This window comes from Dioscorea cayenensis, chromosome 11 (assembly GCF_009730915.1).
Source record: "Dioscorea cayenensis subsp. rotundata cultivar TDr96_F1 chromosome 11, TDr96_F1_v2_PseudoChromosome.rev07_lg8_w22 25.fasta, whole genome shotgun sequence".
Lineage (NCBI taxonomy): Eukaryota > Viridiplantae > Streptophyta > Magnoliopsida > Dioscoreales > Dioscoreaceae > Dioscorea > Dioscorea cayenensis.
The window spans coordinates 18,306,617-18,369,664 of record NC_052481.1 but is presented as its reverse complement, the minus strand read 5'-3'; the positions used below and the strand labels follow the sequence as shown (position 1 = coordinate 18,369,664).

The following is a 63,048-nucleotide window of genomic DNA, read 5'->3' as shown; positions in this document are numbered from 1 at the left end:
CTTGTTGTTGTCTACTTTGGATAGTTTGGAGGTTTTGGGCCTTGAGATTGATTAGTGTCATTCCTGTTTCGATGATTTTGGATTGCAAGAATATTGCTATGAGGTTTATCAGCGCGTGAGATTTATTTTTAAAGCGTTTAACTATTTGAACCGGTGATCTGGTTATTATTATTATTATTATTATTATTATTATTATTATTATTATTATTATTATTATTTGGTTATAATTAAATCAACCAATAAAAATATCTGGTTTTTGGATATTATGTTTAAATATTTAGGGGACTAATTGGAATTATTTAAAGTTGATTTATTGATTTATTTATATTGGATAAAAATGGTAGGATGTGGAGAAGAGGGTCAGGGATGGCATGTGAGGAGATCAAGCAAGCATTGTTCAGAGTGCTGGTTATGGTGGAAAGGGCTTGTAACAAGAAACATGAGCAATCAATTTGTGTTCAATGTTTTTCAATAATAATCAATTGTGACATCTATGATGTGAGAAGATGAGAATCTGTTTTTATATATATATATATATATTAGAGTTGTGTTACTATGTGACTAATGATTATGTAATTTTGTAAAATGTTTATTTCGAAGAAATAAATATCAGATGAAAACTAAACTTAGCATGGAGCTTTCATAATTAATTATGATTCTATCCTTTGCTTTTCAATCATCACAGTATTTGAATTTTTGGGGCATTGTGATGAGACTTGCTTGCTACGAATAGAACTAGTAACACAGTGAAAAAGAGAAGAAAAGTTGTTCTGAAGAACCAGCTTTTCCTTCAAACAAAACGAAGTTTCAGGTCCAGTTATGCAACTTCAATTAGATACTTTAGTATCGTTTCTAAACTTATATTATATTAAATTTTTAATTTAATATTTAATTGATAATTAATATAATTATATTTAATTCAATATAGGCGCATTCTTTGAGAAGAAAATCTACAAAGGCTGTTGGAAATAAAAGAATAATAAACAAAATTTCAAAATGATATAAATATATTAATAAAAGACACTAATAGTTTAGTATATTTGAATTAGGGTCCCTTGCATGAGTTATTTGTCCACACTAAAAATGGATTTGAATTTTTAGACTTATTTAAGTGGAGGGTATTGGGTCCTCATGCATAAATTTTACGTGTGGTACCCTATCCAATTTTTGACCTAAAGACTTTTTCGATTCTTATGCATGTATTAGAGGTAAAATGGTCGTTTAATACTATTGGCGTTTTGCATGATTGCACAGTGGGTTGTGTGTGCAAACCAGCCGAAAACCAGAGGCAAAACGGTCGTTTGGACTCTTTTCTTTCTATTCTTATTATTAAGGATATTTTGGTAATTTTTCTTATTTAAAAAAAAATTGAAATTGAATGAGGATAAGAGAAGCAACGTGGCTTCTTTGTTTGTCATTTTCTTTTTTTCTTCTTGTTTTTCGTTCCTTCTTCATTTCGGCTGAGCAACATCTTTGAAAAATAAATTCATTCGGGGAGCATTTCGGCAAATCAACGCTCCTATTCTCTTCCTCTCATTCTCCACGAGCTTAGTGAGGCTTGATTGAGAGTTTTTCACTTCGTATTTTTCTTTGTATTTCATCATTTTTAAAATCTTTCAAACCCTAGAAATAAACCTTGGCAGAGTTGTTTTTGGACTCAAATCGAAGCCCGGTGTCGTTCAATATTCATTTATGTGAATGTTTCTAAAGAAATTTTGCGATTTGGTGTTATCGTCAGCGAAAATAGTTATTTAAGGGATTGTGGCGATGCTTGTAGCAAATCGAAATTCTTGTAAAACAGAAAAAAACTTTGAGCCTTTCTTGTATTTCTTTGGTCCAAATCGAAGCCCTTCTTACTTGGAATCCATTGGAACTATTTTTACTTCGGTTTGAGGTCATTTGGTGGTCCAAAATGATGTCGTTTTGCCATAGAACCCTAGTGTTACATGTCTAACATGTAACATCACATATGCATGCATATTGATTTTAAGTTTTGGTTTTGATTGTTTCTTGGGTTCCCTGTTTGTGTCTAGCTGGCGAAACATCTTCAAGGAGGAAGGAAATCATCGACCAGTGTGCGCGTCTCCATGCGAGACGACATGTTCTATGAGTGGGTTATGTTGAGTGCACAATTCTAATTGTAGTATCAAAAATATTTTATTTGCTTTCTAAATTGATTTCCATGGCTTTATCATATTTTAAAATTACTGTTTCGTGGGTTCAAATAAAGTGAAGATGGCCACTAGAGATTATGGTTTATTTGGATGACTTGTGGTTTATTCTCTGGAAATCATGAGAAAGCTTACTGAGGATGTAGTTGTGTTAGTTGAGATTGAACTTGAGGACATACATGCTTGGTGGATGAATGGAAATTGTTGATTATTACAATGAGTTCATTGAGTTTAAGTGTTATAAGTGAAATTGATTATATATGTTCAATGGATGATTTAATCTCCCTAGTGATGCATAATTTCTAAAGTTTTGAGGCATGATGTGATAAATATGGTACATGGAACTTGATGGAGCTTTGAATGCTAGGGGTATATAACTACGCTAGTACATTGGAATTGGAATGACTTGTGGAATCTTATGCATGATTTTGGGTAGTCGGTGAGGGTTGATGCTAATATTTTTCCTTGCAATATTTGAGAACCATGGATGACATAATTACATTTATCTTTGAGGGATTACCAAAGTTGATGAGGTTTGTTCTTGTGAGCATAGTGTAGGGTGCTTAATTGTATTTCGATCATATTGTGGTATCTATTTGGTGGATGTCAATGATTATGATTATTATTGTAAATGGAATTTCTTTAGAAGGTTGATGATGAATAGTTTGAGTTATATGTGACAAGTGTTGATTTATGAGCTGAGATATTCTTGTGAATTTCTAATAATAGTTTGATTTAATGCTCCTAAGAGAGATAGTCAACTTTTGAGCATTTTGACAATGGGATTATTATAGATGAAGTAAATATTGATGTTGAGGTAATGGCACCATGATAAGGATCTAAGATATAATTGAGTATAAGAAAGGGTTGAATAGTAAAGACTTGTGAAAGTAGATACGATGATGTGTAAAGTAGGCTTTGATCAATATATATGGGCATGTGTAAATATATGTGATGAGATGAACACATTTTTCATGACTTTTTAAAGGACTTGGATGTTGTGGTTGACTAGACTTTGGTGATTAATCTTGTACTTGGAGGAAGACTTAGGGGAGGCTGCGGAAGAGAAAGCTAGAATGATCCTAACTAACTTGAGGGTTTACCTAGACCAAAAAGCCATGTTTGTTACGATTACTTTTTTTACACTATTGGAATGCTGCTTCTACAAAATGATTTGTAAAACCTTTCGTTTTTATAAGTATACTTTTGATATTTATGGTTATGTAAGAAAAGGGGTTTCATTTCTGAATGCCATGTTCATCTGGATTGTGGTTATTATAGTGGATTTATTTTAGTTGGTTTTATTGTCTAAAGCAATGTTTCAATCAACTTGAAGAGCTTCCCTTGTTATTGAGCTATTCTTAGCATTTGGACAGAAAATGTTTTTAAACATGTTGACCTATCTAGATTGGAATACTTTATGAAAGTTTTTATGCATTGTTATGCTTTTGACATTGGCTTTGTGGAAATAATGTTTATTTTTGATATGTGAATGCTTGTCCTGGATAAGGACCCTGTGATATGATTTATACTGAGTTGTATTATTGCTACATCTACATAATGGTTTGGATGGTGATGGCGGGCTAAGGCCCGACTCTCTGCGATATGATGGGTCCCCACAGACCCAGCCTTTAGAGGTGGCGTGGTGGACTGAATGTCGATTGGTCTGTTCGGGGTGGGAGTATAGGCGTGTTGGATGTTCAGTCGGGATGCAGGGTCAGCCACTCTGGGGCTGGTGAGCCAGCGTCAAGGGGTCACGAAGACCTAGCGGTTCTCAACTTAGTCATGACGGTGGCTAATGTTGGAGAGTGTTTTTAGGCCATTGGTTATTTAATCTAGGTGAAATTTCAGTATTTGAGATAAATCATTTTTTCTTGCAGTTGGTATATTGAGTGTGATATCTTGCATAGCATGTTTTATATTTTATTGCCTTTCGAACATGTATCATGCAGAATTGAGGATTTGTGAATGTCGAGAATTTACCAATGTTTTATATCTTGCACTTTCATTGTGTTGCAAATGTGAAAGCGTTTTCGAGTTCATTTATGTTATTGTAAAACATGTTTATTGGAATGCATCGATTTGGTTTGATATTTTTAAGATTTGTTCTAACCCATTCACTGAGTGACTTTGGTTACTCATCTCCTCTCCTCCCTTCAGGTTTTTAGTGGTTTTGGGGGCTTTGTAGCGGCGAAGTGCTTGGCAATTTGCATCTCGAGTCGGGTTTTTGTTTGTGCATAGTGTAATTACAGTAGATCCACCAGTGTCCTTAACTCTATGTTTGTGACTTGTATGTCTTTTGCAACTCGGTTGATTTTTTAGAGTGAAAGTTCTACTTCCTCGTATCTTTGTTGTGGTCTTGTTATTTAGCGAGGGGTTTTGTGAGCTGGCGAGGACTCGAGGGTTGAGTGGTGGGTGTCCCTCCTCGGGTTGTCAGTGGTGGTTGTCATGTGGGAGGGGCTAGTGGGTCGGGGCCGTGACTGGTTCGTCCCAGTGAAAAATGGTTTTGAATCTTAGTTCATGTAAGTTGAGGGTATAAATGTTGTAAAATTCAACTTTTAGGTATGTATCCATTCTTGACACATGGCTTGCCCACATTTGTATATATATATATATATATATATATAAAGACAAATTTTCATTTCAAACACATTAATTAATTATTATTTTTTTTATAAAAGATGGATAAACCACGTATTAGTGTTGCAAAAAACATGAAATTACTACTTTAACATATTTGTGCTCTCAAGTTATTTGAGTTGAGATTTAAACCCATTTTCTTCATAGGACATGAGCACTATATATAATTCATGATTTTTATATGTCTATACTTTATTAAACCCAACAATAATAATAAGAGAAAATTATTTTTTAGTCCCTGAAACCTTTTAAATATCCCCTGCAGTCCCTTTGACAAATTGATATACTTTTTAGTCATTGCTTTTTAAACTTTATACCATTTTGTCCCTGCCGTTACTTTGCATCGTGAATATTTATGTTAATTCCACAATTACCCTTGATTGTTTTGGTGGGAAGAATGGCGCCAAGTCTTGTCAGTTATGGTTGCATGTCTTTGCAGCCGTACATGAGAAGTTTGCTTGCCGTCCATGAGAAGTTTTCTTTCATCATCATCATCATCATCATCATCATCATCATCATCATCATTATCTGCTTCTCCTTGTTCTTCTTCTTGTTTACAGCAGACACCTCATCACCATCATCATCATCATCATCATCATCATCATCATCATCTTCTTCTTCTTCTTCTTCTTCTTCTTCTTCTTCTTCTTCACTAGGGTTCATCTTGTTCTTGTTGGTTATTAGTGTTCTTTTACCTCGTCTTCTTGGTCTTTTTCTTTACTAGGGTTTTTCTTGTTCTTGTTGTTTACTAGTGTCCCTTCTGGTTCTTCTCCTTCTCCTTCTTCTTCTTCTTCTTCTCCTTCTTCTTCTTCTTCTTCTTCTTATTCTTCTTCTTCTTCATTAGGGTTCTTACAGGTGCATGTGAAGCCGATAATAAAGTGACGGTAAGAAATCCTTACGGAGGTGCTTGTTTTTCTTGATGTCGCCCTCATTGGTGTAATTTTTTTCCTTAATGTGTAGGCCTTGAATGGATAGATTTCATGGTATTGCCCGATATAAGGGCGAGGGTTATGTGTTGCAGTTCACTGTTTTGACTGGATGCAAATGCTTGAGGAATTATGCAAACGATGGAATCTTGAAGCTTCTCGGGTGAGAGTGAAATATTTACTTCCGGATGAGCACAAGACAATATCTTCAATTAACTCCGAAAGTGACTTCCAATGGATGTGTCATATTCACCATATGTTCAATAAAAATGTAGTCGATATGGTTGTAGATGTTGTGGATGGAATGATTGGCAGTTTGGATGTACCATATTCACCATCGTACGTTACACTAACCGTTTACATAATAATCTCGTTGTTTACTATTTTTATCTTGTCTTCTAACATTAATTTTTACTATTTATATATAAGGTATTATATTTATATTCATACATTCGTGTATACAAAATTTTGAAAGTATTTAATTTATATAGTTATTGGTCACATTTTCTATTTATCGTTTAATATAACATGTATTTGCTCATAAATATCACTAACTTTTTGTTACTAATATTGCCATCAGAAGGGATCCTGTCTCACAAAGCGCTTCATCAAATCCTTGCCCCATATCATCATCAAATTTATCTGTGCGAGCTATCCCAATCTCGAGTTCTCACGGAAGCTCTTATCATGATGTGACAATTGTTGACCAACATTATGAAGATGCAAAACACTTCAAGGAGGCACTATGTGATTTTGCTATTAAACGCAATTTTAATTTTCATTTCATAAAAAATGACAAAGATAGAGTTACTGTTGTATGCTTTGTGGGTGACTGCCCATGGCGAGTCCATGCCTTAAGAGAAGGTAATCTCCGTATGTTTAAAATAAAAACATCACAATGTGGTCATACATGTGGTGGAGGCATTGCGACAACATCTCATCCAAAAGCTTCAAAGAAATGGGTTTGTAAGCAGGTACTTAACAAACTCCAGGATCATCCTCTATATCGGGCTATGGAAATAAAACGGGATATTCTACATGATCACGGTGTTCATTTCATCTTCAATACAAACAAGCTAGGATGGGTAAAGAGTTGGTGCGGGAGGTTCTACATGGAAGTGATATAGCAAGCTACAATCTATTACTATGGTGCACGGGCAAGGTTGCTGAAACTAACCTAGGAAGCATTATCAAAATTGATAGGGATGGTGAGCGATTTAGGCGTGGTTTCTTCTATTTCCATGCGAGCCTTGATGGTTTCCGAAAGGACTATAGACTACTGTTGTTCCTTGACGGAACTCATTTGCTTAGCAGATATGGCGGTATCCTACTAGGCGCCAAGCAAGGATAGTAATGAAGATTTCTTTCATTTAGCTTTTGCTATTGTGGACAATAAGATAGACGAGAATTGAACGTGGTTCATATCGACTTTAGGTGATGCGTTATACGGTGAAGAAAACTATGATAAGATCATTACATTCATCTTAGATAGGTCAAAGGGCCTTATCAATGCTATTGCGAGGGTATTTCCTTCCTCCCCACATGGTTACTGTCTACGACATCTACAAGCAAATTTCCTCAAAGCAAATAGCCGACTAGGGAGGGCATTGAAAGATGAATGCTGGAGCCTGCTTGTAAAAATTGCTTATGCTTGCACGGCTTCCAAATTTGATGATTATGGTAACCAACTCTTACTCTTGTCTGTACAAGCGCACAATTGGTTGTACAAAAAATCCAGATGTCATGTATTGGAGTAATTACCTATTTAAAGGTTCTCGATGGGGTGAAATGTACTCCAATGTTGCTGAGTCCTTTAATGCCTGGATCAGAGAAGCGCGACATCTTCCCGTGTGCAACATAGTCGATTCGATAAGGTGCATCGAATATTATTACAATATTGGTAAGATATGTCAATCCAGTTCAATGTTATTCTTAAGTGCACGTTTGCATACAAAAGCGATTATTTACTACAATCTGAATTTTTTATTTATTATATCATATACCAAATGCAATATCTAGTGCATAATTATAAATACTCTCACTATACAAAATCGTCTGTTAATATATATAATATCATTTGTATTGTTTGCTTATCTTTCTTTTCTTCATTTTTCTTCAATTTTGTATAGTATACAATGTTTATTGATTACATTGCAGATTTAAACTCATGAACATGATGTATAGAAGGCGTGAACAATGCCAGAACTGGGATACACATCTTTGCCCTGTACTTCATAAAAGGATTGAGGAAACAGTTGAGGAAAGCGGAACCCTAGTCGTTGGGTTGTTCCAACGAGGAACAATTTGAAGTTATTGACCATCAGAGTAACACGGTTAATTTATGAGAGAAAATATGTTTTTATCGACATTGGGAAGTGTATGACATACCATGCAAACATGCATGCGCTACAATTATGCAAATGGATACTAATGTTCATCATTTCATTGATGTTTACCACATTGTCGCTGCTTACAGGAGAACATATGAGAACCCAATATTCTAGATAGCAGACCAAGACAAACCTAAGGATGATAATCGGGTTCTCCATCTTCAACCACCTATCTCGAAGAAACAACCTGGCTGACCAAAGCGCCGGAGGATCGAGTCACAAGCGATCGATGTTCGAGAGTTACGATGCAGTTGTTGTCGTGAAGTTGGCCATAACAGAGTTACTTGTAACTCTGTAGTTGCAGATTGAATCATATCTATTGAACACGTCTACTAAAGAAATCAACACTTAAAAGAGTTAACCAGTTTCTAAATGTGAAGGGCTGATGTTACGCAGTATTATTTATTTCTAATTGACTTTATATGTTGGTAAATAGATCATATAGTATCTAATGAGTGTTTTGTGAAACTAAATAATGTCCTAGTTTTGTGAAGACATTTATCTTATTGTAAGAATTTATCTCATTTTACAACCATATTGTTCTTATATTAAATATATCTTGTATTTTTTACCAAGTTTACATGGAAATACTCATATGAAATAGTTACTGTGTATGTTGAGTGATAACAAGTAGATCTACCATTTTATACTTGATTGTCAAAATATTAAAACAGAGTTCAAGTTTTTCAAACAAAAAACATCAACAACTAGATAGCTGGAGTCAGATTAGTGCCGATAGTAGAATTTTTCATCATATACAAAACATGTTAGAATAACTATCAATATGCATCAGGTGGGGTTTCACAAGTGTCGTTTATAGCATCGTTCGCATTTAAAGGGACTTGAGCTACATTGTCTTCACTGTTTGGTGGTCCTGTCAGTAATGCGACCTCATCTTTGTCATCCATCGTAGCCACTTCTGTTGTTGCACTGGGGTCATCGATCGCTTTACTTGTAGTTAGCTCGACCATGGTGGGTGGGTCTTCTAAGAGTCCTTTATTTGTGTGATCCTCATCAATACTGGCTACAGAGTGCTCTTTCTTCATCGACATTTGGCACAAACCGTCAGCCAATATATGCACTGCATATTGCAGGAGAACATAGGCAGCATCATTAGTGATAAAAAATGGAGTTGCTCTCGCTTGAGTATTTGTTCCATGAATCTCATAAGGTAAACAAAACAATCAATGCTATCTTCCTTTTGTTGTAGGCATTCTCGCACATGTGACATTGGGTAGGAGCTTGTGTTAGCGATGCTCAACTTAAGCCGCAAATAATCTTTGAAGAGTGTACGCTGCAAAATCAATGGAAAAAATAAGGATGAAGTAAACAAGAAATTTATTAAATATAAATATCTAAATAAAAAAACCATACCATAGCACATGCCAATTGGTCATATATCGGGCTATTTACTTATGAATAGTGAAGATACTCCTTCATGTCCTTGTCGAGAATGAGTAGATGGTAGTGCTTGTGCAACACAATTGGCATGAGCACTATTTCGACTATTGGGTAGTCATCTAATGTGGGGGCCAGCATGTTGTAAACACCATCGGATGAACGGGGCTGCTCAGATAGAGCAAGTATCATTGGTCTAGTGATTGTGGCAGCCCTTTTGTAAAGCGACGGGAATTTCTTCAAGGATTCTAATAACATCAGGACGAAGACGTCAACAACATCATCAGGCACAAGTTGCTTACCTTCTAGGAAAGCAAACGGATGTGAATGGCATGTGTGCCCCCGTTCGTTGCTCCAAACATTGGTTCCGATAATTAAAATATGAAAATAATTAATACAGACATGCTTACGAACAATAACATCAAATATTAAAAAGTTCATAAAACTTGTAAATGTTTAGCTTTGAATATAAACCAACAAAGAAAGATACCATGCAGATCCAGGTAATTGAACACAACACCACAAATATTATTAACAATTATGAAATACCAACCAACTATTCCTATATTAATTATTTCTACAGAACTTTAAATCAAAAGGCATGCCATGTATAATGGACATACATGTATCATGAAAACAAAAGCTTACTTGTCTATGCGAGAATTTAGGAAAATAGACACATTCAGCTGTTGTATCTTGTCAAGGCGTGCAAACCCTGTATGACGCTTGTTTAGAGGAATTAAATTTACACGTGACGCCTTAACTGTATTCTCGGCTGCACCGTCACTACATTGGCTGATTTTAGTTACTATCAATCGAGGGGGGTCATTGCTAGAAACTGCTTCGGCATCTTTCAAGGATGTGAGTGACTCTATTATTTTCCCAACATCATCTATTGTTTCGCTATCTGCAACATTAAACTCAGATGATTTTTGTGTAGTTGTCTTTGTCTCTTTTTCTTTTGGATCAATTTTATCTTTCTTCGGGGACTTGGGCACAGGGCATGCAGACTGTGCTACTCTTGCCCTTGCAGCTCTTGTGATAGGCTTCTCATATTGGGTCTCACTTTTTTCCTTATGAACTTGGGGTTTTTGTGGTTTATTAGAAACTTTCTTAACCTTCTTCGGAGGTGGGTCAAAGTCGGCTTCTTCTGATTGAGCAGGGCTTGTCTTGATTGCTTATGATGGCGCATCTTGATTTTCACCACGTGCGTCCACTCTTTCTTCAAGATTTTTGACCATTGTCCTAAGAGCTCTAATTTCATTCAACAACATTAACTGAAATTTGTCACCTTCCATATCGTTGTCCTCGGGACTTGAGGAAAGGGAATGCATGCCAATCTTCAATCGGGAAGACTCTGATTGTATAGGTTGCTGATCTTTGGGGTAAGAAGGCCTTTTCTTCACATGTTCCTTATCTTTAGCCTATCTTGACTTACTAAAGCTTGATGCACGAGGGCCGGTAGATGCCTCGGTAACAACCATTTGACCGATCCGTGCTCAACTTTGTCCAAAACCAATGAACTCTGATTTAGTCTGGTTTACTGGAGTTAATTCAAAGAACTTACAGGGAACAACAAGTATTAGCAACAAAAAAAGGAAATGGTTCGACAATATCAACATATGAAACATGAACAAATTGTCAAGTATTTGAAAATGACTGTATAGAAACCTACATGGTTTCTGAAATAAATGAGTATTTATATAAAATTATAAACGCTTCATCAAACGCTTAAATGGTTATTGTGTTTTAATAAAGATATATTCTATACCTTATAACATAAAGCAATTTTATAAACACAATCATTAAATGTTGACCATTTACATTCCATTATGCATGAATTAAATGCTGGAATAGCAACTCCTATGAGTAATTCCAATCTAACATAAGTAAAATAATTATTTACCTGGCTTCCTTCCAGAGACTCAACCAAGGCAGTCACACCAGCTTGTTTCATATAGCTATTTTGGCCATAGCAGAGAATTCGTGGTGTTCTTCCAAACCTCAATTTCTTCCTTGTTCTTGTTACCTCATAAAACCAAAGATTCAGAGCAATAACACATCCCTTTAGATATCCCGTCCTTATTGTCTTCCCAGAACACCTGGCCGGGAAGAGCAAAATTGCCCAGAATATACACCAATAGTAACTTAATAAAACTTCTCTCCTTCTTGGCTTCTTTTTCCTCTACTAACTTCATTAAAATTCTGACTAGGCAGTCCCTATCTTGGTCTACTGCCTTTGTGAAGTACTCTTCCTCAAGTGCACAACATTCCTTTATCTTTTTGAAATTTATGGCATCACCATCACAATGTAACCCTAGTATTAACGCTACATCCTCTGTCCTAAATTGCAAATAACTATTACCCAACTTGAACATTTTTGTGCTTCCATCAAACACTTGTATAAGCATATCCAGTACAGGTCGTCCTTGCGTTATGGGCTCCAAGTCCATGAAATGGCTAAAAGGTGTCCGTCGGAGTATTTCCCAGTGTTTGCGTGTCATCTTCTCTCTCAAATCCCTTATGGTAGACACGATTGGTGCCATGAAACATAGTCCATTCACATAATTTACGGACTTCTTGGCCATCTTCCTCTTACATGCACAACCAAAACATTTGATTTCAGTTCACACATTGCAAATGGTGCTAATTACATTACTAAAGTACTGAATCGAGCATTCATTATGTCATTGCATGAAATTAAATTATAAGAAGCAAATTCGGAAAGTAAACAAAGAACATATAACTACATATTAAAAAGTGATTGCAAATGTTTTACATTATGTTGAACAGGAATGGTAATTTTCAGTGTAAAAATAGTAAAAAAATAATCACGATCGCATGAAACAAAAAGAACATTCTCGATTCCATCATTCAAATACATAAAAAAATAAAGACGCCAACTTCACATTTACACTAAAAAAATTTTTCGAGGATTCCTATATTGTTCTAAACCCTAAGTACAAATTATATAAAAATAAAAACAAATCAACAAACCTTTGCTTACCATTTACTCAAATTAGGGCATAAAAAATATTTTTAACTAGTATTGCACGATCTTGAACTAAAAAAAAATATTACACAACCTTGGATGGCTTCAGAGCATCATACCTCTCGGCCTTGCTAATATAGAAATGTTCCACAGGTGCGCGGCTTCTTCTTCGCTTTCTCTTTATTCAATCTTTTCCCCTACCCACTTGTTCAGCCAGCGATGCAAGGTGCATGGAGAGAAGAGCACAAGACCATCCTCCTCCACGGTGATGTCTTCCTTCCTCCGACGATGTCTTTCTCTGGTGATATCTTTCTCCGGTGAGGCCAAGCTCCAGTGTTGCCTTTGAACTAGGGGAGAAGAGGGATGATGGAATCGATGATGAGGGTTCTCGGGAGATGAACGATTTGATGGGCATTGATTGGATCACAGTTTCAAAAACTGTTTTTTTTTTCAAACTTTCACAAGGGCAAATTTGTAGCTTAACCTTCATTCTAACCCCGTTAACACCTTTTTGGACTATAAAGTCCAATTATAAAAAAGGAGGGACTTATTTGGGGATGTGAAGTAGTTCAGGGACTTCTTGATCAACTGACAACAATATATATGGTTTAATTACCAGATTGGTCCCTCTATTATAGTGAAAGTGCCCTTTTAGTCCCCCTATTATTTTTTGTCCTTCTGGGATCCCTCTATTTTACCATTTAGTGAAATACGAGTCCTTCCCTCTTATATCATTTGTCCCTAGAAGGTCCCTAAGAGGGACTTTCATTTCACTAAATGGTAAAATAGAAGGATCCCAGAAGGACAAAAAATAATAAGGGGACTGAAAAGGCACTTTCACTATAATAGAGGGGCCAATCTGGTAATTAAACCATATATATATATATATATATGCAAAATTAACATTTTAATAATGTTTAATATACGAGCATTTATCATCTACGGGTGTTGTTGGTATTAACCGTTGGGTTTTAATCCAACGATTATACTATACACTGTATAATAAATAATATTAATATGCTAATAAATAGTGTATAGTAAAAAGTAGGTCAATTTATGCACAATATATCAACAAATCTTAATTGTTTAACCAAATTTCTACAAGATCTACCGTAATTATAAAAATCAAAATAAAAAACTAATCAACCCTAGTTAATACTTACTGTAATTATCTAATCTGTATTGTGTTCAAATGTGGAGGAACGTCTAATATATATATAAAATAAAAAATGAAGATTATTTGTAGGAATGTGTTGTAATTTTCATGGATTTGAATTTTTATTGCGTGTTTACACGTGCAATGCAAGGGCTTTTTTTTAAAGGGAAAATTACTGTTCACCCCTCGTAATTTTCAAACTTCCTTAAAACCCCCTCCTACTTTTACACACCTCGGACAGCCCTTCCGTTAGTGTTTAACTTCCCTTTTACCCCCTACTGTTCACTTCAAATGGGTCCATGTTGTGAAATCTCATTTTTGCCCTTGAAAATGGTGGGAAAAAAAGCGCCAAATCACATAATGTTCAACCTTTTCAAGGGCTTTTTGCTTGGTTTCTGATAGACAATGCCTAGAAGTTGCATTACATCTTGTTCTTCTTCTTATTTCTCCTCATTTGATTTGTTCAACTTCAGTTCTGCCGGTTTCGTAATACGGTGAGAATCTCTTCGTTGCTATCAATTTGACCATTCTGCATGTGTTTATTATGGCAGCTCATTTGTGGTAGTCTGGGTGAAGTTTATCATACCCGAAATATATAAATCGGTTTCTCCAACAGAAAATGAAGTTGATTTCCATCAGATTGGTCAAGTGCACTCCATCTTCAAATGAGTCAGTAGTCGATTTTTATTGTCGAGGACGAGCATGTGCCATTGTCGTCTTCGTTTGAAAAACAAGTTCATTTTCGTTTAGTAAAGTTCTTCTCGTTTATGGTTATCTATTTGTATATTTTTAAATACTCGTTTAACTATTTGCTATTATCTGTTTAAATATATTACCAATATGTTTTAATAATTGTCATCTCCGCTTTAACTTTATCTTTACCCGTATAACTATTCATATTAACGTGTAAATTCTCAAATGTCTCTGCAGTAAAGCGGTGATCTTTTTCGTTTGATCTGAATTGTTGGCAGGTGGCACGTGGCAGGTGGCAAGATTATGGTATCCCGTGCATAAGAATTAATGACATCATTAAGTCTTATGTACGGTAACATAAATATCCGAACACCCGTTCGTTGTCATCGATCAATGCTCGGGTCCCATCTGTCGTTTAACTTTTTTTCTCGGATATGAAGCGTCCACCGCTGTGGACTTCACACCATAAATAACAAGGAAGAACCCTTCCCATGGACAACCACTCCTCATCGTCCTCATCCTCCTCCTCCTCCTCCTCGTCATCTGCTTCCTGTGTATGATATTCGCTGGAGTCAGACGAAAGTTCGAAGATCAACTCTATCTGAAAGGATGTCTCGTGATCCTCCTTATCTTGAGAATGAATCAGCCGTAATCACACAACAAGTTAAACTATCTTTTCCTGCCCAAGTCGAAATACCCGCATAATTGCCTGAATGCAGAGGATTCTCCAGCGGTGGATGACGGGCAAGCAATTAAGCGGGCATTTCGACTTGGGTAAGAAAAGAAAGTTTTCACTTATTGCGTGATTGCGGAGGATTCTCTAAAGGAGGGAGATCAGGAAACATCCTTTAAGACGGAGTTGATATTTATCACTTGATACTTTTTGTTACCGTTTAAGAGCCTTACGTCAGTGTACAACTATTACTTTCTGTATTTAACTATCAGGATCTTCGCTTAAGTCAGACCATGACACATTGATTAATAGACGTTTTCATGAATGTGTTTGTTTAACCTTTTTTTAATGTTCTACGTTGTGCAGGTTCAAGTTGATGCGCATGTTATGCAACCGCCGTGAGCATTCGAATATACAGACACTTGTTTCGTTCTACGAGGGTCGAGTCGTGAGTGTCCAAGGTCCGAGAAGACGTTGTAAATGTTGTAAATGTTTTATTTTAAATGAAACAAGCTTATTTGAATGTGAACTTATGATATTTAATCAGATTCTCCATTGTAAACGTTTAAATATTTTAAACAAATAAACCTATTTGAGTGTCTCCTTGTGATAACTTGAGAAATTTAAACAGAGACATAGTAAAAACAATTTTGGAAACAAAGAACGGCAATGTAAACAATACAAAAAGTTAAACAATAATCAATTTACTCTTTAAACAATGGCAACGGTGTTTAAGAAAATACATAAAGATGTTTAAACAGTGACCCAGGAGGTACCCATCTTCAACGCGATGTCAGTGAAAGCATTCAATTTAAACAATAACATATATTTTAAACAGTTAAATCACTATATTTAAACGGTTTACGTATTATTTATATGATATAGACTTTATTTAAACAGGTAACCGTTATTTTAAACACTATATGTATCTGTTTAAACATAAAAAGCTTGACGTTTAAATAGATACTCATGTCGAGTGATGACAATATGTCTTCATCGCGACAGTGACATATATTTCCCTTTTTGCCCTTGGGATGGAGGGAAAAATACCGCCCAATCACATCACGTCTAGTCTAACCTCTATGCATACAACTGTGCACTTTTTTGTTTGCCTATCTGACTGCTGTTTGTTGTTTACATCTTCTTCTTCTTCTTCTTCGTCTTATTTTTGTTCTTCATTTCATTTGGTTTGTACGATTTGGTTTTCGGCCGATATATTATGGAGAGTTTTTGTGGTATTGCTAGATTCAACGGGGAGGGAAGAGTGCTAATGTTCACGGCTCAGACTTCTTGGGAGTTGGTGTTAGCTGAGATATGTGAGCGATGGGGTCTCGAAATTTCTCTTGTCAGGGTTAAGTTTATCACACCAGATGGATATAAAACGGTTTGTCCAATAGAAAACGATGTTGACTTCCAGCGGATGTGTCACGTGCACTCCATCTTCAAATGTGCTGTAGTTGATCTTGTTGTCGAGACAGAAGATGTGCCATTGCCGAATCCTAATGAAAACGAGTTTTACTCATTGTAAGTTCCTTCTCTTTTATTTGATCCAGTTGTATGGGTTCATTAGTGTTTAAATATGTCCGTCACTGGTTAACATCTTATACTAGTCGTTTACGTTATTCGGTAACTGCTTAAGTATTTAATTTAACGTTTAAATAATGTCATTAGCACTTAAACATTATATTCTCCACTTAACATATTGATCTTTTCATTTGAACTGAAGTGTTGGCAGGAATTCAGATTCTGCGAGTGCTCCCGTTCATCCCCATGGTGACCCTGACGGTGTGGGATGTCTTCCTTCCTCGTCAGATCATTCTGAGGTGCTATCATTGGATATTGGACAACATTTTAACGGTGTTGAACATTTCAGGGATGTACTTCGAAATCATGCAATCAAACGGAATTTTGACTTCAAATTCATAAAGAACGAAAAACATCGGGTGACTGTGGAATGCGCTGCCGATGGTTGTCGTTGGCGCCTTCATGCATCAAAAGAGTATAACAAAAATACTTTCAGAATCAAGACAATCAACCCGTCACACACTTGTGGTGGTGGCATAGGTTCAGCGTCACACCCGAAAGCGTCCAAAAAATGGGTTAGCGCACGAGTGATTTAGAAGTTCAAGGACCGGCCCTTGTACAAGGCCATCGACATTCAGAAGGACATGTTGCGGGAACATGGTGTCCACATACCATACAAGCAGGCTTGGTTGGGAAAAGAGCATGCCCGGGTGGTCCTCGACGTCGAGTGACATCTCCGAGCTATGACTTTGTTTGCTTTGGTATGTGGATAAGGTGGTCGAGACAAATACGGCGGCGTTGCGATCGTGGAAAGAGACGGTGATCGTTTTTAAGCGTGCATTCTTTTTCTTTCGGTAGCGTGTATTGTGGGATTCAAGAGGGCTTGCAGGCCGCTGCTGTTTCTCGATGGTACCCACCTCCTTGGAAAATATCGGGGTACACTACTGGGTGCCACAGGGAAAGATGGAAACAATGGTTTTTTCCACGTCGCCTTCGGTATAGTCGACAACGAGACCGATGCCAATTGGACTTGGTTCATATCTAAGTTAGGCGATGCTTTATACGAGGAAGGAGATTATCATGAGATAATTACCTTCGTGTCTGATAGGTCCAAGGGCCTTGTGAATGCAATTGCGAGGGTCTTCCTTTTCTTCGCCACATGCATACTGTCTTCGACATTTGGAGGCCAATTTTATGAAAGCCAATGTTAGACTTGGGAAGGCATTGAGGAGGAGTGCTGGTCTATATGCTTCCGCATTGCGTGGGCATCCACGGCTAAAGATTTTGATGATTCCGTGAATGAACTGCAGGCCACATCACCCGAAGCTCATCACTGATTGATTAATAAATCGGATATGGCACATTGGTCGAATTATCTGTTCAGAGGTGATCGTTGGGGTGAGATGTATTCAAATGTCGCGAGTCGTTCAATGCTTGGATCAAAGAAGCTCGTCATTTACCCGAGTAACGAAAATAGTCGACTCCATAAGGTCTCGCGAATGTTGATTTAGACTTAACATTTAGTGTTACCCTTTAAACATTCTCAATCTTTGTTTAATTCGACTTGTCTGACTTTAAATATTAATCCTTTCATTTAACTATTTACAAATAATGTTTAAACATGTTTACTGAATTATTTAACCATCAACGTCTTTGTTTAACCTTATTTGCCGGGTTCAAGTTGATGCGCATGTTATGTAACCGGGCGTGAGCAAGCGAGACAAATGGGAGACCTACTTATGTCCAGACATACATTCGAAGGTAGAGATCATTGTTGAGGATAGCCGAAATCTTCGCCTTGGTCGTTGTGTTGATGATCGTTACGAAGTGATTGACCAGTACAGCAACTCTGTAGATCTTGCCATCAGAACTTCTTCATGTCGAAGGTGGCAAGTTTATGGTATCCATTGCAAACACGCTTGCGTTGTAATAATGCAGACAGACACCAACGTCCATCGATTTATTAGCGGCTACTTCACCGTCGACAATTACAAACTGGCGTATAAGGAAGCTATATTCCCCATACCCGATGATGACAGGCCTTCTGACAGAAATTGTGAGCTTCCTTTGCGACCGCCTGTGACGAGAAAGCAGCCTGACCGTCCTAGATGAAAGAGGATCGAGTCGCAAGCGTTTGATGTCCGTGAGTTACATTGCAGCCGCTGCCATGGATCTGGTCACAATCGTAGATCTTGCAATGAAACTGTCGCCGACTAGGCATTGTAAATAAGCCGACTTCTAAAAAGAAACATTGTGTATTGATGGGCAACTTTCCATATTTAAACTCTTACTCTTTACAATGAATGCATTTATTTAAACAGAGACAGTGTTATTTTAAACGGATACACTATAATTTGAAATATTTCAAACTGATGTTTAAACGATATATGGTATATTTAAACAATGAAACTGAAATGTACACAATTAGAACGTAAATTAAACAATGAAATAAAACTGAATGGAATTTAACCTGCTTTACAATTGAAAACAAACAAAATTTACATTGAGATATACAAGTCATGTTCTTCGAAAACAAAAACAATGAATTGAATTTGTCCAGGTTTACATTCGAAAACAAAATTGACATTGAGATATACAAGACATGTTCTTCAAAAACAAAATTTAACCCGCTTGTGACGACCCCCCTTTCTCATGGACGCTACTGCCCTCCCTCCTTAAGTATGCGGGTAACATACCTTAATCCTGAGGTAAGGAACGTCTGTCTGCGGTAGCCGTAACTTCTCACCCCAAAGTAATTGCTTGATAAACCGCATGACGTGAGGCAGCGCTAATCGGCGCTTCCTTGTTTTTGGCGTGGGGTTTCCATGTCGTGCACGAGTGGGTACTTTGCCGTCGCCGACTCGCCGAACTCCATATTGACACAATTATCGAATAGATTCCACTGTCGAGATATGCAAGTTGAGATTAGAATACCGATTGGACATAATTAAAGAACTTACCATGTCCAACGCGTCTTTATCGTACCCCGGACATGAAGAATAATGCCTGTATTGTTGTTTATCATTGTCAAGGACGACGACATGGAAGTGGCCATTCATGATTATCGAGAGGATGACAATTTGAACTTCATGCAGGTTGCGCACAACATCCCCGACCATAGCCATAATTGTTTCATAGTGCGTCGTCACGCTTTGACATAAAGCAGTAAGCGAGTCCGGTGATGAGGCGCACTTCTTGTAAGGATATGGCTCTTTGCTCGACGACTTTTTGTATTATGCATACCAAAGCATCCATCACATCATTTGTGACCATCTCCTTCCCCTCAAGCAGCGTGTATAATTTGTCCCGTGTGGTGCTGATAGCGTCATTCTTCCACCACGCAGTCTTTCGAGGATTAAGCGATAACTGATATAATAAGAGCGATATTGTAAATATTTAAATGATATTATCAATTGTTAAATGATATTATATATAATTAAAGCGTTAAGTGAGACAAATTAAATGATAACATAAAGACATTAAACACTATTAGAAAATCGTTAAACACTATCATAAAAAAACTTTAAACACTATCATAAAAAAACTTTAAACTTACCCGATCCATAGAGCGGTTGAGGAAGATCCTCATCAACTCCTCTCGTATTTTGTTAAGACGAGACGAGGCCAACCCATTTTTTTCTTCTTGGAATAAAAAGCTTTTTCGAGCACGTCTGGTACCATTGTTGATTGGCCTTGATCATCTCTCGTTGCTAGGTCGGGGGTCTTCATGGAGAGCACTTGCTCGTTGAGCCTTCAGTGGTGTTCAACACCAGCAGCATCTTCCTTCGATGCGGGGACGACGGCGACAGCATGAACTACAGACACATCCTTACATGGTTGTTCTTGTTGTGGGATTGTGTTTGGCTTCGATGCGGGGAGGACGGCGACAGCATCAACCGCAGGCACATCCTTACATGGTTCTTGTTGTGGTGGGATTGTGTCCTGCTTCGATGCGGTACTGTCGGCCACGACCACGACCACGGCAACAGATTCAACGATCTTCTCAACCGTGGCCACGGCAACAGCATCATTGGGAGACACACCCTTAGCTTGTTCTTGTTCTTCAGGGATTGTGTTCATCTTTGATGCCGCAATCTCGGCAGCCGGTTCCACCGGGTCAGGGATTTCATTAAGAAGAGAGTTAACGACTTTCTCAACCGCGGCAACGGCCACATGATCTACTATGTCCTCCATCGTCATGGCCATGTCATCAGCAGTGACAGGACTCGATGACTGACATCGACCGCCCGATGGTGTTGCTATTATTTCATCGTCGGTACGGCGGTGGAGACGAGGCGATATTGTTCTCCTCTTTTTCGCCAAGTCTCTTCGAATTTGGCCATCTTGGAATGACCCTCCCCGATGATGTAAAGTCGTCGTCAAATTCCGACGCCTCGTTACGTCCCGGGTGCTTGAGTTCTTTGGAGGGATGGCGTAGTCGATTGTGAGCGTCCTTCCGAGTGCCTCAACACGGCGACAAGCCGAGGAAACTCGATCATCAATATCTTGCACGCTGCATAAGAGTTGCGGTGACATCTTACGCCTAATGTTGCGGTGACCGGTCGGCTGCCATGGTCGGGGAACTGCTACGATCGGGGGACTCATCGTTGTCGTGGTAGGGGGTTGTTGCAATCTGCTGGGGGTAGGGGAGGGCTTCTCCGGTGTCGAGGGAATGCGTGCTGGCGTGGTGAGGGTGAAAGTAGGGAGAGCAGCGTCGAGCACGCAGCGATGAGGGCTGCCCTCTCATCCCGCCTTCGAGCAAGTGGTTCCGGGAGCGATAGCATCCATCCAGTCGGTTGGCCCCAATAAATATTTCTTCTTGACGATTCGCGGGAACCATTTCGAGAAACTAACATATGTAAACCAAACAATTTCAGTGAAAATCATTCATTTTAAACTATAAAAAAACTATATTTTAAAGCAGATGTTTATATATTTAAAGCGTTATAGAATATATTTAAGCGGAGAACAAAAATATTTAAACCGAGTATGAATAAGTTTTAAGCGGTAAATACTAAAGTTAAGCAGCTAAATAATATGTTTAAACATTAAAGACTTATGTTAAACATTGCCCTATGATTTATTACCTCTTTTCCATCGAGCGATGACAAGTGGTTTCTCTAGTACGCTTGCTTATGGTAAAATACTTTCACCGTATACAGCATCCTTGGGATCTTGCCAAAAGCGGACTTTCTTCCCCCATTCAGATCATTTCGTAAAAACCCGAGACGTTAAGCGCTGACCCAGATGCCACGATCTCGCATCATGCGTGAAATATCAGCCACGCATGCGGTAGCATGTAGATCATCGACATAATCAATGATCCGATTCGGGAACCGAGCATGATGTATTTGGGAAGAGGGATCTGTACCCATGAAAGTACACCATCGGGAGTTTGACAAAAATTATCTTCTTCTCCCCTCGTCGAACAAGTTGCACGAGTGCTCTTGATGGAGTCTCTGTGTCTCTCGAAGGGTTTTTGATAGATACCTCCCATTCGAGCACTGACCCGGGTTTTTCTTCTTACGAACGGCATTGCGTCGCCATTCATGCATGAGCCAGAACGAGGTCCACATCTTGAGGTGCGAGATCTCGGAAGGCTTTTCCCGATCCACGAATTTATTGGTGCGACCGTCAGTACCTTTGCAAAAAGAGAATCAAGAAGGGCCCTCTCTTGGTATATAGCTTCGAGCTCGATGAGCAGCTTGCAAGCGAGTGTCCTTGAATAATCTCCCGAGTGTCGAGGGTCATGTTATCTTTCAATTCGACTAAGGTCTCCACTACTGGTGTCAAATAGCATCGCCCATTAACTAGGTTGACCGCCATAATCACAAGCCTGCGACAATAACAACACATTCAACATGCAGTATTCACAAAAGTTTAAGCACAAATATAAGGTTTTTAAGCGGTAACCTCTCGGGTTATTAAGCAGAGATATCAAATGTTAAGCAGAGACCCAGTTTATTAAGCGAGGCGAGAATACTTAAGAGACAACAAAAATTTAGCGTAACATCTCATTTTCTTAAGCGTCGACCTCATTTTGTAAAAGCTGCAACCATATCAAGCGAAAGGGGAAATGTACATTATAAATATTACACAAATCATTACAATCGAAAAAAACTATTTCGATAGTGTATCTGAGACGAAATGCAAAACAAAAACAAAAACCCTTGCCAGAAATCTCCTGAGGACTAACAAAACCCCGGTAGAAATCCCCCTGCAGACTTGATATCTTCCAACAAAAAGCGGAGCACAAAACAAAAGCAAAAAATCTTTCTTTTTGAGCAGTTAGCTAAAAACCATACTCGATACCTTAGATGAAGCATGCCAACTAGTTGGCGGGAGACTTTCTCCTTCGAGATCTGGGTGAAAAGGGAAAAAAGCTGCAATTCTGGGAGGCTTCGCAGGTAGAGACAACCGGAGGCGACTTGAAATGGAAAAAGCGAAGGCGAGTTGAGAAAAAAAGCAAAGTAAGCGGCTCCAATAAATTCGTCTCTTGGGGTTACCCTCACGGAAAAACCACCCCATTTCCTCTTAAGCAGCCAGAGATGGGCTGCAGCACGACTCCCCATGCGAGGGCATTTTTACGTCCATAAAAATTTGAAACTCACTCCGTTCACATCCGTTCTGAGGGCTTTGGGGGTTTGAAAAAAACATAGAGTTTAAAAGGGAGGGGTTTTTAGGGATTGCAAAAACTAACGGGGTGTTTTTGGCAATTTTACAAACTTAGAGGGTTTTTGGCAATTTTCACTTTTTTTAAAAATCTTGTAAAAATTACCAAAATCGCATGTTTTTGTATTATTCTGATCACGAATTTTTAGGGGAAAAGCAGGAAAAATTTTTTTCCGTTTTCTATTTTTCTAATTATTAAATAAGAAAACAAGAGATACTCTCCGTTTTTTTGATTTTTTAAAATAAAAAAAGTGGAAAAGCGGGAGAAAAGAATCCTGTTTTCCACTTTTTTAAATGAAAAAGGTGGAAAACGGAGAAAGAATCCCGTTGTCCAACACTTTTTCATAAAAAAAATATAATATATACTTTATATATAACCCTCTGACGGCTTTATAAAAAAAAAAACTCTCTACCGGCCATATTAACACTTTACTAACGGCTATAAATATTTCTGTTGAATTATTTTATTATATTTTTTCTTATATAATACTCATTTCCCACTTTATATTATCTCCCCCTCCATTCTCATTTTCTCCCATTTTAATTTTATTTAAAGTTCTAATTGTTCGGGTGTTTTATAATTACACGTGTACGGGATTTCTGTTAATAATTTTCGATGGCGTTCTTAAGAATAGAAAGTGATCACATTCTATCCATTTTGCCGGAAAAGGGAATATATTTTTATCCTTTGATAACCTTTAAATTAATTATTTATTAATAATTATATTAAGACATTAGTTTCACATAATAATTTTACTATGCCATAATTATTAATCGTATTAATAATTATCTTATTAGCGCCCCAAGCATGTATAATTAGATAACCCACTGTATTTTTGGGGTAATTTTTTTATAATAATTGTATTATGTCATTAGATTTTATGAATAATTTTATTATGTCATAATTAATTATTGTATTAATAATTGTTATATTAACCTCGAAGCATGTTTATTTAGATAACCTAGTATATTATTTAGTTATTTTTTTATTAATAATTATATTAAGTCATTATTTTATATTAATAATTATATTATGTCATAATTATTAATCGTATTAATAATTATCTTATTAGCGCCCCAAGCATGTTTAATTAGATAACCCACTATATTTTTAGGGTAATTTTTTTTTATTAATAATTGTATTATGTCATTAGGTTTTATGAATAATTTTATTATGTCATAATTAATTATTGTATTAATAATTGTTACATTAACCTCGAAACACGTTTATTTAGATAACCTTGTATATTATTTGGTTATTTTTTTTATTAATAATTGTATTAAGTCATTATTTTATATTAATAATTGTATTATATCATAAATATTAATCGTATTAATAATTATCTTATTAGCACCCCAATCATGTTTAATTAGATAACCCATTATATTTTTAGGGTATTTTTTATTATTATTAATAATTGTATTATGCCATTAGGTTTTATGAATAATTTTATTATGTCATAATTAATTATTGTATTAATAATTGTTATATTAATCTCGAAGCATGTTTTTTTAGATAACCTAGCATATTATTTAGTGATTTTTTATTAATAATTGTATTAAGTCATTATTTTATATTAATAATTGTATTATGTCATAATTATTAATCGTATTAATAATTATCTTATTAGCACCCCAATCATGTTTAATTAGATAACCTACTATATTTTTAGGTAATTTTTTTTATTGTTAATAATTGTATTATGTCATTAGGTTTTATAAATAATTTTATTATGTCATAATTAATTATAGTATTAATAATTGTTATATTAACCTCGAAGCATGTTTATTTCGATAACCTATTATATTATTAGGTTATTTTTTTATTAATAATTGTATTAAGTCATTATTTTATATTAATAATTGTATTATGCCATAATTATTAATCGTATTAATAATTGTCTTAGTAGCTCCTCAAACATGTTTACTTAGATAACCCTATATATTTTTAGGTTAATTTTTATTAATAATTGTATTATGACATAAGTGTTTTTATGAATAATTGTATTATGTCATAATTAGTTATTGTATTAATAATTGTTATATTATGGCTGAAGCATGTTTATTTAGATAACTTAGTATATTATTAGGTTAATTTTTTATTAAAAATTGTATTAAGTCATTAATTTATATTAATAATAATATTATTTCATAATTATTAATCGTATTAATAATTATATTATTAGGTTAGAAAGATGATGTATTACATAAATAACATACCAATGTTTATGGTTTAGTCTTCGATTATATTTAATTTTTCAATGGCATATGTTCGGATTTATGATTTTTTCGTGTCTTATATTTTTTCAAGTCAACCTATTTTATTTTTCCATTTAATATGAAATTGATTAATTTATAACTTTTTACAGCCTGATCGGGTTCTTAGGTGTAGACATGTGTCTATTGTAGAGCCTCCTCCAGAAATCATAGGCCTTTTAAGAGAAACCGGGTTCTATCATGCGGCTCAAATTCTTAATTTTCGAATTGATGCCGCTTTTGTGAGCGCATTAGTGGAGAGATGGCAGACTGAAACACACACGTTCCACCTTACATTAGGTGAGACAACAATCACATTGGAAGATGTGGCGCTATTACTGGGCTTACCAATTAACGGGCATGAAGTCATCGGGCAGACTTCCGGCCTAGGAAGTGCTGTCTGTGCAGAGTTGCTCGGAGTGGTCCCATCGGCGGATCAAAGGAAAGATCAAAGTATAACTCTAACATGGCTTGAGGAAACATTTGGCATGTTGTCATACGATGCAGGTCAATGACAGATAGAATGTTATGCACATGCCTATATCCTAAGGCTTATCGATTGTGTCCTTATGCCGGATATGTCTCAGAATACGGTTCATCTGAAGCAGTTACCACATCTGAGGGATTTTACAGAAGCAGAAAGATATAGTTGGGGTTCAGCATGTCTAGCAATCCTGTACAGGTCTTTATGCCGTACATCCAACAAGGATATGAAAAATATCAGTGGATCTATGATATTATTTCAATCTTGGGCATGGTACAAGATTTCAAGTATATCTCCTCAAACCCGTGCTATCGTATCCTTTACTCTGGCTCGTAGGTGAGAGCAAATTAAATTGATGATTCATTTTACACTCAATTATAATACATTAAAATTATAATTCATTCTCATTTTTGACACACCCCTTATGTATGTGTACCATAAATGCACGGGTTGTCGAAGTAATAAAGTATCCTAGTGAGTGGGTAGTCATATCCACAGGGATTAGTGCTTGGAAACACAAGTATTTCTATTTAACTATAGTGAAAACGATTGAGGAGTTGTGTGAACAATATCAATGCAAATGAAAATAAAGAAAAGAAGAAAGAAACGCAATAGGAATAAGGAGAAGCAATCGATAAAAAATGGGGAACTCGGACACATTGCTCACCCTAGGACTATTATTTCAAGTGCAAGACTCATCATTATGCCTCCTAACTAATGTCTAATGAGTCGTGGACATCCAAAGACACTCGGTCCCAAACCTAAGGTCAACGGTGATTAACCCTACACTATGCTCCAGCGAAAAGGGATACTCTCGACACCTCACACTGTGTAAGATTGCTTAAAGCTCCAGGGACTCCAAGTGATAAACCCTATTCCCAAATATAGATCTAATCCTTTGGTCCAGGTGAAAGACCAGTAGTCATGTTTAAGCCCTAGCACTAAGGATTACTTCAACACTTCACTCTATTGCTCGCGCAACTAAGCCCTAGTGAAGTTTGTCTCGTAGCACTTTACTCTATCGTGACCACAAATAATTCTTGGAACGTGGAGGTAGGATAAATCACATAGGAAGGGAAAAGGGACATTCCGCTACTTCTCGACTCATCGTCTCGACCCTCTACAACCTTACTTTGTTTAACACTAATGAAGTGTTACTCATTCACAAGGATCACCAAGATAGATTCTGAACCCTAGCGTCACTCTATGGGAAAATCAATTCAATAAGCATTCAAGGTTAGAACTCAATTAAAACATTAATTAAAGAAACATAATAAGAGTCAATGAAACAAAATCATCTTAGGGTTTACAAGTCTAAGCACCTACTGGGGGTTTAGCTCTCCATGGAGCAATACATAATCAATAATGAAATTGAAAGTAAAAGCATGCTATCCATAGATAAAACCCCCTTATAGTCCATATCGATAGTCTTGTAGAATCGCCTCGTCTTCTCCAAAGGTTCCCTTGTCAAGCCTAGGGCACATCTAGCCGAATCGATGCTGATGAAAGTTCCCCCAACAACTTTTTTCCAAAGGAACGCTATGGCAAAGGCCGTAGAACCGCTCCAAAAACCTAGGCAAAGCCTCTCCAAACCCTAGCTGCTAGCGCCTCCAAGAATGGCCAAAAGATCGGAAAAAGATCCTTCAAAACGTCTCAAGTCACGGTATTTATAGGGGATGGAATCGGGCATCCACACGAGCATGTGGAATTTCCACACGGCTAAGTAGATTTCCAGATTTGGTTTTCTGCGAGCTGTGAACAGTAACTACTACAGTGATTTTGCTACATTGATTTTCTACAGTAGTTCGTAAAAATGCTCCCGAATCCACTCTTTTCATCGAGGTCACATGAATGGGCACACATCCATGCGGTAGATCACGTTGCGTCTTCAATGAAATCACATTGACAAAGATCTTGCTAGTACTGCATAAGTCGGAACACGTGAGTGTGACTGCCTTTGTGCCCCTCCACTTTGCGTATTTGCTTGAGCACAATGGAGGTTGGCACACACGCACATGTATTTGAGCACAACTTGTGTCTTCACATTTGTTCAATCCAAGACTTCATAAACTAATGCATCTACGATCTACTTTTGCTTTCTTTCGTCAAACTTTATCTCTACAACCTTACATGCACAAAAGAACACAAATACACACGCATAAATGATAAAATCTGATAAAAGTGATGCTCAATGTAAGAAAAGAATACTTTGTATTTCTTGTACACAAGCACTTATCAATTTTTTAGGTGGGCGCACATTGAAGTGGATGATGATAGCCGTAGCAACAAGCACAATGTGAAGGTATATAGGTAGTTACTAGATCGGTTAGAGATGCAACAACTAAAGTTATTAAAAAAATTGATAATTCATGCACATATTTTAGGTATTAATAATGCTTAATTGCAGTGACATCATCATCTTTGCTTCGAAACCTCATGCCTACATGCCGATCACCATTTGTCGTTGCTTCGCTTAATGTGTCGGCATACAATAAAGGGTACTCCGGGAATTCTTGTGCGGACATTGCTTCCAAATCAAGTGTCCGCATATATGTGGAGGCTCCATTGGTACCATCGTGAAATTATGGCCGGGCATTGGAAAGTCTTCAAGATTGCATTCTTCTAACTGAATGTTATCAACACTTGCTTCAGTATCCTCCCCAAAGCTGTCACCATCGTCATCCTCATCGTCTCCACTGGATCGCCCATACCGACCGAATTCAGTTTCATGAGTATCATGAAAAGAACTTGTTCCGCCTTGTAAATGTTCTGAATTAGTAAAATCAATATTGGGTGGTGGATCATCTTGTGCCCTCCAATCCATAGAGAGCCTTTCAGGTTCATTAACTTGGCATGGTGATGAAATCCTCTCCCGTCCCATATTTCGTTGAACTTGGTCATCTGAGGCGGTTTGTTGTTGGGAAGGAGCACCCTTGAAAGTTATAGCGCTAAACTCCACTTACAATTCAATAATGCCAATATCTGGATTTCTTTTGTGGCAGTCGAACATCATCCGAACACCTAAGTTATTGCATAATTTGAATGACCGATAGCAAATTTTACCAGATCCTGAAGAAATTGGGAGCTGATATTTGATACGTGGAACTCCTTGGTTGTTAGCAGTCTCAATGCTTTCTTCAATGGATCTCTTTAAATTTTCATAAGAGATGTTGTCTTCGACATAAAAATATGATTGATCCTTTGACGAAAATATAATTGTGCGTTCACTGTAATGATTGAACCATTGTAGTAAACCAATACAAGTGAAGTCTCTGCCATTATTGAAGACAAGAAGAAGAAGTACGGGTGTGTGAGTTGAAAGAGAGCAAATAGTGTGCAAGAGTAAAAATGGGCTACTAATGTTGGTTTATATAAAGAGCTCAAAATTTGAAAAATTTCATTTATGATAATTGCAGGTTTGACCGTCCTAATTACTGACTGCTGCAGGTTTGACATACCTACTTTGTGCTAAGTACTGATTGGTACAGGTTTGACAGTCCTACTTTGTACTAATTACTGAGCGGTGTAGGTTTGACAGGCGTACTTTGTGCTAATCACTAACTGATGCAGCTTTGACTGACCTACTTTGTGCTAATTACTGACAGGTGTAGGTTTGACTGTCCTACTTTGTCCTAATTACTTATTGATACAAGTTTGACTTGTCCTAATCACTAACCGGTGCAGGTTTGACCGACCTACTTTGGGCTAAATACTGACCGGTGCAGGTTTGACCGTCTTACTTTGTGTTAATTACTGACCGGTCACTACAACATTATGTATCTATAGCTATGGAAGAAATTGTAGCAAAATGTACAAAATCCTGTAGCTAAACACCTTAGCTTCAAAGATGAATCTTGTAGCAAGAAATGCCATAGCTAAAAGTTAGCCACATATTTTATGACTTCTGTAGCTAAGTGTAATATATTTTGCTACAACTTTTATTTTTTCATGTCTAAAAGAATAAAATATTTTGCCATGCAAAATTTAACTTGGTAGCAAATAATTAGTTGTTTTAGCTGCATTATATTTATATATATAGCAAAATAGATTTTAGTTACAACAGAGAAACTTTGTGTCTAAAAGTTTAATTTACTTGCCACAGTGAAATTTTTGTCACAAATATTTTATGATTTAGTTATAAATGTAATACGACCGTAACTAAATTAAACATTCATTTGCTATAGTTACTAAAACATAGCTAAAAAGATAGCACCTTTGCTTCGAAACAAATCAGTTATAGCTACACACTAAAATATTTTGCTATGAAATAGGAGGCTTGTAACAAATTCTACAAGAAAACAAGGGTATCAGGGACAAAAATTTCTGTCACTGAAAGATCAAATTCTGTGGGTTATGACTTTCAGGGACGGGAATTTCCGTTGGACATTACCGTTGGTAATAATAAAGTGGCTAATACTATTTTGTTGGTAAAAATATTTCCGTTGGTGATGTTGCAGTATTAGTGACGGATTACTTCGTCACTAAAAGTGTTTTTCATCCACAAAATTCCGTCACTGAAGGTATTCATCATCAACGGAATTCCGTCACTAAAAGTGTTTATCACCCACCAAAGTCCGTTACTGATTCTTAACAACACCAACGGAATTCCGTCACTAAAAGTGTTTATCATCTATGGAATTCCACATTGATGGTTTTCATCAACAACGGAATTCCGTCTCTGAAAATATTTATCACCACAGAATTCCGTCACTAAAGATACTAATTACCAACGGAATTTTGTCACTAATTATTTTCATTATCCATAAAATTCCGTCTATAATACTATTTTTTATTAATTCATTTTTCTAGTTTTATTTCCTGTAGCACATATATATTACAAATGCTATTTCAAAAACTATTTATAATGTCTAAAATTATTTATTCATTAAAAAACAAGTTCAACATTGTTTAAGACAAAAATCTTCAATGTTTCATCGAATTTAAAAACATCATAGGAGAAGTCATAGGTAAAATTAACCATAAAACACCCAAGTTCTATGAATTACTCTCTCAAACATTCAATCTTGACCATCTGTGGTTTCATCTTCATGGTCTTTGTCATTCGTTCCAATTTGAGAAAATCCAGCATTCCTACAAATTGTTGCAGGATTTAACATCTTAGTAATGCGATACAAAAACGTCTTGATTTCATTCTAATAATCCTCCAAGCTTTGTAGTTTATTTTTCATAGTCACTACTTCTTCCCGTAGATTATCAACTTCGGTGGAAGGATGTGGAGTTTCAATTAGTGGACTACAATCCGATGAATAGTAGCCTTCCTCAATACTAATAGGAGGAGAAATTAAATTTTTTCCACGTGGCTTAGTCCCAAATCCATACACATGTGTACGCGTAGTCTCCATTCCTCCAATTGCATCACACCAAGCTTGTGGGTCAAATTTAGGATGAGAAGATTCATCGATACCATATTTTTGGCTTATTGAAGAAGTATAAGATTCCTACAAAAACATAAAATTCTTATAAGTGGTATGGTTAAGATAATAAAAGAATTATTATTGCATTAGAAAAAAATTTGTATATTAATAATTAGAATATAATTATGAAACCAATTTACTTACACTCACGGATTTAGATTTATTATCAATATAATCACCATGACCCTTGTCACGCTTGTGTGTGATTAAACACTTCTGCATATGTTGGCTTCCGATTTAATTGGGTTGCCTTCACATAGATATAGAATAAATTACTCATGGATATATTTTTTAAAAAAAATGTAAATCTTGTGAAAAAGATATATAATCTTGAAAACAACAATTATAAAGAAATATAGATCATATATACCATCCTCTCCGCATGAAGCAAAAAAGGAATCGAACCACCAGTATGTTTGGTAATACTTCCATTTTTTTTTCTGTGTGCCTATTTTGCTTGGCCTTTTGAGATCAATTTTGTCCATGTTTCACTATTTCAAACATTATCAATTAAACGATCCCAAATATCAACTCTTTTCCAACCTTCATTATACCCTTTACAATGTGCAATGTCACTCACTCCAAAACGCTTATTTGCTCGACTCCTTTCTTCTTCCATCATTCCTTTATATCGCTCTTTGCATGTAGTGTCCCATATTTTTCGTACAACATTTGTTTTTTCTATGGGCCATACAAATTGTTCCTATTAAAATATATAAACCAAATTTTACCAATACCACACTCAATAAATAAGAATAAGACAATATGTTCAAACTATAACAGCTACTAAACTATTTGCAAGAAATAGAAGTTAGTCATACTTCAAAAAATAAAAATCAGGTGTTGCATAACCAATTAATTTACCAAAGACAATATCTTTCTTGTTTTCAATAAAATGTTGATACAAACTACATGCATATGCTATAAACAAATCATTGATGTAAATCTCATACAAAAATCAATATATATATATATATATATGGCATGCTTGTTTTTTTCCAAAGAGATAAGATGGTGAGGTTCATGTTTATCAACAAGGCAAATGACAATAAGAGTCATTAATCCATAAATAACACAACACAAACTCCATATTCTTGAAACGCATATATATTATGTACTACATAAGTTTAAAGGTATATAGGAAATTAAAGCAAACACACACCTGAAATTTTGCCCACATATCCTCTTTGATACCATTAGGTGTTTGTTTCCATGTTGGCCATGCATCATTGAAGTTAAGTTGAATACATTTTGTAATTGTCCTAACAACTTTAGGTTCAATAAATTTCCTATCATAAGAAGACAAAAAAACATTAATTTATATTAATTAAAAATTTGATTTAGTATAAAATAAGATGAATTGCAAATGTACGTACCCATCATGTAAAGTGGTAATAAGGACTCGATCATTAGGATTTGTTGGTGTAGGCATTACTTTATTTGGACCTCTTGAATGTTTCCTTATTTCTACATCTTGGGTGATCGCATCCTCAATTGCTTCATTCCTAATATGTGGATTTTGGGTTTCTGATACCTCTGTTAATGGAGCTTGTGAGTCATCCCAAGAGTTCATCAAAGGTGGACTTTGCGGATGTGATATAGTAGGTCTAAACCATGTTTCCCACGCTGCTGCACTTGGAGGCCCTTCAACTACTCCATCTCCAACCCTTTTCTTACCTTTTGGTTTATTCGAAGTTTTCCCTTTAGGCATGATTTCTTAAAACCAACAACAAAGAAAGAATAAAACTCATTCATAATTGCATAAATATTATTAAGAAATCACTTAGAAAGAGGCTAATCAATGTATTGAAAACCTTAATTAATTAATTATCATTTACATATGTGTAATGAGGCTAATCATTTTTTTGTGCGTTAATAAAAACAAAATCCATAATGTAATAAAATAATGTACATAAAGTTATTACAATAAATGATTGTACATTTGTACTTGAAATAAGATTAAGATTATTTCATAATGGGCCGACTAGCAATACAACTGTAAATGGGCCTGCCACTAAAGAATGTTAACATTGTAATTAATGGGCCGGGCTTGAAAATAAAGAAATCCACTCTTTCTCTTCAAAATAATAAGTAACAAGAGAAATGGTAAAATTAATTTGGTCATATGAAAAATTTACTCTTACATAGATATTTTTATATTTCATTAACAACGAGCCAAATAAATAAAAAAAAACCTAAAACATAAAAAATATAAAAAGATAAAAGTAAGGTTCTAAAATTGTTATTTTTTAAAATGGGTCTTTTAATATTATTTGGCTTGGGATTCAAAGTTTTTTTTATATAATTTTTGTAGGATAGGATTTAACAAGAATTCATAGTAATTTTGTTTCTTTTTTAAGAAGATACCATTTGTTACTAAGATAAACATATGAAGAATTGGAAAACCAAACAAGAATGAAAACACCATAGAACTACCAAAATAAAGCCTACATCATAGACCTAATATAATAACACATGATTCACAATTAGAATAAAAAAGAGAATAATGCAATAGGAACTCACTTATCAAAACAAACATGCATGTCAATTAGTAGGCACTGTCATTTGTTAATACAACTTCTACTTTGATAACTGTAACTCAGCAAGGTACATCAATCATCATAACATATAACATGCTGAAAATAGTGTCAGAGCCATTATCTATTATATATTATTGCATAAAAACCGTAGCTTCAACAAATAAAGGCACCTCAACACTAAATATAATTGCGTTTTTAAATTTCTTATCATTAAAAAAGAAACAAACAAATACAATTTTAAAATGTTACAAGAAGATATGTTACTTTTACGGGTTCGAGCCATAAGTTTTGAATTAAAATACGAACATAGTAATTAAATTAAGAAGTTCATGCTTAAAAACTCTAGAACATTAGATTAAGGGAAACTATTTGATCATTCAACAATTCACAAAAAAAATAATCCTAAATTATTAGATTAAGTAAAACTCTAGTAACATTACATTGAGGAAAACTATTTGATTCAAGAAACCAATTTGATCACAAAACAATAAATAAAAAAAATAATCCTAAATTATTAAATTAAGTAAAACTTCATAAACATTAGATTGTCATAGATGCTGTTAGAACTTAGAGTTCAAGAGTTTAGCAAAAGATCTCTCTGGGTGTTACTCAATCATTGCTCAAAATCCACAGAATTGAATGGGCATAATTATTACCTAAGTATAGATTGTTATCCTGAATCAAATTATAGATAAGCATAGTGAGAAAACTGAAATCAGAAGATAAGTTGCAAACAATATAACCACACATGACGATGTAGACACGGAAGTGTTGATTTGCATCGATGATGTCATCTAATAATCATATGTCATCCAAGTCTTAACCGATATTCAACAGGATGCCATTCTTCAAGTTAATGCTCATCCCATGTTGCATACAATGTCAAATTTGTAGGTTATAGTGGAAAGCATCTTGTGGAAAGCAATGAGCATCACAACAAGCACTAGTTCATATAGAATAAAAATACATTTTATAAAGGAAAAATTGAGCATCTCAACGGCTGCCAATGTGTCAATAGGCTAAAGATCACTATTCTCAGCAAGACCTAATGGAATTGAATCTAGTGCATCAACAAAGGACCTAATGGCATACTGAAAAAAGAACAATAAACCATGAGGTGCCAATGTTTAATATATACTCTGAAATATAGAAAACCCACTCACCTGCTCAACACCAGGATATCTATCTGCTGTAGATTCAACGATAATTGAACAAGATATCTCAGTAGATCCACCACCATACACAATCGAATTGTTACAGATTAAATTTTTTGCACCGCTGCTGCTAATGGCACTCCTCCTAAAGTTATTGTCCCGTCGTCGCAGCGTTGGTGAACCTCTCCTAGTGCGATCCGGGGGCGGTGTCGACACTGATAAACCTCTTCGTTGTTGCGCGAGAGCACAGTGAGGGGCGGTGAAGATAGGAGGGAGAAAGAGAAGGAAAAGGTGAAGAAGGACAAAAAAAGGGAGTATCCCAAATTATAAAAAAAGATTAGGGCTTAGTTTTTTTTATCATTTAATCCTTTATTACAAATCTAATATAATTATAATAAATATATGAAATAATATAAAATAAATAAAATGATATTGCATAAAATAAATAAAATATCTAATATCTTACTATATTATTTTAAAATTTAAAAAATTAACTAAGATTTAATTACATTGATTAAATATTAAATTAAAATATTTTTGTATTATGATAATTATATATTGACGGCCTTTCAAAATTTGAGTTTTTAAAATTATTATTAAGATAAATCTAAAAATAAGGATTTTAAAAAATAAAGGGCTAAATTACTTGCTTCATTGACCTTACCTTTGAGTAGATGTTGAAGAAGGAGAAAAAATGGGAATAGCCCTAATTATAAAAAAAATATTAGGGCTTAGTTAGTTTTTTTAATGAGTTTTTATCATTTAATCCTTCATTACAAATATAATATAATTATAATAAATATACGAAATTTTAAATTAACACTATAAATTGCATTCATATTAATTTTTTAATTATACAGAAATAAAATAAAATAAAATAAATAAATACGAAATTGCATAAAATAAATAAAATATCTAATATTTTACTATATTATTTTTAAATTTAAAAATAAACTAGATTAAATTACATTGATTAAATACTAAATTAAAATAATTTTTTTTTATTATGACAATTATATATTAATGGTCTTTCAAAATTTGAGTTTTAATATTATTATTTAAATAAATCTAACTGATAAGGATTTTAAAAAATAAAGGGCTAAATTAATTGCTTCATTAACCTTGAGTTGATGTTGAAGAAGGAGAAAAAAGGGCGTAGCCCTAATTATTAAAAAAATTAGGCCTTAGTTAGTTTTTTTTAATGATTTTTTTATCATTTAATTCTTCATTATAAATCTAATATAATTATAATAAATATAAGAAATTTTAAATTAACACTATAAATTGCATTCATATTATTTTTTTTAATTATACGAAATAAAATAAAATAAATAAATACAAAATTGCATAAAATAAATAAAATATTAGATATTTTACTATATTATTTTAAAGTTTTAAAAATTATGAAGATTAAATTACATTGATTAAATATTAAATTAAAATATTTTTGTATTATGATAATTATATATTAATGGTATTTCAAAATTTGAGTTTTAAAATTATTATTTAAATAAATCTAAAGATGAGGATTTTAAAAAATAAAGGGCTAAATTAATTGCTTCATTGACCTTACCTTTGAGTTGATGTTGAAGAATGAGAAAAGACAGGAGTAGCCCTAATTATAAAAAAATATTAGGCCCTAGTTTTTTTTAATAAGTTTTTATCATTTAATCATTCATTACAAATCTAATATAATTATAATAAATATACGAAATTTTAAATTAACACTATAAGTTGCATTCATATTATTTTTTTTAATTATACAGGAAATAAATAAAATAAATAAATACGATATTGCATAAAATAAATAAAATATCTAATATCTTACTATATTATTTTAAAATTTAAAAATTAAATAAGATTAAATTACATTGATTAAATATTAAATTAAAATATTTTTTATTATGATAATTATATATTAATGGTCTTTCAAATTTTGATTTTTTAAATTTGTTATTAAAATAAATCTAAAGATGAGGATTTTAAAAAATAAAGGGCTAAAATAATTGCTTCATTGACTTTACCTTTGTGTTGATGTTGTTCTGATTTATAATTGTAAAAATATAGATAATATTTCAATTAATTTTTTTTTGTATGATTTTAATTTTAATTATTTGAAATAACATGTAATTAATTCAATAAATGATAGTTAATAAATTCCATATCATTAATTGGGCGGACTTATTTTTAAACTTGTTTTAATAATAATTTTTATTTTAAAACCTCATCTTTAGATTTTTTTTAATAATAATCTTAATTTTAAAGCCTCATCTTCGTATTTTTTAATTATAATTTTAAAAATTTAAAATTTTGAAAGGCTCCCAATAATTATCGTAATACAAAAATATTTTAATTGTTATATAATCTTAGCTAACTTTTAAAATTTAAAATAACATATTAAATATTTTTAGTTTGATACTTAATCAATATTATATATTCTCTAAAATAACTTTTCATAATTCTATTTTGATCCAATTTACTTTTCTCATGCATTTCTTTCTCTAAATTAATATAATATTCATTTTTTAAATTATTGATGAGAGTTTTTGTAGTTTTTATATTGTTAAATTTTATTTTTATGAGTTTTGCTCACAAATTTTAAGTATATCTCTTCATCACAAGTTTAGTAACGGAAAAAGACAAACAAACAGATATTTATTAAAATAAATTCTAAATAAAATTTAATTTTTATTAAATAAATTAGGGGATTTATTCTAAAATTCCGCTTTAGGCCCCAAGTTAACTAAGATGCCCCTGGTCATTAACATATAATGACATACATCAAAACACAGAGCTTTCTATCGTAACTCTTTGAACTAATAACACAAGAGTAAATTTATAAATAAGAAATTTGTTATTAAATAAAGCAATCAATAAACTTTTAAAATGAATAATAAAAAGATAAATTTCAAATAATATATTACTATGACATTCATATTAAATATATACTTTCACAAAATGGAATATATATGTTCAAGGATTTTGGTTTTTTCTCTTTTAAACTCAGGTCAAATGTATATATTTTCAAAATAATGTAAAAATAATATTAATAAAAATATATGAGTGAAAATTATTTATAAATAAGATATTTACAATTCTTGTAAATATTTATAATTTTTTTAATATATTTAATTTATAATTTTAAATATAATTAAATATAATTAAAAACAAAATTTGGTGATAATCCAAAAATTCCGTTGGTGATAATAAAATATTCCGTTAGTGATAGAGCTCAATTCCATTGGTGATAACACCAAATTCCGTAGGTAATAACCCAAAAATTTTGATGGTGATAGTCAAATATTCCATTGGTGATGATACAACATTCCGTTGGTGATAGTATCAAATTACGTTGGTGATAGTATCAAATTCCATTTCGAATAATCCAAAAATTCCGTTGGTGACAATACTAAATTCCATGGGTGATAATAAAAAATTTTGTTGGTGATAATACAAAAATTCCGTCGGTGATAGTAAACAATTCCGTTGGTAAAGGTGCTCTATTTTGTTTGTAAAAATACGAAATTCCGTTGGTGATAATACCAAATTCCGTTGGTAATAATCCAAAATTCAGTAGGTGATATTACTATATTCCGTTGGTGATAGTCAAAAATTTCGTTGGTAATAATTCAAGATTATATTACAAATTTATTAAAAACAATATTTTAAGGCTTAAGAAAAAATTAATAATGTTCACCAACAGAATTCCAACGGAATATATCAACGAGAAAATATTCCGTTGGTGATAATATAATATTTCGTCATTAATGTCTTGGTAGGTGGCAAATCCTTTCCGTTGGAATTCTGACACAAAATCCGTTGGTGATATTAATTTTCACCCACGGAAAAATTCCGTTGGAAAAATATTAAATTAATTGTTTCGGGTAAAATATATTTATAACTATATAGTAAAATATTTTGCTATAATAACAACAGTTATGTAGCAAAAATATTTTTCTTCGAAATAAAAAAAATTGTAGCAATTATATATTATTTTTAGCCACAAACTCAATAATTTCATATCTAAATATGAAAATTATTTGATATAAATTGGAAACTTTTCTAGAAATTTCAATATTGTTAGATTGTAAGATAAAAGGAAGTTAATGAATTAGTTACTATAACCTAATTAGGTGCAAATATTGAAATGAAAAGAATTAAATAAAATATAGCCAAAACAAAAAAAAATAATTCAAGTCATATATTAATGGAATAGAACGCGTATAAAAGTTATTATAAAAGAAGTCTTATCACTAATATTAATTAGTAACATTTATAAAATCTAAAAGTTGTAAAAATTGGATGTCTACTCTTGACTTTGTGGAGCATGGACATGAAATAGCATTTTAATTTTTTCTTCCCAATCTCTATTCATCTTTGCTATTTTTTCATCCATATGCTTTTCCATTGACTCTATTCTCGCACTTGCTTCCCTTTTAGCAATTTCAACTTGCTCGCTTGCTTCTTTTTTAGTTGCTTCCACTTGTTTCATAAGTTCAACTGTTGATGGTTTTAACACCAAAATAATACATTATTCTTTTACACGAGCCATATGCTCAGTACATAACCATTTCGGGTCCAAGTACTTCTTTAAAGATTTCCTCATCATCTAGTGAAAATTTGCCCTTCTTCTTGTTTTTTCTTCAATTGATCAAATTGTGCCTATAATTATAATAGGAAAACAATTAAGTAGTTTTTTCTATAAATAACAAATATAGAAAAGGATATCGATTAGAAAAATTTTAATAAAAAATAATACTCACAATTACATTTTGTGAAGAAGGATCAATTTCTTGGTCTCTCTTTCTTTCTCGAGATTCAATCCAAAGTTCAACACGAGAAGGTACCTTTCCTTTTTCTTTTTCCTATAAAAGACATATTATAAGATTACCGAATATACTAAAACATTATTCAACTATTGCTATGAAAAATCTTTACCATATAATAAATTGTATATGGATCATAACTTTATTTACTACAACTCAGTAAAAAAATCAAAAACTTATTATTGATGTTGTTCATATCATTTGGTGTCTTAGTCGTGGATAGCTTTTGGTTCCAGTGTATGGAGCCATTGAACGCTTCTCCCTACTTTTCTTATTCTTCATGCTTCTTTCCTATAAAAAATTTTTAAAAAAATTCATTTAATAAAAGCTATATAGGTATAAAACAATTACAAATCAAGTAATTAGATCAATTATACTAACCTGAAATGTTGTATCACTCCAAAGATTAACCAAATACTTCCAATCATTCATAGTAACATGCTTAGGCTTATTTTTTAGACGATTATGATAAGTTGTTTTTGAATCAAAATATTGTTTCTTCAATTTGTGTCTATAATCTCGATATAAAGGATTCATATGACCATAAATGGCTTCTTTCCTTCCATTTGGTATTTCAAAGTTGAACTTTTCCTACAAAGAAGTCATATATTAATAAACAAATGAAAAGATATTCAAAGTTAATATAATTATATAGTTCTTGTATGAAGAAAATAATAATCGCATTAATTAAAAAAATAATAAGGTATTATGCAACTTACTAATATAATGTGCCACATATGCTCAATGGAACCATTTTGAATATCTTTCCATTCTTTGACTTGTAAAGGACTACATGATCGATTCCAAACAGTTTGTCCTAAAAACCAAATAAAATCCGTTGAGTTATCACCAACAACTTGGTGGTCATCATCAAATTCTACTTGCAATTTTTGTCCATTCTCTAAACCAATGAGTCTCATGCAACATGTAGGCCCTCGTCTTTCTTTTAATAATTTTTGAAGCTATTATTAAGAAAAAAATATATTAAATCAATTAAGTAAATGAAAATCATTAAAAAAAAAAGGCATCGAAAAATTCAGGAAAAAATAATTATCTAGAAAAAATGAAGAAAGACTCCGGTCATCTTTTTATTGGAGCTATTGAAGAGATCAAAATAGAAATAATTTTTATTTAGCTTTAAAGTTGATTTTTTTTAATGGCCAGCAACTTTTGATGTATTTTTAAGTGTTGAATGGTGAACTAATTATGACCATATTGTATTTGATAACAATGTTATTTAAAGTGATTTTAGGAAATATGTGTTTGGTTTTTTTTTTTCTTTCGCAAAAAAGATTCTAATGTTGATTGTTTTTTTTTAATCTCTGAAAGCTTAAAAATAATATATTTTCAAACTTTTAGGGTGATGGCATGTATGAATAATATGAGCATAGAAAGAATTTTCTCCTATTGTTAGTGTTTTTTTTATAATAATTCTCATTGCATAATATATATTTGATGAGGATTTTCTCTTTGAGTGCAATTTTTTTTAAGATTTTAATTTATTTTTATTATTTTTTCATGTAGTCTATTAATTATATAAAGCATTTTAGATTTATTATTTCCATATTTTTCTATATAAAAGGAGTTGAATTATTATTATTTTTTGCTAAATTAGATGGATATAATGTAAGAATTGATTTATATTAACAATTGAAATTGTAACATGCATTCATGCTTTTACCACAGTCTCGCCTTTTCTTGTGGCTCTTTAATATGTATATATTTAGCTATAGGATATATATTATCTGTAATACCCTGAACCTGTGGATAACTGTTGAAAAATATATTCAGGGTATTACTACAGTTGCAGTAAGGTTTTCTACAGAGTAATCTTGTTGACAAACCCCAAGTGGAAAGAACAAGGACCGAAATGTAAAAGTTTTTAAAAGATTTTGGGTTAAAGAATAATAGAAAAAGGATTGATGTGAAATATTTCTGGAAACCAAGGACTGGAAGGTAAGGCGGTAGGGATTATTTTGAAATGTTGTGTTATAATCCAGGGACCATTGGATAATTTGAAAGGACCTTTTGAGAATACTATTTCATAATTCAAGGACCATTGGGGAGTTTTTCAGTGACTGTTTTGTAAGAAATTATGTTTTAAGGGACTAAAAGTGAATTTCGGCAGAAAACTTAAGTTGGGGAAAAATCTAGAGCTTGAGTGTTGTTCATCTTCTTCTCCTTCATCCTTCCTATGCTACAGTAACCCGAGAGTTTAAAAAAAAAAAAAAAATGAAGAAATGGGAAGAAATTTGAGGTTTTAAGGAGAGGGACTTGGAGATCGTTGGAGTGAGATCGCCGGAGGGATGACTTGGCTTGGTAAGAGGCTTCCTTGTATTGTTTTTGGCATGGATGTATGTATGCATGTATATATATGTATTTTTGATTGGATTTAATGAAAATGATTATGGATTTGAATGTATATTGATGAGGATGAGAAAGTAATTGTTGTGAAATTATTTTTGTGTTGAAAACCTTGTATTTGTGATGAAATTGCTTGAAAATGGAGATGAGTTTGCCGGAATTACTGTAACAATTACTGTAGCACCGAGATTAGGGTTTGGTTTGATTAATTAAGTTGATGATGATGATGATTAAGGTGTTAATGATGATGGTTAGATTGAATTGGTTGGGTTTAACCAAATTGAAATTGGTTGAGTTGAATTGGTTTGGTTGAATTGGGTTTGATCAAATCAAGTTGAGATGGTTTGGGTTTGGTTCAATTGATTTGGGTTAAGGATTTTGGACTGAACCAAGTTGGTTCAATGGATTTTGTATAAGAATTGAGTTGGTTCAAGCTGGTTCAGTGAAATTGAGTTTGGTTCAGTGCAATTAAGCTTGGTTCAGGGGAATTAAGATTGGTTCAGATTGGTTTAGCTGTGTTTAGTCTAAACTGAGTTGGTTTAAATACAATTGAAAGCCAGTTGGACTATGCAAGGTCGGGTTTTAACCGATTGGAGTGAGTGGGCCTAATAGAGAGTCGATTATTATTTTTGTATTTTATTTTGGGTTTAAATGTGTTATTTATTTTTTTATTATATTATTCTGTTAGGTGTTGTTCAGGCTTAGGAGAGAGTTCCGGGCCTAGGAAGGAACCCAAGGACACCAGGTGAGTTGGTAGTGGCTATTATTTTAAATAATTGATTATTTATTATTATTATGAAATAACTGTTTAATGGCTAGTATTTTGGAAATAAATGTTTAAGTATTTCATTTTATCATGTTTGATTTCATATATAGTTGAAATATACGTATATTTGTTTGCCAATGATGTTCATGATAACCATATTGATACATCCGTTTTGTATAATTATACGTATTTGTGAATAGTAAAAATACATGTATATGTGATTTAATTATTCAATTCTTGTATTTATTTTTGATGGGTATATATGCTTTGATTTGGAGTGATTTGCGAAAACCATGTGAGCATATTAAAAGATGTTTTATCGGCATTGTTAGTAGAATTGGTTTTCATTCACGGTATAGGAATGGTATACGTGGATCCGGGCTTTCTTGGTATTATGCGTTGTTATACTTTTGGCATTGGCTTTGTGGAAAAATAATGGTTATTTCCGTGATGTGAATACTTGTCCCGGAAAAAGGATCCCGTGTTATGATTTATCTGGATGGTATTATTCATCGTATTTACTTGATGGTTTTGATGGTGACGGGCTAAGGCCCGACTAGATGCGATAGTGGGTCCCCACGGGCCGACCTTTAGAGGTGGCGTGGTGGACTCGGGTGTTGATTTCTACGAGGGCCGGTTCGGTGGGAGGCGTAGAGCCACGGCCCGGATATTCATCGGGTAGCCGGGGGTCACCGAGCCAGGGTGAGCCGATGGGTCAGCGATGGGGACATGAGTTCCTGTCGGCTACTGAACCTAAGCCGTGCCACGCGAAAGTTTAGAGAGTTTTTCTAGACCATGTTATCTTTGGGTGAGTGTTGGGTATTGCTTTATTGTGAATTTGAGAGTTATGTTATTTTTGAATTGTGACGAGGGCAGTCTCTCACAAAGTTTGTGTTTTCTGAGAAAATCAAATTGATGTTGATTTATGTTGAATTTATGTTTCAAGAGTTCTTTAAAGATTGTATTTTTCGCTAGAATTACGGTATTTTGGAAAAAATTGGAAAAATTATTTGAGCGATTGGTATTTATATATTTTATATATATTGTATTTAAGTATTTGAAATTATTAAGCCACTACTGAAATAGCCCGAATGTCTTTGTAAGCTGCGGGGAGGCGGGACCCTATATTGCCTGATTGAGTATAGCGCTAGTCAGGGTTGAGTCCAGGATTGCAGTGGGTCCCCCTTTCTTTCTTTCTTGTTATTGGTGTTGTGATCTTGTAGCGGTTGTACCCGCAAATTTGAGTATTTGTATTTATTGTATTTCTGTATTTGAACCTGTACTTGGTGTGAAGTTGTAAATTGTGATTTGTAGGTCCGATTTTTGTTTAAAAGCGAGTAGTCGGGTTTCGATTAAAAGGGAATTTTAACTGATGGGTGCCACATTTACCTCGGTAAAAGGGGTGGGTGTGACATTATCAACTATAGCTACAAAAGCTATACTCATGACAAATTAAATTCTAAAATTACAATTTACTATATGTATTTAATGTTTGTAGTTATATATTGATAATAGCCACTATTATCTTAATGTGGCTAGTTTCTAAATTTTAAAATCATTATTGCCAAAAGAAATTACTATTTGTAACTAAATAAACTATTTTGCTATAGTATATTACTGTGGCTAAAACATAGTGCCTAAAAAATTAGTTATTGCCACAAAATCAAGATATCAAAACAAAAATAATCTATTTGCTATGAATTAATGATCATTGTGACTAAAAAATCTAAGCAAATTATAGATAGCTACAAATGAATTTGTCTATAGCTATTGTAATGGTTTAGCTACAAAAATATATCTACACCGGTCAGTAATTAGTTCAAAGTAGGCCAGTCAAACCTGCACCAATCAGTAATTATCACAAAGTAGGACAGTCAAACTTGCACCTATCAATAATTAGTACAAAGTAGGTCGGTCAAACCTGCACCGGTGCAGGTTTGACAGACCTACTTTGTGCTAAGTACTGACCGGTGAAGGTTTCACCCGCCCTACTTTGTGGTAATTACTAACCGGTGTAGATTTGACTGTCCTACTTTGTGTTAATTACTGACCGGTGCAGGTTTGACCGACTTACTTTGTGCTAATTATTGACCGGTCCATGTTTGACTGACCTACTTTGTGCTAATTACTGACCGGTGCTGGTTTGACCGTCCTACTTTGTACTTAGTACTTACCGTTGCAGGCTTGACCATCCTATTTTATACTAATTAAATATCGGTGCAACTTTGACCAAACTACTTTGTACTAATTACTGACTGGTATATGTTTGACCGATCTACTTTATGCTAATTACTGATCGGTGCAGGTTTGACCGACCTACTTGGTAGTAATTGCATATAAGTGTAAGTTTTACTATTTTAATTACTGACCGGCGCATGTTTTATAGTCTTACTTTGCAATAAATACTTCTTATAATAATTTTATACTAGTACAAGTTTGACAGTTTTATTTCTAATATTTTTCGTGATTCGTAGGTTTTTTTAAAATAAAACATTAAATATATATATATCAACAATTATTTTTTACTTAAAAAATTAATTATATAAAAAGAATTTAATTAAAACTTAACCGCGCAGCATGCAACCATTAACTTTTTTTTTAAAAAAAAAATGGGAAAACAGGTGTTAATCTCCTGTTTTTAATGTTTTTTTATTAAAAAAATTACACAAATCTAGAAAACAGGAGAAAATTCTCTGTTTTTAAAATTTTTTAATTAAAAAAATGTAGAAACTCTCCCATTTTCTATATTTTATAAAAAGTTGAAAATGGGAAAGTTGTCCCGTTTTTCCCAAACATGTGTATTTTTCTAAATAATCCCAAATATACGTACTATGGTAAATATATTTTTTTAATATTTAAAATAAAAACCGAATGCAAGTGCATCTGGTAATATGGGCAAAATCAAATTTTAATAATATTTAATTATATATATATATACACACACGAACAATAAAGATATAAAGTAAAACAATGAAGTTAAAAACATTATTTATAGGAATTTATTATGTGGTAATTGTCATGAATATGGACTCTGTGCGATGCACGTGCATTCCGTGCATATTGTCATGGATGGAAAATTAAAATTTTAATAAATAATAATATTTAAATTTTGCATTATATAACACGAACAAGAAATAGATATTATTAAAATAAAATTTAACATTATTCATACAAATATCTGCGGTTTATAATTTAAAACAAAATAATATCTATAAAATATAATTCAGTTTTTATATATATACACATAAATATTAGATGAATATAGATAATTTGATTTTTTAAAAATAAAAAAATAAGGGTAAGGTAGGAAAAAAAAATTGGAATTATTTTTATTGAACTATACTCCATAAGTGTTATTATTTATATGTAATTTATAAATTTAAAACAAATTTCAAAAGAAAAGGACTCAGAATAACATATAGAGATCCTTTTCTAAGCTTCCTCGGAGATGAGAGCGCAATGCATTCATCATCAAGAAAGTTGGGTTTAAGATGGCATTGGACTTGTTTGGATTGGTCTTTTGGAAAACCCATAAGTGTTTTTATAAGTTAAGCGCTTCTGGGTTAAAAAAAATTATTTGTATTGGCTTTTCAGTAAAAACAGAAGTTGTAAAAAAAAGCTGAAAAACTAGTTTTTTTCATAAGCTAGTCATGATCAGCTTTTGAAAAAAAAAGCTGTTTTTTAGCTTATTTTTACAGCTTCAGCCAGAAAAGCTAATCCAAACACAAAATATAAAAAAGTGTTTAACTTATTTTGGAGAAGCATTTTTTTCCAGAAGCACTTCTACTAAACTAGAAAAAAACACTTTTTTGATAAGCCAATCCAAACAAGACCATGCTCTTTATGAAGTTTCTATTACTTATTATTTAGATCCAAACATGTTGTGATGCTTAAATATTATTTAGATCCTAAACCTTGACAGCCATTAAAGAATTAATTAATGCCTAATTATATTCATAATATTTAATTGGTTTTAGCGGCAGAATTAGCTATTAGTACTTGGAGGGAGGTAATAGAAAATCTCTAATAAGTGCACATGAAATAGAGTTTACAATGGTAATTATAGTTATATTTTCGTTTTCCTAGAGTTCATAGATACTGACACACCCATTGCGTGTATGTACCGCAAGTGCACGAGTTGTCGAAGTAATAAAGTACCCCTATGAGTGGGTAGTCATATCCACAAGAAATAGTTGTTAGGAAGTAAGTAGTGATGCTATTTAGCTATCAAGTGAACTAATTTGTGATTTAAGTGAACAATATCAATGCAAATAAAAATAGAGAAAATAGAAGAGAAAGCAATAGGAGTAAGGAGAGGTAATCGATGGGAAGATGGGTACCCAAACATTGCTCATCCTAGGACTATTGTTTCAAATGCAAGAGTAATCATTATTCCTCCTAACTGATGTTTAATGAGTCGTGAAAATCCAAAGACACACGGTCACAAACCTAAGGTCAACCATGACTAACCCTTACACTATACCCCGGCGGAAAGTGATACTCTCGATGCCTCACACTGTGTATGGTTGCTTGAAGCTCTAGGGACTCCAAGTGATAAACCCTATTCCCCAATATAGATCTAACCCTTTGGTCCAAGCGAATGACCCCTAGTCACGATTAAGGCCTAGCACTAAGGATTACTTTAACACTTCACTCTGTTGCTCGTGCAAATAAGCCCCAGTGAAAGTTTGTCTCTTAGCACTTCACTCTATTGTGACCGTGAAGAAATCTTGGAATGTGGAGGTAGGATAAATCACATTGAAAGGAAAAAAGGGACGTTCCGCTACCCCTCGACTCACCGTCTTGACCCTCTCCAATCTTGCTTTGTCTAACCCTAATGAAGTGTCACTCATTCACAAGGATCACCAAGATAGATTCTCAACCCTAGTATCACTCTAAGGAAAAATCAATTCAGTAAGCATTCAAGGTTGGAACTCAATTAAAACACCAATTAAAGAAACATAATAAGAGTCAATGAAACAAAATCATCTTAGGGTTTACAAGTCCAAGTACCCACTAGGGGTTTAGCTCTCCATGGAGCACTACACAATCAATAATGAAATCGAAAGTAAATGCAAGCAATCCTTAGATAATACCCCCTCATAGTCCGTATTGATGGTTTTGCGGAGTTACCTCATCTTCTCCAAAGGTTCCATTGTCAAACCTAGGGCACACCTCACCGAATCGATGCCAATGAAAGCTCCCCCAATAGTTCTCCTCCAAAGAAACTCGATGTTGAATGCCATAGAACCGCTCCTCGAAACCAAGAAAAAGCCTCTCCAAACCCTAGCCGCGCTCTACCCAGAAGATGGGAAAAAGATAGGAAGAAGATCCCCAAACAAAACTCTCAAAGCATTATTTATATAGCTGGAATCGGGCATCCACACGCGCGTGTGGAATTTCCACACGGGCGTGTGGATTTCTAGATATTCATTTCCTGCGCGTTGTGAATAGTAACTATTGCAGTGATTTTTCTACATTAAACTGCTACAGTACTTCACCCGAATGTTCCCGAATCCACTCTTTTCATTGAGGCCACATGAATGAGCACACATCCATGTGGTAGATCACGTCGTGTCTTTAATGAAACCACATTGACGAAGCTTTTGATAATGTTATACAAGTTAGAACATATGAGTGTGACTGCCTTTGTGCCCCTCCACTTTGTGTATTAACTTGAGCACAATGAAGATTGGCACACATCCACATGTCTTTGAGCCCATTTTGTGTCTTCACCTTTATTCGATCCAAGAATCTTTATCAACAATCACGTCCGCGATCTACTTTTGCTTTCTTTCTTCCAAACTTGTCTTCACAAACCCTAAATGCATAAAAAAAATACAAATACACATGAATGAGCCATAAAATATGATAAAAGTAATGCTCAATGTAAGATAAGTATACTTCGTATTAGTTATACACAAGCACTTATCAGATACCACCAATATATAGTCTTTTATCATGGAGTATAGTGGTGGAAATTTTCTGAGGTATAATATATAAATCAGCAAGTGAATGATTTAGGTAGATACAGAGGTTTAATAGGATGGAATGCATGGCTGATTTGTTAAGAAAGATGATTGTAATTGCTTGGAAGAGGTGTTGTGTGGACAATCTTTATGAGGCACTTAAATGTCTAAAAATTTGGGGTATAGCTTGCAAAATATCAAGGGAGTTGTAAAATGATAAAAAAAAAAAAAAATGCTAGATTGTAAGGATCGATTTACAAAATTTATAGAAAATATAATAAAAGCAAAATTTCTGTGTTTAATTACAAAATTTGAGGAGAAATGTTGAAACTAAAACTTTTGGGGCTTTCTTACATAAATTGTGAAAATTTAATAAAAAATTAAGAAATTAGGGTCCAATGTGCAAAAATAGTTTTAAAGAGGTTAAAATTCTAAAAAAAAAAAGAAAAAAAAAGAAATTTTAGAAAAGATAAGGAGTATTTTTGTAAATTTATACATTCACTTCACAACATTCATTTTGAAATACAATGCCGTGCAATGGTAGATTGCTCTCCTTGTGAGACAGTGATAGCTTCACTGTTTGTTGAGACTGACATGAGTTAGTGGGAACACTAATTTGAAGACCTCAACATGCGTTGTTAGTCCAATAGAGTGGTAGACTATTTTCCTTTTTAGAGTCTCCCCACTGCATTTGAAACGCACATTAGTTTGTAGAAACCCTCTTTTAAAGACCACAACTTTATTGTTAAGTTCAAATCATTGCTTGTTGTGTCTTGAGACTCAAATGAGTTAGTTGAAACTCTCTTGAATACTACAACCTTATTGTTAAATCCAAAGTAGCTATAGACTATTCTCCTAGTGAGGGTCTTCGCACTTCATTTTCAAACTCACAAGAGTTAGTGGAAAAACTTTTTTGAAGACCACAATTTTATTGTTGAGTCGAAATTGGTGGTAGAGTATTGTTCTCCCTGTGAGAGCCTCCCCGCTACTTCTTAAGCCTACATGATTTAGTCAAAACTCTATCTTAAAGACCACAAGTTTATTGTAGAGTCGAAAGCATTGGTAAGTTATTCTCCTAATGAGAGCCTTCCTACCTTTATGATGGCGTCCCCATTGTCTCTTGAGACTCACATGAGTTAGTGAAAACCCTTTCTTAAAGACCACAAGCTTATTATTGAATCCAAAGCAATGGTAAAGTGTTCTTCTGAATAAGGCCTCCTCATTGTCTCTTAAAATGACCATTCTTGAGGACCAAAGACTTTTTGTATGTCCAAGCATTGGTAACATGTTCTCCTAGTGAGGGCCTCCTCACTAGGTGAACCTGCGTTGAAGAGAAAAAAGGTAATGTGCTTCAAAGTCAAAAGAAAGAATAAGTTAAGAAGCCAAGAATGATATTTTTTTAAAACCCGGAGGAAGCTAAAGCTCAACTCAAATCATCTATCAAAAAGAATTTTGCCGAAAAGAAAGTAGAGAGAGTCTCTCCGAAAAGCAGAAAGAAGACGGGTGAAACAACCATTATTCCGCAGAAGAAGTTCTTGAATGAAGAATGTAAAAAGAGATGGAAGACCATCTGTGAGCGTGGAATGATTGTAGAGAGAGTAATTGAAGACTCTACTTTTGACAAGTATGGATTAACATAATTTTTGACAGAAAAGGGGCTAATCAAATTACCCACATTTGTAAAAAGCTACAATCCCTCTTTGGTGCAGGAACTCTACAACAACTTGTCTCCTGAAATTAAGACTTCAACCACCAGAGGATATCAAAATGTTTTTGTGAGAGGATGGTTGGTAGAATTTTCACCAAAATTTATCAACAAATTTCCGGATTTCCCCACCAAAATAGAAGATGAAGTGTTTGAAGAAGGCTTTGAGTACATTGATGAAGTTCTCAAAGAAATAACAGGTGGAAAGTGTAATTCATGGGGGCATGAATCAAGACTGTCAGCATCGTTGTTGACTGTGAAGTATAGTGTTCTGTTCAAATTGGGAATTTGTAATTGGTTTCCAACGACCCACAACTCGAGTATCCTGAGAGCAATGGCATTATTACTATATTCCATAGTTACTGGCGTAAAATTCAATTTGGGACAGTTCATTTTTGAGAAGATCATTGAAGAAGCAACCATCTCTGCAATCATGAGCCATGATCCAACAATTTTTTTAAAATACAACAGAAAAAAATTCTAATTTTTAGTTTATTAAAAAAATCACCTCTTTTACAACATGGCAGTAGGTAGTGCATTCCTCTCTTGGTTGAGGATTAGAACGCCTGGCGGCTTCTTTAGTATCCAAACACATTAATTGTTGGCTCGCCTATACAAAGCTAGATATTATTCTTCATTTGACTTTATGCAAGCTAAACGTGGCCACAATCCTAGCTTTATTTGGAGTAGTATTCTCACTTCTCAAGCAATCATGCGTGAAGGATTGGTTTGGCATATAGGTGATGGTTGCTTAGTTCAAATTTGACAAAATTCATAGCTACCTACAATAGGGAAGGCTAAGGTTCACACTCAACCAAAGACAGACTCACAACACATTCTAGTGAAGGACTTGTTCAAACCCAATAGTAAGGAATGTAGAACTTCTACAGAACTTATTTGATAAACCTGAAGTGCAAGCTATCAGTTGTATTCCTCTCTCTCTACATTTAATTCAAGATCATTTAGGGTGGCAATTTGCTAAATTGGGTATTTGTACAGTTAAAAGTGTATATTGGGTGGCATTGAAGATGCGAACTCTAGTATAGCCTTCTTCATCACTTGTATGGCAAAGGAGTTGGGATTTAGAAGTCCCTCTCAAAATTAGGAATTTTTTTGTGGGAGGCATGTAAAGATCTTTTGTCGGCTCGGTACAATTTAATTATATAGATGCAATACTATCACAAATTTGCATTGCCCAGTCTGTACGTCTGCAGATGAGATTGCACTTCATGTGTTGGTGGAATGCCCAATCGCATGAGAAATCTGATCCTCACTTGCATTTGGCCATTTAAACCCAGTAGGAATGACTTTAAGGATTGGTGGGGTTCAGTGTTTGTTCATTCTTCTCAACAAGAACTTGCTGAAACTGCAGTCATTCTATGCAGCTTATGGAATAATAGGAACAAAATTCTCTTGGTTAATAAGAGATTAACGTCTTCAAGCCTCATCCGGCAGGGTTTTTGTAATGTTGGCCAGCTTCTCACTTTGACCAAGTTAACTAGAGGGTTGGCTGCTTTGACCGAGTTGACTGAAGAATCACTAGCTGTCCCCTTGTTGTCAGCTTTCTCCCTAATTTTGTGGGTCTGGTCAGCTTCTTGGAAGTCCATTTATTGGCTTTCCGAGTTCTTCAGCCTTGTTTTCCTTGAAGCTTGGAGACGGAGAGAGTTCCTTCATCGGCGAATCATCAGAGAGAGTTTTCTTTCACCGGCGGATCATCGGAGGGGTTAGTGGTAGGTTATTCTTGCTTGTGGTTGAAGCTTGTTGGAGAAACAATATGCTTGTTGCTTGTTTAGAATTCTTCTTGTATTGTTTGATAATCTGTTAAGCTTCTAAGTTTGGTGTAGTTCTTGGAGGGGAAGTGCTTATTGGTATGCCTGAGTGTTTAAGCTGCTTGGTGATTTAAATGGAGTAGACCTATGCATGCTTGTTTGTTTGTCGAGTTGGGTTAGTTGGTGGGGGTTCAGCATGTAGAAAGGAGCCCAGAGGCTTTTATTGAAAGAAAAACCAGACAAAAAAAGAGGAAATAAAAACAAAGACAAGAACTAAACAAAAACAGAAAAGCTACAAAGAGGAGAGAAACAGAGAAGCTAAAAAAAGAAACCAGCAGTGTTAAACAACTTCATTAACCAATGTGGGAGATCATGGCCAGCATGAAAAAGAGAGAGTTGATGATGATTGAAGTCATGGGAGGCCAACTTGATAATAATGTTGAGGCAAGAGCGAGGGATGATGCAGAGCCGAGGAGAGCCCATAATCTGAAGAAGACAGTTGATGCCAGTGATCCAATGAAGAAATTGCTAGGAACAAGATTGGTGAGTGGATCGAAGAGCATCCAAGACAAAGGAGTTGGAGATGAAGATAACTTTGGGCTGAGTACTGATATTGGAGACATTCTGAAGAACACCATAAAGGTTTTGGCAGATCGCTAGAAAGCAAGGAATCGGCAGAGTTGCAGTAGTCTTCCCCGCAAGAAGAATTTGAAAGATTAGAATCAAGAACATGAAAGCACCTCTCAGAATTTGAGTAGCGCGATTCCAAAACAGAGCAATAAACGGGGAAGGGGCCATCAAATTTCATGGGTTATTAAGAATAAGGTTCCCTGCAGGAGAATTGCCGACAGAGAAGAGAGATAAAGCTTGAGAAGAAGCCCTGTAAGCAATATTGGAAAAGTTAGGCTTAAGATCCCTGAAAATAGCATCGCATCTAGCTTTCCAGATATACTAGGCTGTCAAAGCAATAAATGATTTAGATTTAAAGGAAAAAGTAGACTGAGACAACCAGTAACCCATACAAAAACCATCAGGAAAAGAGAAGTTTTTAGAGGTTATTGAAGATAAGGCAATCCAAGTACTTTGAGATTTAGCACAATGATTATACAAATGTTCAGGGGTTTCATCACAAAGATTACAAAAAACACAGCTGCGTCTAGGACCCAAGCGAATAGAATGTAAAAAATCAGCAGTAGCCAGATGACCATTAAACAACAGCCAAAGAAAATGCTTAACACGAGGCATAACCTTTAAAGACCAAATTTTACCCCACCCAATCCAAGGTGAGGGAGACAGATTGTTACAATTTAAGGTATGATAAACATTGGGAGCAATCTTATGATTCACAGCTTTGGGAGCCCAAATCGACACATTCGGGGTGGAGTGATCAATGCGGCCAAGTCTAGAAAAAAACTCACCCGCATGGGAACCAAATATATTATAAAGTCTATCGAAATCCCAGCAATTATTAATACACAAATCAGAGCAAGAGATGTTATCTAGATTGGTATGCATATTAATGAATGTGGGCATAAAAGCAATAGGAATATCTGAACACCAGGAATCATATAATAAAGAAGTATTGGAAGGATTAACAGAAAGAATCCTGCAGTAAGGCATCAGAATTTTGGCAGTATGATATAAGCCTAGAAAAAACCAGGAGCAATTGCGGGGAATGGAATCCTTCCAGAAATTAACATGACCATATTTGAGCTGAACAATATTGACCCAAGTAATATCAGCCTTGTTTAAGTAATTGAAAACATGTTTAGCTTTGAGGGAATGTTTAGCGATAGCTAAGTTCCGATGAGCAAGACCCCCCTCAGATTTTGCCATGGTAATACGACTACAAGAGACAGCATGGATGCCCTTTCCATTGCCACTTTTATGCCAAAAGAAGCTTCGAACAATTTTGGAAATCTCACAAAGAACAGAATTGGGAATAGGAAGAACAGACAGATAATAAGTAGGAATCGCTAACAGAGAGGAATTAATCAAGGTGGACTTGGCTGCTAGAGAAAGTTTAGAATGTTTCCATCTGGCACAAGTGCGGGAAATCTTATCGACAATTGGTTTGAAAAAACTAGAGCAGAGGCTTTTAGGAGAAATCATGACACCAAGGTACATAAAAGGGAAAGAATCAATAGAGAATTGGAGAATAGATCTAATACTTCTAGCCACTCTGTAATTAAACCAAGAAGGTAGAAAAATAGCAGATTTGGAAATGTTAGCAACTTGACCAGTCAAACTAGAATAAATATCTAGGCACAGTTTGAGATTTCTAGCAGCATGCCGAGAGGCTCTGGTAATAACAACCAAATCATCAGCATACATAAGGTGGTTAAAATTACAAATAAGGTTAGGATCAAATCCAGGAATCATGCCAGAGTGGAGGGCACGATTGAGGATAGAGGAGAGATTCTGAGAGACAAGAATAAAAAGATAAGAAGAAATGGGGTCACCTTGCCGAACACCACGGGAAGAAGAAAACCAGGTCAAAGGAGAACCATTAATAAGGAGAGAAAAAGAACTAGATCTAAGACATGTATCAATCCAAGAAATCCAAGTATTGGGAAACTTCATTTTAGCTAAAGTGGCAAGAATTGCACTCCACAATAGAGAATCATAAGCTTTCTCAATATCAATTTTGGCTAACATCCTAGGGGGGTTCTTAATATCATGCTCCATCGAATGAACAATCTCATGAACCGCAATAATGTTATCGAACGAACACCGACCAGAAACAAAGCCCACTTGCTAACGACTAATAAGATTAGGGAGAACACTTTTAAGTCTATTAGCAAGAATTTTGGTCACGATTTTAAAATTAACATTGCACAGAGATATGGGACGATAATCGGAAACCAACCTGGGGTGATCTTTCTTAGGAATGAGAGCAATGTAAGTTCTACCCCAAGAAGAAGGCATCACAGAGTTGTTAAAGAAGTAGGAGATGGCCTCAAAGAGACTATCCCCGATATCTGGCCAGAAGAAACGATAAAATTCAGCATTAAAACCGTCAGGTCCAGGGGACTTACCAGAAGGAAGATCGTGTAAGGCCTGAAAAACTTCATCGTGAGTAACCTGATAGGTAAGATAAGAACCCTCTACCTCAGAGAGAGTAGGAAGATCATTGGGAAGAGCATTAAAGATATCTGTGAAATTACTGTTGGAATGGTCTGTCCAAAGATTAGTATAAAAATTAAGGAATAAACTCTCAATCGCAGGGTGATCAGAGGCAGAGAGTTACCGTAAGAATCGAAACCCCGGGAGATAGTGTTAAAGTGAGATCGAATGCGCATGTAGTTATGAAAGAAAGTAGTGTTCCGGTCTCCATCCTTCAACCAAAGAAGATGAGCGCGCTGGGCCCATCTAAGGGAATTTTGATATTGCAGGGATTCGAACCGTTATAATTACTCATAAGGCATTCGAAATAACAATATCGGGGAATCAACGCTTTCTAAAAACGACTCGGTCTTCCGTCTCCTTGATGGCAGCGTCCAGAGGGGTAAGACCTACAGATCTCCAAGAGTTAATATTAGTACGAGCACGGGATAAACGATGAGTAAAAGCATGAAGAGGATTGCCATTAGGAGAGGAAGACCAAGCCTCCCTAACAGCATCAATGCAACCCAAGTATTCAAGCCAAAAATTACTAAACTTGAAGTTAATCTTATGCCGAGAGAGAAGTAAAGAAAGAGACAGGAAGAGAGGGGCGTGATCAGAAGAGATACGAGGTAAATGAACTAAAGAGTAAGAAGAAAAAATAGAAAACCAGGCAAGATTAACCAAACCACGATCCAAACGGGCCCAGCGTCTGGAAAAACCCGTCTGATTGTTACACCAAGTATATCTACATCCTGAAAAATTAAGATCAATTAAATTGTTGTCACAATGAAATCAAGAAGAGCCAAGCCTCATGCGGGAGTAATAGCGAAAGGAGCCACTCACGATGCTCATTTTGACAAAACAATAGTATTAAGATCACCGATGATAAGCCAAGGGAAGCTCAAGGCCGAAATTTTGGAAAGCTCCACCCAAAGTTTTTGCTGAGAAGTAAAGTGATTAGAGTTATAGATCACAGAAATAATACAGCTAGTAAAACGAGATGAAGAAATAACCAAATGGAGGGCGCGGCGAGACACAGCAATCGGGGAAACCTGGCCGAGTTGCTTATCCCAAAGAATGATAACTCCACCAGAAAATCCATCGGCAAGTAAGGAGGCCCAATTCCAATTACGAGTAAACATGGCACAGAAACGATCGGCACGATCAGCATTAGCACGAGTCTCCACAAGACAGACTAAAGAAGGGTGTAGAGTCTGGATCAAATGACGGATGCGGTTAACAGTCACCTTGGAGGAAAGCCCCCTACAATTCCAACAAACAATCTTAGTCCCAACCATAAAACAAATAGAGAAGAAAACAAAAACAATCTTGAGAAAGAGCACTTCCATAAGAGGTGGAATCATGAAAAAAGATCAAGAAGTCGAGGATCAAGATGAGGATTCTCCAACTTCCAATCTTCCCTTCTTCAGAGAAGAGCCAGGTACAAAGGATCCTTTTCTCACCAAGGCGTCCCGACGTGACTCCGTCTGATATTGAATGAGGGTCATGGAGTCGCTTGGGTCATCTTCATCAGACATATCTTCATCAGATTCCTCCGACACTTCATCATCCGTTTCGCACTCTTCCGTCTCTCCATTACCAAGAACAGAGAGAACACGATCAACTGCCATGGAATGAGGAATCTCAAGGGGATTTAGAGCAGGGAGAGAAGTGGGCGAAATAGAAGAACGGAGGACAGGAGGGGGGGAACCAGAGCGGATGTTTCGAGGTAGTGGAGTTTGGGGGGTGGAAGTGACAATTGCAGTCGAGATTACCGCTGTTTGGAGAAGAGGCGCAGTTATTGGAAGTTGTTCCATCATGGGGAGAGAGGTCCCTTTGTTAGAGATATTGCCAGAGATATTGTTAGGAGGGGGTATGGTTCCAAGGTCGTCAACGGATAGTGGAAGTGGGGCAGACGAATCCTCCATTGGAACTTGGTCAGTGTTATAATAATGAAATTGGGAGGCCCGAGAAGAGAAATTACCGCCGCGTCCACGACTTTTCACACCAATCCAAGTGCCTCGGGATGGGACATCACGGGGGATGTTGGGAGCCGTTGTTTCCTCGGCTGCCGCGCCATCAGAAGCCGAAACAGGGAAGGACCCAGCTCCACGGCTCCGGGCACGACCACGCCGGCGGGAAACAAGCATCTAAGAGTCAAACTCAGATTCCGGGGGATCAGTTGGAGAATTCTGCTCTCCTTGCGGTTGATCAGAAGCCTGATCCATGTCCATGTTCTCAACAGCGATATCTGAAGACCGGTGAGAACTGACCGCCGACCTTCGGGGATCCCGAAGGGGTGGAGAAGTTCTACCTTCTTCAGCTATTGTAGCATGAGGGCAGGACTTAGATCCATGTCCAATAACCCCACAGGTATAACAGAAAGTAGGAAGTCTTTCATAGAGAACAACAACAAATACTTTCTGAGAATCATCTCCAACCCAGAAGCCGCGACTTAGAGGCTTGGAGAGGTCTAAATCAATACAAACTCTAGCAAATTTTGATCTGGTTAAGTTGAAAGTAAGATCATCAACCTTCAACAAATTGCCCATGTGAGCAGTGATGGTATCGAGGGACTCATTGTCCCATAATTCAATTGGTAAATTGTGCAGCTGAACCCAAACAGCAGCAGTGGTAAGTTTAGCAAAGACGGGCTCGAAGAAAGGCTTCCAAGGAGCAAGCTGAAGAGTAAGACCATTAATAGACCAGGGTCCATTAGTGAGGAGATCTCGCGAGGCATCATGAGAGGGGACAATGGATAAGCAAAAAAATCCGTTCGGAAGATCAGAGATTTGGAGATCGCCAACAAAAGCCCATTTATCCATCAGAGATTTCTTCACTTGATCGAACGGAGGCGGTTTGCCGAAAAATTTACCGAATAGAGCATGTTGGAACCGTTGATGAGCGCGGGACAGAGAATCTCCATCAAACTTGACAAAAGTCAGGGAAGAGTTTTTTAATTTTGCAAGAAGATCAGGATTATGAAGAGGAGAAGGAGCCGGAGCACGCGAAGAAGAAGAGGCTACTTGAGCCCAGGACTGAGTGGAATGGGGCCGAGGGAGAGACTGGGGCATTTGTCCCCCGCTTGCCATGGCAAGGGGGGCGAAGACGGGGTTCAGAAGAAGGAAGGCGCAGGAGGTTCAGAAGAAAGACGTTGAAGACGAGTGTTTTTACTCAATGAAGCATTTTGGGTTCAGCATGTTGTGTTTATGCATATTTACTTATTGTGGTCCTGGCATTACTTTGCATCTTTGAAACCAAAATTTGGGCTGTGTTTGGATCTTGCAAATTAGATTTGTATGATTAATGTTTTTGTTAATGGGTGTAATCATGATAATCATGTTCATTATCTAAGTTTAACCTACCTTCCTTGTAAGTATGTAAATATGGTTCAATTCATGGTCTTATCTGTACGTTTTTAAGTTTGAACCTGTAAGCTAGTCTCTTAATTTTTAATTGTTAGATACATATATATATATATATATATACACTTGTATTTATATTTTGTAAGCAGGCATGCAACCTGTAAGCATGTTTTGTTCTTTTTAGTTTAGACTTTACTTGTATTTACATGTTTGTAAGCATGCTCTCTGAATTTTAATTGTTTAGATATGTATAATTATAGTTGAAACCGAGCATGCTGTAAATCATCACATGTATATATATATATATATATATATAAGAAGCTTGAGTGGCATCCAGAAGCATGCTTCTCACGTTTTTATTCTTTCTTTATACTTAACTATATATATATATATATATATATATATATTCAGTCTTATACTTAATGATATTCTAAAAATTTAATTGCCATCTTTAGATCTTGCATATTAGCCTATCATTTATATACATAGGTATATGTCTGTGCGTGAATTATCATGATGCTTTATTTTAGCCTTGAAATCTCAAATTAGGATTATCATGTTATGATTGTTAATTCATCCTCTTGGGCTTTAGTTACAAGTTTAGGCCCAGCCCAGAAAAAAACTTGTAATCTAAGTTAGATTATTCTGTTGGGTAGATCCTGTAGCGAGCCCGAATTGGCGGGACTTGTTGGCTCGTCCAGCTAGGAGGAGTAAGTCCTAGCCATGTGCACACGCTTTCTGTAGAAGCGCTACTCCCCGACTGCGGTCGAAGATCTGGCTTCGGCTGTTGATATTCTGTTCTGTTTTGTTTTGACTTCATAGTAGATGGTCCAGCCTCATGCTGTTGATTTCTATTATTAGTCAGGGAGATGTACATGTTTGTTTTCTGTGTATTTTTTGTATTTCTGATTACTTCGTATTCTGAGCATTTTCTATAATTCTGTGACTCATTTTATTTATTCTGCAATATCTGCATTATCTGTTATTTTTGCGATCCTACTGGGCCCTTGTGGTTTATGTACTCTGTGATTCTGTTTTCGCAGGAGAAGATCAAGTCTAGGATCGGGGTGTGTCTTGGAGTCATGTTTCCTGCTTTGGTAGTATCTTTGTAGTGAACTTTCTTGTGTGAGTAAGACTTGTATTCTGTTTGCATATTTTGGTCTGTAGACTGTTTGTATGACTATATTCTGTAGGGCTGCTAAAGCCCATACTTGTATTATTTCAGTTTCTGTTATTCTATTTGTGTTTATGTATTACTGTTCCTATTCTACTTGTTAGGATTGACTCTAACAAGATCAAAACTGAGGCCTTGCACTCAGTGGGGTCCAGTCCCATTGGATGCGGCCAATCTGTCAGTGGGTCCGGCTGTGAGTCTGGGGCGTGATAGTTTTCAAGTATTGACTCAATGGCAAGCCATGCAAATTCATTCTATAATATCTCCACAAGTAAAGGTTGGCCCTACTCGATGGTTCAGACCCTTTAATGGACGGTTCAAATGTAATGTGGATGCAGAGAGTAGCTCTTGTCTATCATCATCTTTCTATTGGGCCATTGTCAAGGATGCCTCTGGTTCTTTCAAAGGTGCAGTTTATGGATTCATTCCGTTCACTCAAGACTCGGGTTTGGCGGAGGCTCTTGCATTGAGAGAGGCACTGCAATGGTATTAAGGATTGGATTTGACTATGTTGATTATATTCCAAGAGTACTGTCTTGAATCTTTCTTATAAGAAGGCTTATTCTCAGGTCTCTCTATTAGCCATAGTGTAGATGACTTCTTTGCTTTAGTGTCATCATTTTGTGATGTTAAAATCCCAATTTGTTAGAAGGTATGGTAACCACGCAGTAGATGTATTAGTAAAGGTTGTTGAGGGTAATACACGTACAAAGGAGTGGTTTTCAAACCCTCTTACATTTTTGCTAGATGTATTATATAATGATTTAAATTAATGCTCTTTATTTTTCAAAAAAATAAAAAACTTACTATGCTTGCCCACAATCCTCTAATTAAGAAACAAAAATCTTAGAGCTATTACCTATAATATTGAAATTATTATTATTATTATTATTATTATTATTATTATTATTATTATTATTATTATTATTATTATTACACAAAGGTTTCACTGCCCGTTTTATTTCTTTTATTCGGTCAGAAAAAGATAGGATAATACTTAATTTTTTTTTTGTTTAGAAAGGGGGTTCCATCAGTAATATTTGATTGAATTATAAATATTTTTGAGATTATTATTTACTTTTAAAGTTTTAATACGACATTAAAGATAGTTTGTGTTTGAGTAGTGTTAGGTAAATCAAAATTTCATCAATTTTTGAAACTATCAATTTTTTTTTGAATTATAAATATTATTGGAGTTATATACATTTGATTTTAAAGTTTAGGCATAATATCAAAGATTATGAAATTATCACATTAATTTTTTCATATTATGAAAATAATTTAGTTATTCATTAACAAATTTATATATTTATAAATATATTGGTAATTGGTAGAATAAATTATTCTTTATTTTCAATGTTCTTTAAAGTTGATTAATGCAATAATGATTTGATAACATTTTTTTTTCACTTGGGTTTATAATAATAATTTAATAATTTCATTTCACTTCCAAGTTACTAGTCCATTAGGAATTTATTCATAAATTTTAATTAAAAAATTAATTTTAAGTAAATTTTAAACTAATTTTATATTAAGAATAACTTCCAAGTTTTCATTTCACTTCCAAATTACTAGCCTATTCTCAGTCTCCTAAAAATTCGTTGGAAAATTCTATCAAGTCCAAGTTTTTATAATATTGTTACCCAATGGCGAATCATTAATTAATGCGTGTTGTTTGTTACATAACTTTATTAGAAGAGAAATGGTTGAAGATCCTATAGAAAATGAACTAGAAAATTTAACTCTAGAAGAGGGCGTGCAAAATGAGACCAACAACATTGCAGTCATTAATTAATCTAACGGATGAGTGGACTCAGTTTAGGCGTTACATGGCTATAAATATGTTTAACTTGTGGCAGTCAAGTTAATTTTGTTATTTGATACTATGTAATGTGTGTTGCTTATCGAACTTCTATTTTTATTTTTTGTAACCGTGTGTTACTTTTATTTGATACTATGTAATTCTGTTTTTTGTTTATGTAATCATGTGGTAATGATTTGTTACATAGCATTAAATTATTTTTCTTTTTAATATATGTATATGTAGATTTGTTTACATGGTTAGTAAGGTAAGTTTCATGCTTTTATTATAGGAATGTATGAATTCAAATAATGTATTATCTTCCTATCTTTGTTTAGTATGGTTCAGATTCACAAGTAGGACTCCAGGGACAAAATAAACACTACTGGAGAACGGATGAAGACGAAGCTCTCATTGAAACTTAGTGGAACTATCAACAAATCCTATGTGGCTAGCCGAGAATGGGTTTAGCAATGGTTATCTTGTTCAAATAGAGAGAATGATAAAAGATAAGCTTTCACAAAGCACTTTAAAAGCCTTGCCCAATAACAAGTCACGTGTGAGGTTATTAAGGATGCAAACTACCGCAATTGCTGACATACTACAAATGAGTGGCTTCATTTGGAATTATCAAAAGGCCACTATTGAGTGCGAGAAAAGCGCATATGATGAATATGTTAAGGTATGTATTATTGCATTTGGTAATTTTTGAGAGATGTGCTCATAATAGTATTAACTTAGTTACTTTTTCAATTGGTACACAGAATCATAAAGAAGCAGCTGGCCTCTACGGAAAATCTTTCCCCTTTTTCAATGACTTGGTGCCAGTATTCACCAAAGATAGGGTACACGACAATGCAAGAGAAGATATTGGTGATGATGCGGAGCAATATGCACATGAAAGTATTAATTTGGATGAAGACACTGGTTTCTCGCAAACTCCAGATGATCAATTTACCATGCCCACAGAAGAACCTAATGCAAATCCTTAACCTATGGCTTCATAGGCTAGTACATCAAAAACACATCAAAAAAGGAAAAGCGTTGAGAAAGACCCCACTATGTATTCAATTTATGAAAATTTTAGAAATTTCATA

General features: G+C 34.8%; 2 protein-coding genes and 1 long non-coding RNA gene across 3 annotated transcripts; all 3 read left to right on the top strand.

Moving 5' to 3' along the window:
- The first annotated feature begins 6,818 nt into the window (after window positions 1–6,818).
- Window positions 6,819–8,045, top strand: LOC120271679. The gene is made up of 4 exons (XM_039278357.1): window positions 6,819–7,059; window positions 7,172–7,417; window positions 7,509–7,611; window positions 7,895–8,045. Exons 1-4 carry the CDS (start codon window positions 6,819–6,821, stop codon window positions 8,043–8,045), a joined length of 741 nt encoding a protein of 246 aa, XP_039134291.1.
- Window positions 8,046–21,291: 13,246 nt separating this feature from the next.
- LOC120271678 (serine/threonine-protein phosphatase 7 long form homolog) lies at window positions 21,292–28,452 on the top strand. Its single transcript, XM_039278356.1, has 5 exons — window positions 21,292–21,354; window positions 25,605–25,913; window positions 26,010–26,248; window positions 28,223–28,277; window positions 28,360–28,452. Exons 1-5 carry the CDS (start codon window positions 21,292–21,294, stop codon window positions 28,450–28,452), a joined length of 759 nt encoding a protein of 252 aa, XP_039134290.1.
- A 23,628-nt stretch (window positions 28,453–52,080) lies between these two features.
- LOC120272604 lies at window positions 52,081–60,842 on the top strand. The gene is made up of 3 exons (XR_005540220.1): window positions 52,081–52,464; window positions 60,020–60,101; window positions 60,255–60,842. It is a non-coding gene; the product is annotated as an uncharacterized LOC120272604 (long non-coding RNA).
- Window positions 60,843–63,048: the final 2,206 nt, after the last annotated feature.

What these genes read in the sequence shown, in the direction of transcription:
- LOC120271679 (XM_039278357.1), top strand. Translation starts at nt 6,819, where the DNA reads ATGGGTAAAGAGTTGGTGCGGGAGGTTCTACATGGAAGTGATATAGCA. An exon ending in TTCCAAATTTGATGATTATG is followed by an intron (nt 7,418 to 7,508) that starts GTAACCAACTCT and finishes ACCTATTTAAAG; the next exon opens with GTTCTCGATGGGGTGAAATG. An exon ending in AACATAGTCGATTCGATAAG is followed by an intron (nt 7,612 to 7,894) that starts GTGCATCGAATA and finishes ATTACATTGCAG; the next exon opens with ATTTAAACTCATGAACATGA.
- LOC120271678 (XM_039278356.1), top strand. Translation starts at nt 21,292, where the DNA reads ATGAGGGCTGCCCTCTCATCCCGCCTTCGAGCAAGTGGTTCCGGGAGC. An exon ending in GGAGCGATAGCATCCATCCA is followed by an intron (nt 21,355 to 25,604) that starts GTCGGTTGGCCC and finishes AACTTTTTACAG; the next exon opens with CCTGATCGGGTTCTTAGGTG. An exon ending in TTATTTCAATCTTGGGCATG is followed by an intron (nt 26,249 to 28,222) that starts GTACAAGATTTC and finishes TCAATTTTTTAG; the next exon opens with GTGGGCGCACATTGAAGTGG.